Raw genomic sequence first — 64,533 nt, 5'->3', positions numbered from 1 at the left:
GATTGCACACACACACAAAAATTCATTCGAGAATGAGCTTGTATTTGAGCTTAAATGTGAACTTGAATAGTATATATGTTTTGCTTTGAGTCGTGAAAATGAGATAACTTATAAGGAATTTAAAGGTGATGATTGACTTGGTGCAACCTACTTCTAGTTAAATGTTTTCTTTGTTTATGTTATTTCCTTTTATTTTAAGTTTTGCTCGAAGAATAACAAAATATTAAGTTTGGGGGTGTGATATCTCTATTATATAGAGTTATCTTGTCACATTTTGGGTGCAAAACTGGTTAAGTTCTTGAGTCTTAGCTATGGTTTTAAGTTGTTTTAGTTATTTTGCTTAAGTTAATAAAAGCATGTTGAGTCAATTTAACTTCAGTTATTTTAGTTCATTTGTATGTTAAAATGCCTAATTTTAGCTACTATTAATTAAGTTCCTTGTTATTAAAGGTCCATAAATGAAAAGGGTTTAAACGGCATTGATCGTGCAAGTATGGCTAAGTGTAAACTTTCACTAATTAGGCTGCGGTATTTTGAGTATAACTCTCACTCTAGAAATTCAATTGACATGATTATTGAACCATTGAATCTCTAAGAGTTAGAGCTACAACTTATATGCTTATCACTTTACCCAGTTCAGCCTTGAAGTAGGAGAAAATCATGTTACAAGTGAAGATACTACAGTAGATTCTACACAATGGCAACATGAAGAAGGCATCAATCACCCAATGCCTAGGATTCGAGATCCCTCATACAACTTCTAGAGAGCTTGGCACTAGCCACTCAACGCCTAGGCACCACCAACAAGTGACTTAAAAATCTACAACTTCTAATTTTTTTTTTTTTTATCATAGGGCTTTTAACAGGGTATAAATAAGACTTTTTGAGCTAAGAAAAGGGGGCTGGAGCAAAACAACTTTTCAGAGAAAAAAAAAGACTTTTTACAAAAAAAGAAAGGAAAAAAATTAAGGAAAAAGGAGCTTTCAAAAGAAGTTGAAGCTTGTTTCCCTCACTAGATTTGGTTTTCTCTCTCTTTCATTTACTGTAACAATGATCCATTTTCTTGGGATATTTGCTGTTTGTTGAAGATATTATGAGCTAACTTGATTTTTCTAGGATTGTGGTAGATTTCAACATGTAATTTGGATACTATGTTTCTCCTTTACTTAATATTAATGTGTAGTGTGATGTTTATTTAAATCTAAGCTTATTGCCTTTGATTGCTTAAACAACAATTGAATGAATGTGGATATCTAAATGAGACTTGATGAAGGAAGCTTAGATTACACCATGGTTTGAATAGTGTGTGTTCATTTCACTTAGAAATTGAGTGAATTGATTAGCAATTAAGGTAGACATACACCTAAATGCCACATGGAGTCAAATTAGAACATATGTTTAAGGAACCTACCTTAATTGATTCCTATAAAAATATAGTGACCCAATTAGATTAGGTATTTGTGCAAACATCTTGATGGATACTTGTACATAAATTTGGATTTTAGACTAGCATCACCACCCATTGATTTAAGTATTAAAAAAAGTATTAGTCTAAATGAAATGTTGAATGAAACTATAATCCTAAACTCTTGGTCCACTACTTTTCTATTAATTTTTGCTTCCATTTCTTAGACTAGTGTTGTTAAGTAAATTTTGTCTTAAATTAATTTTCAAAAATTTGGTTTACTTGGATAAAACTATGGTGCTTTAATTTTAGTATTTAGCAAGAATTTAGACATAATTTCTTGTGGGATACGATACTTACTTATCTTTGAATTACTTGTGCAACACATGCACTTGTGTGTGTAAAGTTAGCAACAAGCGTTTGTAGAAATTGAGATTGAAGTCATTTGGTCTGAGAGCTTTAGAACCATCACACTTTCATATCATTACTCTCACTTTCTCCATAATGACTAGCAACTCAAGGGAAAAAGCACCTTTGTGGCTTAGCTTCTTAAAAGAAATATCTTGAAAGTTTGGCTAAGGCCAAGAGTCACAATGAAAAAGATTTTTAAAGAAATTGGTAGTGGTTTGGTATACTTCTCTTGAGTTAGAGATCCAAGAACCATTAACCAACACACTGGATATGTAGTTTCGACTTAATCTAGTTTTAGCCTTACATTGGAAATAACAGGTATTCTTATCACCATATCTAACCCATCGAATGTGAGATTTCTAGTGACAAATAAATTCTCTTTTTTGATGAGCTATCCAGATATTACAAGTTGTAATTATTTTACTTAACATTCATCAACCCAAAGGTCCCTTGAGTTGCCTAAATGGTCAAACTCCTCAATCTAACTCAACAATAGTGGTGTCGACATTACCAAAAAATGACTTGTTCCACCATTTCAGGTGTGATTTAAGTCTATTTCATTTGGCCTTAAGGCAAAGACTCGTACTTCCATTAGTAGTAGAAGAATTCCAATTTACAACAATTGTATCAGAGAAATCCTTAATAGATAACTAATAGTCAAAAAATTTGAATGGTCGTGGCCCCCAATCAATTAACTCAAAAGAGAGAAGTAAGGGACAATGGTCCAATAAAGCCCTTTTGAGTCCTTTTTTGCTAAGATTTTTGAATTGAAAGAATTACTCTGAAGAAAGAAGAAATCTGTTGATACAACTATGTTTGTAATTTGAACTATAATCTATTGATACAACTACGTTTGTAATTTGAACTATACCTTGTGAATTTCTTACCCACCAATGGAAGATCAGTAAGCTCACAAAGATCAATAAAGTCATTAAATTTTTTCATGCCTAATCCAGAATGGGTACACCTTGTTCTCTCCTCCAAACATCTAATAGTATTAAAATCACCTGCACAGCACCAACTCATAATGTAGTGAGAATGAAAAGAGAAAACATCCTCCCATAGAGAAAGTTTGTTGGTAGCATCAAATGGAGCATTCAAATTGAAAACAACACACTGAAAATTTTCTACAAGCCAAGTTCCACACAAAAGAATGAATCTTTCTCTGATCACAATAGAATTCTAAGAAAATGAGGATTTGTCCCATAACCACTGACCTCCCATCAAATGGACTGAAACCTAGTTCACATTATTGTTCTACTTAAGTCTCTCGATAAGTCTACTTGAAACTTCCATTAGCTTGGTTTCTTGAATGAAAAGCATATCTACTCTATTAGAAAGAATAGCTTTACAAACCATACTGATTACTAAATGAACTTTTCTTTAAAACTTTAGGAATGCTAGTGGACAAATTTAGGCCTCAAGGAAAGAAGATCTCTCCAACATTAACTACAAATAAAAAGAAGATTTTTTATGTTTTTGTCAATAACATCCCAACTAGAATTTATTCCAAATACCTAAAAAGAGTCTTTCAACAGTTTGGAAAGTTAGTTGATGTTTATATTGTCAAGAAAAGAACAAAGTATGGTGGTATATTTGGATTTGTTAGGTTTGAGAGATCAATTGATGCTCAAAGAACGGTTTCAAGGTTGAATGTAGCTTGGCTTCTTAACCAGAGATTGCGAGTGAATATGGCTTGATTTTGGGGTACATATTCTTACTAGAGGAAAAACATGTGACATCTCCCATCAAGTAAATGAGTATCTAGTTGGAAAAAGGGAAAATAATGATGACAAAAAAAAACAACCCTTTACTCCAAATGTACATATGTTTTATGAATAGGCCTTAATGGGGCATAAGGAAAAACCAAAGAACTTTTCTAATTATAATACAAACAAGACACATAACAATCTACCAAGCAAATGGTGCAAGGGAGAGATTAGAGATGAGAATCTCCATCAGTTAGAGAAGTCTTTGGTGGCTATTACAAACTATCAGGTGAAATCAACTTTCTTACATGTAATGAGGTAATGAAGTCTCAAGACTATGCATTTTGGAAAAAAGTAATTAATGATGAAATGGACTCAATAATGGGTAATAATACTTGAATTTTGATTGATCTTAGGTTGTAAATGGATTTTCAAGAAAACAAATTAAGGTGGATGGAAGCATAGACAAGTTTAAAGCAAGATTGGTAGTCAAAGGCTTTATACAAAGTAAGGTATTAACTATTTTGATACTTATACTCATAGACTTCTAATTTCGCTTGCTTCAATTTATAATTTGATAATTCACCAAATGGATATAAAGAAAATTTTTCAATGGTGCATTAAAAGTGGAAGTTCACATGGAGCAATTTTAAGGGTTTATTGCTTCGAGGCAAAAGCTTAAGATTTGTAAACTTGTTAATTATTATTTGTAATCTTGGTATAAAAAATTTGATATTGTTTTAGTTAGAGGTGAGTAATTGGGCAATTCTGTCCATCATACCTACGAACCAAATGGACCAAACATTTTTAAAAAAATGACAAGAACCAATCAAACATAAAAAAGAACCAGACCAACCAAACATCGAATGGTTCAGTTGGTTCGGTTTTGGACCAATGGACCAAAGTTTTATCACTTTTTTTTACAAATTACAATATTTAAACTTATAAACTTCATCCATAATTATAAAATATACAAATAATCTAAAAATAAAAAATAACAATTTTTCTTTTGCTCACATAATTATGTCTTTTTACATGAACTATCAAATTAACATTTAAGATTCAACATAACAAATAGTCAAAGATAATAAAATTAACAAAATAAAACTATTTCGGTTCAAGCTTTGAAAAAAGAAAGAAAGAAAGAGTAAAGACTAAAGGAAGACTAAAGGTGAGAAAGAAAGAAAGCGTAAAGAAAGATAGGTGGTTAAAAATGAAGAAGTGAAAGAAAGAATAGAGTGGGGGCACGGAGGGTATAAGCTCAAATGGCAATAATAACTTAGTAATTAAAAATTGAAAATGTTAAATATATATTATATTTTATATAAATTTAAAAATAATATATAATATTATATATATTAATATATATAAAAATAGTAGTTTGGTCCTTTGATCGGTTGGGTCCAAAAATTTTAAAACTGAGAACTGATCAAATAAACCAAATGGATCAAATGTTTTGAACCAATTGACCCAATGAATCAATTGGATTGAATCGTTTTATCCAAATCGCATTTGGCTCAAGTGGGTCATTAGTCCAATCCACTTTTGCTCACCTTTAATTTTAGCCATTGGAGCTATAATAAATGAGTCTAACAAGTGCATATGTAACAAAATCCAAAATGTTGAAGGAGTTATAATTTGCTTATATGTGGATTAAATGTTAATATTAAACTCAAAATTGGAACAAGTTGAGGAGATATAAAAATTTGTTTTAAAATTTTGCAATGAAAGATATGAGTGTAGTAGATATTATCTTAAAAACTTAAAATATTTCGAAATGGAAAAATGGCATAACTTTGTTTCAATCACATTATATTGACAATGGTGCTCAAAAAGTTTTATCTTATTAATTGTATACCAGCATTTAGACCCATGGATCTTTAAATCAAATTAGTGTCTAATGTTGGTAGTACGATTGATCAATTACAATATACAAGATTAATTTATTGCCTAAGGTATGCAATGACATGTATAAGGTTGGATATAGCATTTACGGTTGGGAAATTAAGTAAATACACAAGCAATCCAAGTATGGAAAATCATGGTAAGTAGATACACAAATAATCCAAGTAACTTGCATTGGTAAGTATTAAATAGAGTACTTAGATACTTAAAGAAAACAATCACTTATGATCTTTGCTATAATGGATATCCATAGGTATTAAAGATATTTGAATGCTAGATGGATTACAAGTATGGAAAATCATGCTTTTATAAAAAGATGGATCTTCATACTTGATGGGGTTGTTATTTCTTAAAGTTCTAAGATACAAACATGTAAAACTGATTTTACCATGGTGGCTAAATTTATTGCATTGGATATTGTCACCAAATAAGTTAAATGACTAAGAAAATTACTATATGTTGTACCTTTATAGCCTAAACCAATTTCTTCAATTTTTAGTTGTTGTGATAGTGAAGATCCTATAGCAAGGGCATATAGCCAAGTATAATGGAAAGTCTAGATATATTTGTTGAGATATAACTAATTTTGACAATTAACTTCAGGTGTGTGATTACTATAACCTTTTTTATCTTAATTGAAAACTTGGCAAATCCTTTGGCGAAAAGTCATGTTAGAGATCTTATAAACAAGACCTCGAAAGGATAAGGCTCAAGCTCATAAATTGAAGTACTCATCCATGGTGGAACCTTAACCTTTGGTATAACGTCAAGTCTTGAATTCAATGAGGAAAAGTACATTAGCTATACGTGGTTACTAGTACTATAAATATGATATATAATATTTCATCCCAGTAAAATGTTAAGGACTTGTAATGGCAAGGAAATAATGAGTAAAGAGACCTATAACATAATTCGTTAAAGTGGTTTAGTTATTGGAACATTCTTGATGCAGTCTACCTATGTGAGTGTGAACTGTGATTACTAAGAGCTCAATACTTAGGATTTAATAGCACTCATGAAAGGAAGATGCTAATGCACAGTCATAAATATGTGAATTTTGTGCATTCATTAAGTGCTAAAATCATTGTATTATATGTGCTTTATTAATCAAATGGAATAGCTAGTTCAAAATATAGTATACCATGCAAGTTTGATTTATTTTACCATATTTTTACTAATTAAAGGTTTCATATGAAAATACCCTCATTTATGCAATCAAATTTCAAAAATATTGAAATTTTTTAAAAATGTCAAGAGACTGTTGGATATTTTCAACAATAATAAATGTGGCGCAACCCCACTTTGAAAGAAATAAAGGAAATAGTGTTCTTTAAGTAAAAAGGAGTTCAAGTCCATAGTAGTTGGACTAAAATGCAAATTGAACCACGACTAGGCTTTCCAAACCTTAGTAGGTCATGAAATTTAATTAAATTAATATTTATTATTATTTAATAAATGCACTTCATAGGTGTAGGTGTAGTTGTAGTTGATTAAATAATATATTATTTCAATTTTAAAGTTTATATTTTTAATTAAACAATTTTTTATTGACTGCAAATAGATTTCTCTGTTCAAGCAAAAAATTTTGCCTATACTAACAAACATTTAATTGTCCTTATATAAAGACTTCTCTGGCTCATAAAAATACAAAAAAATTTGCAAGAAAATCTATACTCATTCTCCAAATATTTCTCAACTTGCTTTTGTGTTGTTTCGCTCCAAAAAAAATCTATAGAAATTTGATAATTTTTTCATATGTTGAGGAGTGTTCAGTGTATTGATCTCATTAGTGCAAAACAAAATCAATCATTGACTTCATTGTACCCTCAAGATTTATCATCAGTAACTTTTTTACACACCAACATTAAGACGAATAAACCTTAAGGACAATAGTATTGATACACACCTTAAAGCCATTTCATAATTTTTTGCATTTCTAAACTTGTGTTTTAAAATTTTCTGCACTAAAACAACATTCTCACCTACTATTTAACGCCTCTGACACCCTAAAGCATTCTATTGAATTTGATCATCAAATATCATAAAAGTTCATTTTTGTTCGAATTAGAAAAAGTGAAAGATGAAAAGGAGGAAAGTGAAAAGGAAGCAAAAAGGTGAAGGTCAATGGAAAAATGAGAAAAATAAATAAATAAGGCATATTAAATTTAAATTTATTTAATTTCCACCCAAAAATGTAGGATTTTATTATTTTTTATGGTAGACACTTATTTTTTAGAAAAATATATATTAAAATTAAATAAATAAATCCAAAAATCAAAAATCAAAAATCAAAAATCAAAAATCAAAAATGAAAAATGAATGAAAAAAGTAAAAAAAAAAGTAAAATAACATTGAAATAAAGGGGCCAAAAGGTGATCTATCTAAGGAAAGGATAAATTGTACAAACATCAAAAGTGGACCCTCTACACAGTATAAATAGTAGCACATAAGAGCAGATTGAGGGGAGGAAAAAAAAAAGATGAAAAAAAGAAAAGGGAAGCCATTTTAGGGAAAGAAAATTATATTAAAAAAAAGAAAAAAATAGAGAGAAAGCCTAGAATTCTACTAGCTAGTGAGCCACAATATAACAAAAAAAACTCATAAAACAAAGAGAAAACCAAAACATAAGAGCAAAACATTTAGGAAATTTTTTTCTTTTTTAGGCCTCGGTATTTTGTAGTTCTAGACAAATGGAATGAGTTTTTTTAAAAAAATAATTCGATCAAAAAGTAGACAAGAGAGAAAAGAATTTTTTAAGATTTTTGAGAAATTTTTCAACACTGACGAGCAACAATTGACGGTGACCAAAGGAGTTGTCGTTTGAGAAGAAAGAAAAAGAGAATTAGAAAAAAATAGGGCTAGGGTTTTTTTGGGGATGGGGGTTTATAGTTAAGTTTAAAAAAGAAGAAACAAAAAAAAAAAGAAAGGTGGGTTACCCAAAGAGTGAAGCCCAAGTAGAAAGAAAACCTAAAAAAAGAAGAAGATGAAAAGAATTGGATAGCCTAGCAAAAAAAAAAGAAGAAAAGAAAAGAGACCTAGCAGAAAAAGAAAAAGGAAGTGGAGAAGGAGTTGAACCCGTAGAGGACCAATAGTGATGAAAATAATGGGCTCTTGCCTAGTCCATTAAAGATGAGTTTCTTGACCACTTTTTTATTTTAAGTTCATTTCATTTTATAATGTTTCATTAGTGTAGTTAGCATGAAAATAATGAATTAAATATATTTACTTGAATTAACCTGATGATAGAGTTTCACTTAGGAAGGCGAAGAGTCGCATTTTCAAGATGATTTTTCTAGGTGTGGAATTTGGTTAAGGTTTTCACCAAAACATCAAAATAAACCCTAGTTTTATATTCCAATACTTCGTTAATTCAAATAATTATTCTAATGAGAACAATAAAAATAAAATAAAATGAGATAATGCTAAGTTTTTGCGAAATAGATAGTTATAAAAAAGAATACGTAGGTATACATATTAAAAAAAGAGAAGAAAAATATGATGAAATAAAATTATAAACATAAAAAAAATGGTTATTTTGAGTTAACCTCGATGATGAAATTTCACCCGGAGATGCAAAGAACTATGTTTCTAGGATGATTTTCCTTGGTTCAGAATTTGATTAGGGTTTTCATTGAAGCATCGGGATAAGCGCTAGTTTTATATTCCAATACCTTGATAATTTAAATAATTATCCTAATAGGAATAATAATTTAAGGGAATTAATCCATTAAATATTTTATTAATATAGAATTCAACAATTAACTCAATTAATTATTATAAATAGAAGACTTTCTGAAATTAATTTGTTTACTCAATTAAAAATAATTCTATGGTCAAGGTCAATTATTTATTCAAATTCCATTGGTTCAAATAAATATTTTAAAATATAATAAAAATAAAAGGAGATATTCAATTAAATCAAAGTACTAAGTATATTATCGTAAAATTTAAAGTCAAATGTTACATTCATAAATGCATTCATCATCCATATTTTTGGCTTTGCATGTAACTTGATTATTTTGCCAATAGGTACGAAAACTTCGATAATGGGATTTTTTCGATAAACTTGTAGAGATAAGTTTTCCTAGGAACTTCCTTAGGTGAGGAAAAACCTCTAAACTAACAAAAACATTGGGATGGTCTATAAATATTTTTTCAATTCAAGGTTTTTTATTCCCACTATTTAACATTAGAAAATCATATCATCATTTCATAATTGCATCATGTGCAGTAAAATATTTGGTTCGTAAATGACAATTTCCAACAATGGGATCTTTTCAGGGAGGCTTGTAGAGACGAGCTTTCTCAAGAAATTGCCCAAGTGAGGAAAAATTCTTAGACTTCATCAAAGAGTTAGGATGATCTTAAAAAATTTCTCTGAAATAAAGATTTTATTCACACACCGATAAAAAATAATAAATAAAATAAATAATAATAATAATAAATTAGAAAAAAAAAGAATAGGGAAAAATAAGACATATAAAATCAAGAAGAAAGTAATGAATAATAATTAAGGGAACTTATGAATAAAATTAAAAGTTAAGATTAAAATAGGATAACGTGTGATTAAATAGTATTGCTCATGGAACGGGCATCACAGGAATGCTAATCCTTCCCTATGAGTAACCGTACTCTTGAACCAAACTATAAAAAATACAGATTAGGTTATTGTTCTTTAGACGAACCTGCAATCAATTTAGAAGTTCATCGAATAGAACGAATCAAATAAGTGGTCAATCACACTTAGATAATCAGACTCCCAAATTTTTCATGTTGCACATAGCAACACTTATAATAAAAAATGAGTTTTTTTAATTATTTTTTAGATTGTGTTGGTTTTTCTAAAGATAAATCTATTCCATTATTATTTTTAAATATAATTGTTTATAAAAATTATTAAATGCCATTATAAAGTTTGCTATTTTTGCCACCAGAAAGATAAATAATGTGAAATAAGCATTAGGCAAAACTTGTTTGTGACACAATCAAAATACTATGTCCATGAAAATCGCTAAAGCACTACGAAAAATAATTGAAATACAATGATATGCATCTAACAACAACAACAAAAATTCCACTTATTGAATTTGGCTTTAAAGTATTTTTTAGTACATTATACCCCTGATTCCTAAAACTTAGGACGTGATTTATTTAGGCATTTATAGTTTAAAAAGTAAGATGGGCCTTTTCCTTCATTATCTGTTACTAAATATGAGTTGATGTCTAACATGTTTACGTAAACATGTATAGAAACTGATTCCTGTGGAATTTTTTTGACTGTTTACTTTTTCTCTATTTTCTTTTTTTCTTACTTTCTTTGCTTCTTGTTCTTTTCTCTGTGAGATCCCATGTTCTAGTGTAAGGATAAAGTGGTAAATTCCTTAAAGAGCTTGTGAAATATGTCATTCAATCGAACATTTTAAAGATTTTTCCTTACAAAACCATATTTTTTAAGTTATTGAGATTATTTGGAAGAAAAGAGGGAGAGAGAAACCAAAATGGGCGAATTTCATGAGAAAAATAGCATTCTATGAAGTATCGATACCTTCAAATGAGGTATCAATACCTGATACCTAAAAAGCCTTTGAAACACATTATGTATAACAAATATTGATACCTTCGAAGAAGGTATTGATACTTGAAACTTTGAATGAAAAGTATCGACACTAGAGCCCTAAGTATCGATACCTTCCATTGTTTTACAAAATAAAGAGAGATAAAATAGTAATTTCACACAAAATCTACCTCTTTTGACTATTTTTTACCTTACCCTTCTCTATTTGGTCGACCTCGTTACCTTATTTTCTCTAACTTCACACTTTCTTCCTTTTTCTCTCAACTTCCAACTTCTTTTTCTTTCTCACTCAACAAATTACCATTTTCCTACACCTTTAGCTTTGATTTTCTATTTTTGAGCAGCAAAGGTAAGGTTTCAAACTCTTTAGCACTACAAATACATGGGTTTCACTTTTGATTTTTATTTTTAAAATAGATTTTATTTCTCTCTCTAAGGGTTAGGCATTTCCACTTGTTTCTCTTACTACAAGCTCACCAAGATAACGAAGATATGGATTTAAGTGCTTATAGTATGGGTTCACCTTTAGACAATAGATTAAGGGCTGAAAGTTAGATTAAAGTAAGATTAAGTTAAAATGTATATTAGCTTCATTTCAAATTACGAGCTTGATAGCTTAAAGTTAAGTTAATGATAAATGTTTATGGTTATAAGGTCGGTTGAAGCTCCAAGAATCAATTTTGAGTAAAGTGTTGGTGTGTAGATTGTGTGTTAGCAAAAAGGAGCATTTAAGGTTAATAGATATGATGTCTTCAAAGTAATTTAATATATGTAAATATTATATCTTTAAAAGCTTTTTCTTAAATGATGATTTGATGAATTACATCTTTACTAATATGTTTGAAGTTGAAATCCAACGATTTAAATGAGTTGCAAATATAAGTATGCTAAGTAAATATATCTAGCTATAGATGTAGTTTTGTGCATGGAGGCAAGCACCTTTAAATTGTTTTTTATTTTTCAAAATAAATTAGAATGGTAGTAGAGGTATGGAAATGACAAATGGTTAATTGAATGTGGAAGGGGAATGATTATGTGACCACCCTTGAAATATTATGGTTGAGACCACTCATGTATGGACATGGAAATGTTGGCTTTGGGCTTGTTTGATGTATATGAATATATGTGTACATGATGATAATGATGGAATTACCATTGAAATGGCATAAGAACGTAATGAATTCACCATTGTAAGGTGAAGTGTATGAATATTTATGGAATGTCATATACATAATGTGTTGATGTATGCTATGATATGTGGTTAATAGTATGGAACATGAGATGTTCATGAGACATTATAATTGTGATTATAATTGAAATAGAGATTAAAGTTGATGATGAATGTTATTGATGTGTTATGTGGTACACGTTAATATTGCTTAAAAAGTGGATACCACTCATTAATATTGCCCAAGTAGTAAGGGATAAATGCCACTACCTCGTGGGTTAAATACATTTAATATTGCCTAAGAAGTGGAGCAGAAATATTACTCATTTATGTTGCCTAAGAAGTGGAGCAGATTATTATTGCCTAAGAAGTGGGACGAAAATACCACTCTTTAATATTACCGATGCGGTGGGATAGAAATGCCACTATGCCTTGGGTTAGTATAGCTTTGATATATAACTATGATAGTGTGGTTTCATGTGCTAGAATGCAAATGTAAATGAAGGATGGAATCTTGAGTTAAGAATGAAATTTGAATGTAGTTTCATGATTTTTGATTATGTTGTATACGTGTAATTAGATAAGGTTTGATGTTGTAGAACTAATATTGAGGATGGTGTGATGTACGTTCGTTATGATGGTTTTCTTGTATGTCATTATATAAGATTGATGGAAAGATTTAACCTTGAGTTAAGATTTGGAATTTACTGTTGTCCATGGATTAATGGTTTTGTCTTTATGGACTTTTGATGACATTTTATGTTGTCTAATTGCCACTAAGGGTAGGGAGGTTGTTTGGACTTCCTATTGTTGGAAATTGACCCAAAATTTGAGTGGAATAAATGAAGTATCAATACCTCTTGAATAAGGTATTGATACATAATAAGCAGAAAACCCTAAAAGGCATTTGTTAAATATAAGCCCTACAGCCAATTGAATTGCTCAAGGTTTATATCCTTAATCACCAAACAAGATTACTCATAATGAGTGATCCAAGATTTTCCTTCATCAATAAGCTATTTTACATAAGCTTATTGGATGAAGTCTAAGGAATTAACATGCCTTGCAAAGGAATTTTAAAGTGTTATAATTATGATATCCTTATGCATTAAAGCATAATTCCTAAATTGTTCCTAGTCAATATATCATTAAGACTAGACATCAATGATGCTTAAAGATTTACACATTCTATATTTCTTACTTGTGAAGTAAGCAATTTATCTCATAAGTTGAAGTATGGAGATACTTAGAATTAGAATGTGGGTGCTTGTTCTTGGAATAAGTTCACTAAACATGACTCGCCATGAGGATTCCATTTGGCATGGCATTCAAGTGTTTATAGAATATATCTTCATGTGACATTTGTGTAAGTGATCTTTTGATTTGAAACATTGGGTTGTCTTATATGAGAATTTTTTATACTTTGATATCATCCTTCCATGTCCTAACCAATGATGTCTAAACAGGAAGTTGTTGGGTATAGCATGAAACATATGAAGACAAATGAGTGGTCAAGAGAGGATTTATCACTCCAAGTGACTAAGGAGATGTATCTTAATTGGTCTTGTCTTAAATTAGCTTAATGAAGTCTTTGGCCTAAGCAAGATGGATTTTGGAAAAAAAGTTTTCCATAATCCATGTTAGCTAATTAGTGGTTAAAAGAACTAATATGGAAAGATCAAGTGGAGTAGACACTACACGATACTTTTTGGATTTCTAAGACACTTAGTAAAGGGATTGAATTACACTGAAAGACTAATTACTAAATGGTTGAGTCAAGCCATTTTGACTCTTCTAATATTTGGGTACCCATGATAGATTGTTGAATCCTGCTCTTGTTCTATGAACTTTAGATAGTTAATTTGATTAATGATTATATCCTAAGTTTAACTTAAGGATTATATCCTAAGTTTAACTTAAGGATTATATCCTAAGTTTAACTTAAGGATTATATCCTAAGTTTAACTTAAAGATTATATCTTAAGTTCATTAGCAACATGCTAAAAGCCTAATGCGTTACATTCTCAAAATGAATATTGAAAATAAAATAGGAGAGGTGATTAAGTTGGATGTAATTTAATTAAAAGTTATATGCTTCTTAAGAACTTAATTAAATAATTTAATTAAGTTATTAAGTTAATTGACAATTACATAAAAGTTATGTAATTAACTTAATTAGGGCTTACATTAATCCAAGGTATAAATAACTTGCTATAGTTGCTTAACATAAGCAAGCTTACACACTTACAAACACTCTTGCCCTAGCCATACCCCTTGTGAAGAGAAAAATGTTTTCTTTCACTTTGTGCTTAGTGTGTTCGGCACTAAGGATGTTTGTTTGGGAATTTGAGTTTATGAAACTCATCTTTGCTAGCACATTGCCATGGCATAATACTCTTAATCTTTGGAAAAGGATTTTCAGGTTCATTGGTGTGGATCACCGTTAGAGGCTACACAAGAACTCCTTAGATAGCTTTAGTTTGCAATTACTAGGCTCAGGTGGTTGAGTCTTTTGAAGGCTATTATGGTGGTTTAACAAAAGATCCACCTTCCTTTGTTATTGAGGTATTATGACTTGATCATATGGTTATATCCTCGTTCTTGTTTTGGTGCTCAATTCAATAAGAAATAGATCCTAAAAGGGTAAGGTGCATTTTGTTCGTTCATTTTCTTCCACTGCAATTTTATTTGTATTTAATGCATGACTAGCCCCCTCTCAATAGCACTCTACATATGAAGTATCAATATCTCAAGGGAAGGTATCAATACCTAATGAAAAGTATCGATACCCAAGGGTGGATGCTTATATAGTTATAAGCCCTTAAAATTTAAAATCTTTTGTATACTATATATTTTTCTCTTAATGGCCCCATCAAAATAATTTTTTTATTTAATAATTAATATAAATAAAGAATAACAAAATAACCCCACATGCCCCACTCAACTTTACCCTCCTTAATTCTTGAGTTTCTCCGTACCTCTTTATCTCTCTTTTTTTTTTCTCTTTCTCTTCTCTTTTGTCCTTTCATTTTTACTTTACTCTCTTATAGATAATTTAGTTATTTATATTGAGAAAGACATTGCTAGTCTTTTCAATACAAAGTCAATAATTGATAAATTTGAATTCAAAAAACATCATCGAACACTATTTTTTTAAAAGACTATTTTAAGTCTTTTTTTTTCCTTTTGATTTACATGTTATATAAATTATTGTTCATTTTGAATCTTTTGATTATTGATTAATTTCAATATATTAGTTTTAAAAAATTTTAGCCCTTATTCTTTTTTTGTCATTGACCCCCCCAACAAAAGTTGGTTAGTTCTATCTTTGTTGATACCCTTGAAGGAGATATTGATACTTAGTGGACAAAATGCCTAAAAGGCATTTTGTGTTAAAGGTATCGATACCTTTGGGCCAGGTATTGATACCCACAACTTATTTTCTTAAAAATGCCCTATTTCAAAACAATTTTCCTTTTTAAATGGTTCGTTATTCCTAGATAATGATTTACATGGTATCATACCTCAATGTATTGAAATATATTATGAAAATTCCGTAAACACTTGATTCATTTGATTTGGTATGATTACTACCAAATTGCATATTTGTGAAAAATGATGGTTTAGTAAAACACTCTTCCCTTTTATCTTTTCCCCCTCTCATATCTACTCACTGAGTTTTTGTAACTCACACATGTAAGCTCTACTTGTTTTCAAATCAGTAAACTGTTTGGTTTATCATCTTTTGGAGAAGTCTTCCAGCTTTCATTTTGATAGCTGTGTTAGAGCCCTTCTTAAAGCCTTCAACATCGAGTCACGCTCCATTATCAAGTCGGGTCTTATATGTTTGTCTATTTTGTTATGTTGAAACACATGATTTTGTAACCAAGATTGACAATACTTATGTTTGTCTACATATGTTATGCAATGCCTATGATGAGTATTGAAAAATTGCGTATGATATATGATGCAAATGGTCATGAGACCATAGATGAAAATGAGCACAAGTAAACGTGCAATGTAGTTGACTAATGTGAAAATGTTGATATTGATGAACGAATACGTGCAAACATATATATGCATATCTTTGTGTTGCATGATTTAATTGGCATGGTGTATACGAACACTTTTATATGTGCAGTGAATAACAATAATATAATGACAAGATATATAAGGCTTGCTTGAGTTTAATGGGTTTACCATCTTGGACCCTTGCACTGGTCATGGCTTGAGATTGGGTCATGACATTTTCTTTTTCCTTTATTTTTGGCTCCCGCTTTCCCCACCAACCAAAGGCCAACCAACAGTAACAAAAGGCTAAATCTTAGCCCAAACGACATTGTGACACTTGTTGGATCCAAATTGATCTTTTTTGCCATTGATCCGACAAAGTGGAAAAGATCATGCTTCATAAAAATGTTAGCCTAAACTTTTTCCCCTTGTCGAATCCATAACAAAAAGGGTCAATTTGGCTCCAATAAGTATCGTGATGTCAATTCAATTAGGCCCTTAGCCATTATTGGTTAGAAGGGATGAGCTTCAGTTGATGTGGTCGGTTTGGTCCTAAAGAAGGCTGTAACAAACCAAACCAACCAAGGTAGCGGAACTGACTGCCACCAATTAAAGCTATTGGGGAATAGACCAAACCATGACTGACCACAATCAGCTGGTTGGGTGATTTTTGGCTTGGCAAGTAGGGTTGAAATTGATGGCGACTCAAGTTGCAAGAGGTGCAATTGTAGTACAAGAAGGGGAATGAGAGCTCAACAGCCTTTGGGATTTAGGATTTCTTTCAAATAATGCAAGCAGGAGAAAGTGAGGGAATTGATGAGGAGGGGTAAATGTGTAATTTCCCATATAAATATAATTTTTTAAAAAAGCTTTAATGATTTTCATTATTTCTTAAATCCAAAATGCCATTTTAAGTTTATAGTTTTTAGCAAGAGACTTTGATAGCAATTTAACTACACCCAATGACTTACCCTTATACCTTATGACCATTATAACAGTAAAGGAAGTCCACAAATAGCTCTTGTGCTAGAGAACTCGGATGTTTTCACTTTCAAAGTGTCATACCAACTCAAGTTACCTCACCTGGCTTTCCTGTACAACAATTAAGCACTTGATTCAAGGTCATATAAATATAATTGAAAAAAAGTTGTCAGTTATTTTATTAATCTTTAAGGAAAGGGTTCCTCGCTAATGATCGAGTCGAATAACCAAAATAACAGTTGCCCTCAACTGCATCACAATCGACGTCAAATAACCAGCCCAAAGTTAAAAACTGTTGGAACTTGTCGACTATGTGGTTTTGGCCAACTGGTGCTTAGCCCCATAATGGTTGGCCCTTTGTCAATGAGTAAAAAGGTGGAATAAGAAAGAGAGATACAAAAAGAGAAAAGAAAAAAAAGTGACAAATAGATAAATAAAATAGAAATAATTAAAGAATAAAAGAAAAAAATTAGATATTTTAAAAAAAAAATTATATATTTTATAAAATATTATAATTTAATATAAATTACCTATTTATTTTTTAAATAAATAATTAATATACATGTGTTAGATACATATGGTCAATTGATTTTATCACAAAAATATAAGGGTAAAATACCCAAAACCCCTAAGTTTTGATTGAAATTACATGGAGGTCCATTAGCTTTCAAAATGGACACTTCACCCTAAAAAAATTTTCACTGGACACGTAGGTTCAGCTGTTAGTCAACCGTTAGTATTTTCGTCAACTTGTTGATGTGGAAAAGGTAAAAAGATAATTTTACCCTTAATTAATTTTTATAATTACTATTATATAATCTTATTATTTTTTATTAATTAAAAAAAGCTCCCCTAGAGAGCTCGATTTAGGGCTCCCCTCCCTTAGGAGCACTGATCTGTTAACAGTGTCTGAACTCTTGGGGTGGAGTATTCATTTCGAAAACTAATGAGCCTTCATGTAAATTCAATCAAAACTTAGAAGGTAAAGGCATTTTACTCAAAATATAAATAATAATAAAGTACTTTTTTATAAAATATAAAAACTAAAATGATAAACATTATCACTATGCAACGATTTTTTGTTGGATTGAAAATTTTTGAAGACAGGGCAAAGCTCTCAAAATTAAGGACATGTAATAAATTAATTGAAGAAAAAGAACTTAGAACTCCTTATAGTTTTCTTTTTCTTGGTAAAGAAAAAGTAGAAACGAAATCACGAATGGTCCCCCCCTTTTTCTCTGTATAAAAATCTTCGGTCAAAATATCCACCAAGTCCCTTTACCTATGCATTTTGTTCAATTTAGTCCTTGTACTCAAAATCAAAGCAATTTAGTTTCTTCATTTTGAGAATTGTTTTAATTTAGTCCCTCTTCCTAATGACATCCAATTTTGTCGTCAAAAGGAATGACACCAGTGCTGACATCAGCACTTACGTGACACCACATGATGACGTGGCATGCTCTGTGGCACCAACTAGATGACGTGGTAGTGCCATGTGGCACTGACATGCTGACATGTCAATATCACGTGGCAGATCAAAAAAATTTTTATGCCACATCATAGGGACTAAAATGAATAAAAATATATAGTTCATAGACTAAATTGAATAAAATTAAGATGTTGAGGGACTAAATTGAAAAAAAATATTTAAAAAATACAAAACTTTAAGTAAATGATAGATATACTTATTAATAAACCAAATATTTAAGTATAAAAGATTTATGGTGATAAATAATATATATAAATATTTTCTTACTTGATTATTTGATTATAGAATTTGTACATTAATTTATCTTCTTTGTAAAAATTAAGGTTGAATTCCCCTTCTATAAAAAAATTTTGAAAAAAATTTCATTCTAATGTCAAATTTAGATAAATAACTTGCATTATGTTGGCATAAAATAATATAAAAAGACTAAATAATTTTTTTTGTTTATAATAGTATAAAAATTTGAATTTGTTTGACATAATTTTTAACTTTAGTTGAACTCAAATTAGCAAAATAAGTTGATTCAGTTTTTTTAAAAATATATATATAAAAGAGAGATATGAAGTTAGTGATGATTATAAAAATAATTTTTCGTTTTGACTAACGTAATTTAAGCATGACAAACCTCTTATTACAATCACAGAATTTGAGCTACTCCACCCTTTCAATTTTTATTTATTTTTTATGCTTTTATTTTGTTTAATATTTCAAGTTGCATTTTTTAGATTGAAATTTTCTAGATTAAAGATTGCATTTATAGTTGATAGAGTTAAATATAATTGTAAATATTTGTACAATTTTATTTTGTATTTATAAATTTTTTGTAGATCCAAATTAATAATTTGAATTTAAATTTAGTAAAATTTGATTGTAGTATTTGAACTTAAATAAAATTATTTTATAAAAAATTTTGAGTAAATTTAAATAAAAGGTAAATTGATAAGGGTTGAATAATTCTAAAAAAATAGGTATTTTATACTACTATAAATAGAAGAGAATTTATTTACTCCTTTTATATTATTTATTTTAATATAATGCAAATTTTTCATCTAAATTTGACTTTAAGTATGATATTTTTTTCGAAATTTTTTTATAAAAGGAGAATTCAAACTTAATTTTTATAAAAAAAATATAAATTATTGTATATATTCTAGAATTAAATAATCAAGTAAGAATATATATATATTTTTTAACATTATTAATCTTTACATTTAAATATTTGACTTATTAATAAGTATATCTATAATTTATTTAAAGATTTGTATTTTTTAAATATTTTTTTTAATTTAGTCCTTCAATATTTTAATTTTATTTAATTTAATCCCTATGTTATATATTTTTATTTATTTTAGTTCCTATGACGTGGTATAAAATTTTTTTAAAAATTTTTTTGACTTATCACGTGACATTAACACGTCAGCATGTCAAAGTTACGTCATCAAATTAATACCACGTGGCACTATTATATCATCAAGTTAGTGTCATGTTATTAAAATATCTATAATATATATATAAAAGTAGGATGTTTTAATTTCTTTCAATTTTTTTCAATTGAGTCTTCAATTGAATGACAAGTGTCATTCAATTAGAACTCCTTTTTATTTTTTTGACCTTTCGTTTTCTATTGAATTAATTTTTTTTACACCTTATGTCAAAAATAAGTTATTTTTGACATTTGAAGGGTTTTTTTTGTTTTTTTACTTTTATTTATTTTAATAAAAAATACTTAAAAATAATAATTTCTAACTTTTAATGCTTAAAAGATAGATTCATTTAATATTTATCAATTACAATTTAATATTATTTTTTGTCTATACTCTCTTATTCTGTATGAACTTGAATCTATAGTATATAGATATCTCTTTTATACTTAAATGTTTAAATTTCAATAAATATCCATCCAATTCATTATATAAAAGTAGGATAATTGATTGGACCAATTGACTGACATTTGTCATTTTTAATTAAATTAATATTTTTTACTCCTTATGTCAAAACTACATTATTTTTAACATTTGAATGGTTTTTTTTCTTTTTTACTTGTATTTATTTTAGTAAAAAATATTTGAAAACAATAATTTCTAACTTTTAATACTTATAAGATAGATTTATTTAATATTTATCAATTGCAATTTAATATTATTTTTCGTCTATATTCTCTTATTCTATATCAACCTGAATCTATAGTATATAAACATCTCTTTCGTACATGAATCTTTAAATTCGAATAAACATCCATCCAATTCATTAAACAAAATAAAAAAGTCAAAAAAGCCTACTCATTTCTCAATATACATGACACATAGTCATCATTGAATAAGTAAATCAATTGAATTTGATAACCTTTAGCCATTTATTTTATATATAAAAAACATATAATACTAGAAATTACTAACTATTTTATATTGATAGAATCTTTGCATTATACTGTTACCTTATATTCTACAACTATTTATTTTAATCTGTTTATAGTATAGGTGTCACGACCCGGTACTCTCCTCGAGCCCGTGACAACCGCCGCGACGTCCTGATCGACACTTATTATCCCGAATGTCAAGCGAAACCTCGCAAGGGTTTAATATCAACTTGTCATTCCCCCTATGAGTAACTGTTGCCAAATACCACGTTCTAAAATATTTTAAACTGTTTCCAACTTAAAACAAATAAAATAATAATTTTCGTTTCACATGGGTATTTTGGTCATTTTTCTCAAAAAATTCGAAACCGGCTAAAATGTAATTTACAAATACAAAACACATAATTCATAATCAAAATGAGTTTAAAAGTCTAAAATCTTCATTTAAAACGAAATTATGATTAATTGGACATAATAAAAAAATAAAAGAAATATTAAGTAAAATATTCGATTTTCTTATAAAACAATATTTTTAAAACACTACGTAAATAATTTTTACAGCGTCAAAGCAAAATAAATTCTTACATACAGTAGTATAGATATCTAGAGTATAAAATTTAATTTATAATAACAAGTGGGCTCCTCCTGAATAAACAAAAGTAAAGAGGACTATAAACCTACAGTTTGAAAGATGCAAACCCAACGGTAGTCCTCGATGAGATCAGCTATCTACAGTCTATTCTGAGCCTGAAATGGATGGAAAGGAGGGTGGTGAGATTATAAAATCCCAATGAGTAAATAGACATTATCATAAACATCTAGAGTTGAGTACATGGAGACAATAAAATAAATCATCGTAAACTGGGTCACAACATTAGAACACATTTCATTCAAAATACGTAAAGAGGCTTATGAATCTCATAAAAACTAGGCTTATGCCAAAAATCCATCCTAGGGGACACCTTGGCCGAGGCATCCTACCAAGATCGCCAAGGCTATTAAAAATTCACATTTCACATAAAACACATTTTTCGTTGGACATTACAATCGTTCCTTGGCGTTGGCTGAGTTCACCCTCAAATGGTGGTTTAGCATGAAGTGAACCCTAAACTTAACCCCAAGAAATACCCTACGCGCCTCTCCGATCGTGGTAAGAATATAATGGGGTTTACCGTGCCCCTCTAAAAGGCTAGTCCACAGAAATCCCCTACTGTAGTGATTAATTAATATATAATCCACCATACAATAAAATTCAATAACATGATATGGTAATTTTTGTAATTCGCAGTCTTTCAAGGCAACCAAACAATTCGTATTTCAATACAATTGCCAACTAGCCAATCATACCCGATTTATCATAAGCCAATCAATTTAAATAATCGAATTGCAACAATTAACAGTCTCCGTGTACTCTATTTTTCAACATCATTATTAATTTCAAAACAATTTATAAATTAATTTCATTGAAACACATTTATTCATAAAACATGAAAATTTACCATTTTAAATTCCTTTTTTCCATAGAATTCATAAAATCATCTAAAAACCACCCTAGATAACTAAAATGACAGTAAGTTTACTCATAATGTCTAGAGTGCGGATTTTCGAAGTACTCGGACTACTGATCCTCGAATGCAATTCCCTTGCCTTTATCGGAGTACTCACCACCTTGACACAGTACAAAATCGAGAAACTCACTACACTGGTACTAAATCAAAATTAAACTAATTTAGACTACTAATGCATGATATGGAATGCAAAATGCACGAGTAACCATCTAAATTTCGATACCGGCCAAATTCGTCTTATCACTTGATTAATTACTAACGCGTCCAATTTAATCTCAAATTACTCCATTTCTTTTCCAATGCCTCAATTCACCAAACATTATTCAAATAACACCAATTTTAGATCAAAACCTTCCCATTTCTCCATGAAAAAATTCGGCTATTACAGTGCACTAACACCGTGATTTTTCCTACTTAATTTTCTCACAATTATTCATCATTTTCTAAGCCATTTCTCTTGAAATAATAACTATCCATCTCCCACACATATCAAGGAAGATTCAGCCAATGAAGATTCATGGGGAAAATAGATTCTTTTCTTGTTGTTTTGCTTCTAAATATGCTAAACTAACTAAAAACACTAACATAACTTAAAATCAAATCAATCCAACATCTTTCTCTCTTCATACCCATTTTGATCAGCCATTAATTCATCATGAAAACATGTAATTTAATTATAAAAAATAAGGAGAAATGCTTAAGGAAAATAGATTTCAAGTTTAAATTGAAAAATCTTACCTTTTTCACTTATTTTCCTTGATTTTTCACACTTTTTCTCTTCAAATTCCCCACCTAGGGTTTGTTCTCTTCCTTTTTCCCTTTGTTCTTGGTGTGACCGAATATTTGGAGAGAAATGAGGGGTTTATAGGCTGATTTTTATAGAAAATAATAAAATATTCTAAGCTTGACACATGGCATGTTTTCATCGGTCCATTTTTAAAACTTTAAAAATTTTAAACTTTTTATCTCCACCACATGATTAGTCAAAGGTCAAAATGAGGATAAGGGAAGACCATGTGCTGGACAAATGTCCTGGTGGTGGAAAATTACTGTTTTGCCCATGGAGTGGCAAAATTACCATTTTACTCCTATGCTCCAAAAAATACCAAGATTACAATTTTTCACTTCTCAACCTCAAATTATGTTCTAAATAGTAAATCTTGATCAATCTTAGTAAAAAATTTCATCCAACACTCACATCTTAACCTCGAATGGTAAAATGACCATTTTGCCCCTAGGTTACGAAAATTCCAATTTGACTCCAAATTGATCATCGAACTCCGAATCACCATATTAAATCATTCCTAGACTGTAAAATTTTCAATTTCACTCTAAAATCTCTATTTGATCTAGTTCGAGGCTTAAATCAACTTTGTTGTACCTCTAGGTACAATAACGACTTTTGTAAATTTTTCGGGACTCTCCTAACATGCAAACATACTATCCATCACATGTATGTCATGACAAGTATTTTATAAGGTCGGGTTTTACAATAGGTTATATACTTTCTCATTTCTTAATTGTTTATTATACATCTAATAATCTTTGATAGGATTATCGTTTGTTTTGGATAAATTCTATTTTAAATATGATAACTAATTGGGTTAATAAGTTATCATTCTCAATTGAATTAATTTTTTTTACACCTTATGTCAAAGTTGCGTTGTTTTTTTACATTTGAATGATTTTTTTTATTTATTTCAGTAAAAAAAATACTGGAAAACAATAATTTTTAATTTTTAATGTTTAGAATATAGATTCATTTAATATTTATCAATTACAATTTAATATTATTTTCTGTTTATATCCTCTTATTCTGCATGAACCTAAATCCATAGTGTTTAGACATTTCTTTTATACATGAATGCTTAAATTCCAATAAATATTTATTCAATTCTTTGAATAAAATAAAAAAGTTAGGAAGGTTTATTCATTTCTTAATATATATAGCACATAGTTATCATTAAACAAATAAATCAACTAAATTTGATAACTTTTAACCATTCATTTTATATATAAATGATATATTATTAGAAATTAGTAACTATTTTATATTGATAGGATCTTTATATATTATACGGTTACCTTATATTGTACAACTGTTTATCTTAATCTGTCAATAGTACATGTTATGTACTATCTTATTTCTTAATATTTTACAGTTTTATAATCATATATGTAGTAGCAAGTTTCTAGTAATTGAAATCAGAGCAAATAATTATTGTCAATTAATATCAGTTTATTTTTTCCTCTATCAATAAAAATCAGACATTCGTGCAGTTGATTAATACAATATTACGTTCTCTACAAACTCTTTTAAAGGTATCAAATTAAAATCTACTCTAATATAATCAATATTTTTTGTAATCTTTTTCGTAGCGTAGCTACGGACGCCATCCTAGTGTTATATTAGTGCTGACATTATCTCTTTAAATGATAAAATTAGATGTTGTTTGAAAAAGTGATTAAATTGAAGTAGTTTTCAAAATCTAAAAGAACAAATTGTTTTGATTTTCAATATAGGGACTAATTTGAATAAAATAAAGACTTTGGATACTTTCACCAAAGTCTTCTGGCCGGCCAACCAACCAAGATCGTCCCTCTTTCTTTCTTTCTTTCTCTCAATAGCCAAAATCCAGAAGACCAAAAACCATACATAAAAGGCAGGGCCGACCTGCTGTTTTCTTTGTCGGAGAACTGAAAAATGGCGGTCGGAAAAGAAGATGTGGAGATTATAAAGCCAAGAACGGACAAAAGAGAATACCGGAGGATCGTCCTTAGGAATTCCCTTCAAGTTCTTCTCGTCAGCGATCCTGATACCGATAAGGCAAAATTATTTGCTACAATTCCTTCTTTCGTTCCAAAAATGTCTGATTTCTTTTTTTAATTGTCGTTTTATTTTTTATGTTACAGTGTGCTGCTTCTATGAATGTGGGTGTTGGTTCCTTCTGTGACCCCGTCGGCCTCGAAGGCCTCGCTCATTTTCTTGGTATTTCTTCTTTCCATTTTATCCATTAATTTCATCTTCTCAATGTATTTGTGAACTGCCAGGAATTTCTGATTTTTATACTTAAGATTTTGGCAATATGTGACTACACTTAAATAATTCTATTGCTGATAATGTTAGTAAATAAGCTTGTTGATTTGCACCGAGCATTTGGCCGAAGGTAAATTCATGTATCCCTGGTTCAAAAAAGCTGGGTTCAACGCTCCCCTTCTCCCATATTATAAAAATAAGTTCATGCTAGAATTATTATTATTTTCTGTGTCTTGATTTTACTGCATTGGTGTTGCTTGCAGAGCACATGCTGTTTTATGCTAGTGAAAAGTATCCTTTGGAGGATAGTTACTCAAAGTACATTACAGAGGTGCTACTCATCTTTAATGCAATAGGGTCATTTATTGTTATATGTGTTTAGTTTTAATGTTTATTTGTTTTAATAAAGTTATGGTGTTTCGTATGTTTTAATTACTAATTTACTATGTAGAATTGGGAAATGGTAAAAAAAAAAAATTGTTTTAAAGGGATTAGGGCTCATGGTATCTTTTATCATGCTTACTAAAATTCATAGTCATGTGCATCATACCTAAATAGTTGTGTCACAACAACAACTGAGCCTTTTCTCACTATGTGAAATCAGCTCTGTGGATCATTTATTGGGCCACTATTGCCACTATAAAACCTTATTATCAATAAGCACATCAATAATTGTTTTATTCACACAAAATTTTTAAACTGTAAAATTTTAAATATAATGTTTGAAGCATAAATAAGTATTTACCTAATGGTAATATCTTTTTGGTCAGAATAGTTTAATAATATTAGAATTAGACAGGTAAACATAGATTGGATTAGCAATCTTATAATCAATTGAAAATCAAATTTGAAAGGATTCATGTCAGATGCATATCTTATTTAATAACTCATTTAATGTTAACTCGAATTGAATACAAATTTTAAAGGGATATGCTCTTAAAAAAAGAGGCTTATGGTGAAGTAAATAATTTGTATTACTTGTTTTCAACAATATTCTTTTGAAATCAAATTTACATGCTGTTTATCTTCCTGATTCACAGCATGGAGGCAGCACAAATGCGTTTACAGCTTCTGAGCAGACCAACTATTATTTTGATGTTAACACTGATTGCTTTGAAGAAGCTCTGGACCGGTAGGTGTTATTTGTTCAATTTTCCTTTAGTTGTTATTTTCATCAATGTTCTTGTAATGTCTGTGAGTTTGGATGTTTTGCTGTCATTTACTCTTCAGGTTCGCACAATTCTTCATCAAACCACTGATGTCAGCTGATGCTACCACAAGGGAAATTAAAGCTGTTGATTCTGGTTTGCTCTTTGGTTCTTGATTTACTTCAGTTCAGTGATTCCTCTATTTTAAACCTCAATTAATCAATACAGTTCTCTCTCTCTTTCACACTCTTCCTAGAGAACCAGAAAAACTTACTGTCTGATGCTTGGAGAATGAACCAGGTATTTTGTACTTTTTTTTTTAATCACTTTACATCTACAAATTACTCCATTGAAAGTTCCCTATTACACGTGTGCTAGTCATGGTTTGAATTCTCATTGAATACTAATTTGGTGTTTGGCTGGTCTTCACTACGAAACCATTTATTGTGTAACTGTAATGTAATTGGTTCCTCAAAGCGGTGAGCTGAGCTTATGATGGCAGGTGTTCATTCATCCTTTGACATTGATACATGAGAATAATTGCGTATACCTGTGATTGAGGACTGTTAATCAATTTGTGCTTTCCTCAAGTCCTTTTGAGGGGTTAGATTTTATGCATGGATGTCATGGTTTCATTGCTAAAGGGTGGTTCCTTAATAAGTGAAAGATATTTCTGATTATTAAATACACTGGGTCATGGTTCATATTTGAATCATTGTTTGTCACTCTCATACACTAGCCATTTGTAGTGGTTGATTTATACCATCAAAACCGGTCAAGAATTGATAATTGTTTGAAAAACTAATTGCACTTTTAGAAACTTTCCCATCTTTGCATTGCTTGTTTTCTTGCTTGTAGTTAGGTAGGAGAATTCTTCCCTGGATTATGGGTATTATAGTGTTTAACAATAGATTCGAATTCATTTTAATTTTGTATTAAGTTGCACGTATACGTTTTTGTTTCATTTGTTTAATGTTGTTTGTCAAGTAGTATTCTTCAATGTTGAAGTTCCTAGATAGAGTCCTAACTGCTTTTCCTGTTTTAATATTTCCTTCTATGCAGCTTCAGAAACATCTAAGTTCGGAAAGTCATCCATATCACAAATTCAGCACAGGTCAAAACATTTCCTTATTTGATCTTCCCTCCCTTGTTCCCCTACATCCCCTTCTGTCTCCCTTCTTCTCTTTTATGGAAGATGTGCTATGGTTGAATTCATTTAATTAAGAAGGCCATAGGCCATGCATTCTGCTTCATAGGGAGTCAACTAACTTAGTGAATTGGAGAATTAATTATCGAAATCTGAATGAAAAGGATCAACAATAAAAAACGTAATGGTGTATTTTAGTATTTCAACAGTTCTGATTTTTGCTTGGACAGATGCTAAGCTTTTCTTACTCTTTTCTGGATTTCTTGGATATATCATCAGATTTCGAGTGCTTAATTACTAGGCTTCCTTTTTGAGTACTCTCTTGTGTTTGATTTTACTTCAATATGCAATCATGGGACACTGATATGGAGTTCATTTTTGAGATACTGACGAATCTCTCTTTTTCCCTCTCAGCTAATTTTGTTGGATTTTTGCTTTTTGTTTTTGTGTTTTGTTGTCATGGATGACTAGATCTTTTTGATCTCTAATACGGTTTGCCAGTCTTTCTTTTGCATTTTCTTGTGTGTGTTTTGAACTTGTAAAAACAGAAAAACTGACACTAGTGCATAAATATTCTAAGCATCTATAAATTATTATATTGGTCAGAAACTTGTTATGTGCAGGGAACTGGAAAACTTTGGAAGTTAGACCAAAAGCAAAAGGAGTAGATACAAGGCAAGAGCTCCTTAAGTTCTATGAAGACAATTATTCAGCCAACCTCATGCATCTGGTTGTATATGCAAAAGGTTAATAACTATGTGTTTTAGTAACTTAAGGGCTATGACTTTAGTAAGCAGAAAAGGAAATTTTTCTATGATTGCTTTGAATCATTAGGAATTACAATTTCTTTGTTTGGTATTTTCAGAAAGCCTTGATAAAGTTCAGAGTCTAGTGGAGGACAAGTTCCAGGAAATTCGAAACTCTGATAGAAGCTGCTTCCTTTTTCGTGGTCAGCCTTGCACATCGGAACATCTTCAGGTATATAGTACTGTTATGGTGCCTATACACTGTCATTGTGTTATGTTTGTCACAATTTTGAACAAAGCAAGCAAGACTTATGCCATAAGATTTAAGGTTCTAAGAGACATTTTTTTGGCTTTTTTTTTCTTTTATTTTAAATGTCAGATTCTTGTCCGAGCTGTTCCAATAAAGCAAGGCCACAAATTAAGGATTATATGGCCAATACCACCAAGCATTCGTCTTTACAAGGAAGGACCATGCAGGTATCTTGGTCACCTCATTGGCCATGAAGGAGAAGGATCTTTGTTTTATGTCTTGAAAACACTAGGTGGGTTGCACATGTTGTTTATATGCTTTAGACAATTAAATTTAGAAAAAAAAAAAAATCTCAGAACGCATGCCTCTCTAAAACTTGGGATGAGTCCTCTTAAAATCCAGGTAAAATGTAGACATTGCTTTTTGTTAACATATACAAAAGATATTGGCCTTTAGATCTTATATTATAAAGATACCAACTTTTGTCACAGTATTTTGGTTTTCTATATCCTACGCTTTTCTTGTATGGTTCTTTAGATCTTGATATTTTAGTGCTGTTTCTCTCCTTTCATTGCATATGCTGCAATAGGATTCACAGTAGATTTAACTTTTCATTTAAATAGAAATATCAGTTGAAGTTCTGCAAAATAAGTTGGTGCATTGTGAATCCAGTTGTAAATTCATGCTTCTATATACCGTGGTGCAGGGATTGGGAATATTTTGGAAATCTTGTCAAATGATAGTTGTGGTGTATTCTGATTTGGTATTAAGTGTCCTTGCTGCTCTGAATTGTGTTGAATTTAACTTGAATTTCCCAGTAAATTGTTTAAAATTGAAGTAACCTTTAGGTATGTGATGATTGTCTGAAGGCCATGAGATATTTATTTTTTGCCGTTGCTTGGTATTTGGTTGTTTCAGCTTGGAAGAGCAGAAAAGTTAATAAAAGGTGAAGATGGTGCAGAGAAACTAATAAAGTGGGCAAGGAAGGACATAGGTGCTAGTTTATAATGAACTTAAAATTTAAAAGATTAAGGAGTTGGAGACAAGAAAGAAACCAATGAGCCTACTAATGTTGATATGATTACGTGAAAATTTTATAATACCGGCTTAGCAACATTAGATTAAGTTTGCATGTGCATACATTGGCCAATAGGCATCCTTTTATGAAGAAGGCATGCATGAAGTTGTGTCTTTGTGCATCTTCATATGTTTTGTTATATGTGTATGTACATTTTATGTGATTATTGGGTATATAGATTGGAAAGACCACTGAAATGCGTATATATACGGAACTTTGTAGGATGGGCTACTGGATTGTCAGCTGGTGAAGGTGAATGGACTTTGGAGTTTTCTTTCTTCAAAGTAGTAATAGATCTTACTGATGCTGGCCATGGTTAGTTTTTATTTTCATTCCCATCCTCGCCCTCATCATAGGATGTTTGATATGTTTAATTATTGATTTATTTTACTCTGGTTAATCTAACTAGCATTGTAAATGTTGCCTGGGAAACCATGATGTCTTTTAACTTGTACCTGACTAATATTGTTTTCATTGATTAAATTTCAGATCACATGCAGGATATAGTTGGGTTGTTATTTAAATACGTTCAACTGTTGCAGCAGTCTGGTGTTTGTGAATGGATATTTGATGAGGTATGCATTATAATACCTGAACAAATTATAGTTGTTTTAGGAGTTATTGACCGTTGATGCTGTGACTGCTTATCATCATTTGTATATATCCTTCTTGCTGCTACCCTAAACTAACCTAGACTACAGGAAACTACCTCAAACAAGTTCTGATAAAAAAAAAAAGTTCTAGTAAGCTAGTGAAGAACCAACTTGGCCTCTAAGAAAAGTGCCTAACTGCTCGAATAATCTAACCTCAACAGAATTTAATCCTAGAGAAACATAAATTAAGAGATTACAGTTTTGCCCCATGAAAGTAGCCAAAATTCATAAAATAATAATAATACAGCCATCAGACTGGTGCTTATTTTTGAGAAATTTCTTCTGTTGCAGATTCTTTAGTGATCACCAAGGAGCCCTGGAACCTTTAGGTCCCAGGTTCAAGTCCTACCGTATATGGGATTAGTTCAACTTTACCTTGGGTTTTTTTTTATTTTTTTATTTTTGGTGTGGGGAGTAAGAAACAGGAAGTTTATTGTGCAATTTTCCTGTTTATCATTATGAATCTCATTGTCAGGTTTTCTTTTCTTCTTAATGTAAAATATACGAAAAGAGTAAGACGACTTCACCAGCTTGCATAGCTATAGGCACATTGGTCAAGATAATTTCTGAACCATTTTAGATTTTGCCAATTGGTCATTATATTTTATGTGTGTCAATCTTAATTAATTTTCGTTTCTTTCCTATGGTTTGATTTTAGTAATAGTCAGTATCTATCAAGTTCTAAATTAATGATTCTATGACTTTTTAATTTGTGTATGAAGCTCTCAGCTGTTTGTGAGACAGGATTTCACTATCAGGACAAATTCCCTCCTATTGACTATGTTGTAAATATTGCATCAAATATGCAGGTAATTTAATTACAGTTTAATAACATCCCCCTTCCGCCCCACCATTTCTCTTTTTCTCCCTCATTTTATTGGTTGAACTTTTTGTTTAAGTTTTTTACTGGTAGCATTTTGACATTGTTTTCACTCATAGTTAAGTCTATTTGTTTATATTATACCATAAATTTATGCAAAAACTTTTTTTAGATTAGAACTTTTCCAGGAAGGACATGATACTAAAACTACTCATTGCATTGCTGCTTTAACTATAATATATGGAAAGCAGGGATTATTTTGTATGCTTGATCACTTGAAATGAAAGCTTGTTTTTCATGTTTGGATATTTGTTGTGTAAAAGAGATAACACGGCCAACATGCAGTGACTAATGCATTTTAGTTGCTTTAAATTCTTTGGATGGCTGTATTACTTGATGGTGAAGACACTTGGAATGCCCATCTTTGAATAATGTCACAGTTTTCTACTTTCTGCCACTTGAAAAGTGGACTTGAAGAGTCTATTGCCACAACATTTGCAACTTGAGGTGGTCACCTACTAAATCCTATCCTATTTACAAGCATGGTTTCTAATTCAAAATATTTACACAAGAAATATCAAATACTACAAGGTTGCTTTGAATAGGGTGTGTATCAAATGCATGTTTGAGTATGTATGTGAAAATATATGAGTAGGTGTAAGAGTGGAACCTAAAGGAAGTATGAGGGACACAGAGGAAACAAAAACTACAATTTACTGAAATTTTGTTGAAAGTTTATTACAACTAAATACATTGCACTTCTTGATTGGATGTGTTGATGAATTTAACCATTTTTTATTCTTCAAGATAAGAGCACGGATTTGGGGAAGAACAGAAAAATGCATAGACAATATAGATAGGTTGATGAAATTGTTGCCGCAAATCCAAAGAATCCAGCTTAGGAAAATTTAAAATTGTGTGTAGCCTCTTTTTTCGGGTGAATGAAAGATTAATAATTTTTCTGGAAAAATTTGCCTTATGGTTTTACTATTTAATACTATTTGGAGCTAGTTAGACCTATATAGGTACTATTTGCTGCCATTTGTGATCTGAAAGTTTTATTTCATAGTGCAAATTTTGCATGGCAAATTTAATTGCCTTCAATTCACTGAACATGTTGGCCACCATTTTGCTTTTTTCTTAGCTGAATTCTTTGGATTTTGGACTGTATTTCTTCATATTGTCTCATACGGTATTCTCACTTTTTTGTTCTTGTCCAAATCCATATTTCTTCTTTTGAAGGATAGCAATGGTGTAATTCATCAATATGTCCAATCAGGTAATGAAACCTGAGCTGCTGGTGTAAGTACAGGGTGTAGAGAGGAAGATGCTGGATTACACTTAGGGCCATTTATTGCGTCAGTGCAGGCCAGTTCAGGCCTAAAATTGGCTGCACTGCAGCTGCCTGCTGTTTGGCTGGCCAGTGATGTGTGGCTGGGGGCATGTCTAGCTGCACTGGACCGCCTTCCACTAGTAGTTGGGCTATTGGATCCTTGGGAATTTTGTGGCTCAAACGAGCCATTTTTTTTTTCCCATTTTTCCCTATTTTATCTTCATTTCTCTTTTTCTTTTCTCTGTTTTGTTCCTCAATATGTAGGATGAAAATGCTCCTAATTGAATATGGCCAACTGGGTACTATCGATTAATATATTAAAGTTTTAACAATTAAATTAATAAATCAATGAAAAATATACTATAATTAATTAAATAAAAATAGATAATATTATTATTTACTTATAAATGTGTCAATATTTATTAATTATATATTAATCATTATTTTAATAAGAATAATTTTTTTTATTTTGATTGAATTGTTTATAACATAAAATGCAACTTAATGTCCTTTAAAGGAAATAAATAATTTTTATAGATGTATTAAATAATTATTAATTTATCACTTGATTGAATAAAATATTTTTTTAGTAATTTATTTATTAATTATTTTGATAATTGAAAATGATGTGTCTTTATTTTTTATTGAATAATTTTGCAAAATTTTAAAAATTTCTAGTAAACTATTAAATATAAATGAAAATAATTTATTTATACTATTTTCTAGTTAATGTCCTCAATGATCAGTTTTTCTTCTCATCATAGCTTACCTCACTGCCATGTTATTTCTACAAACACATATTGTCTCGCTGTCGGTTTCAATCTCGCTGCTGCAAGTCCAATCTCACAGTCATTTCTATTTTCAATCTCACTGGAACCAATTTCAGCATTATGCCAAATGGGCCCTTAGTCTGGCTCTTCTGTCTAAATAGGAAAATTTTGGATGAAGCAGAGTTGTTGGGATGTTTTTCATGAGATCTAGCCACTAGATCGAAAAATTTTCCATCTTTCCCTCTTTACAGCATTTATCAATCAAAACTAAATAAATGTTCATAAATGCCCCAATTTTTATGAACTTCTTAGAGGGTTTTCTATGGAAAAGAGCCTTATGATTATTGAGGGATTTCTTGGACTTGCATATCACCATTAGTGATCTTTTATGTTTTCTCTGATCCTGAATTTGCGTATATGTATAGGAAGGTGTGGCCATATATTAGGAGGGCATTTATGCATTGCTCTCTGGCTAAAAGGAGTTAGCCATTTTTAATTAAGGAGAGTATTTTTCGTTGGCGTGTCAAGTTGCAAAATACTTTGAGTATCCAAGGTTAGTATATGTATGTGCTGATTTGGCACTACTTTGCCATAGGCTAGTGGAGATATTAGGCTTCCTTAGAAGAAGCGTAATGCGATTTGTGATTGATCTAGAAGCAATTAAGGAAACGAACAGAAAGGTTGATAATTCACAATGTTTGAAGGGTGCACCTGAGTCGCCGTATTTGAAGATAACATTTATTGCATTTGGTGCATCTGTGAAAACTAATGTTGAAGGATTGTTTCAGAAGCAACATCTTCCTCATGCTCATTTGGTAGCTGACTTACAAGCTTGTTTAGATCCTCCTCCAGTTCCTTTGAGAGCTTTCTTAAGGAGAATTGCTGATCATTTAAACAGCAAGCATTCAAGCTTTGACTTTTGGGACTTGCTTTAGATTGTCAGTCTGTATCTGAATCGCCCTCATGTATAAATTGTTCATTCAGTTAGTGCAATATTCCCTTTATTATTGATGATCTTACGTTTGGGCTTAACTAGTTTGATTCTTATTCTTTTGAAATTGATTTTCAGATATATCCTCCAAAAGATTGGCTAGTGGGGTCATCGTTGCCTTCGAATTTCAATCCAGACACTATACAAATGATACTAAATGAGCTTTGTCCAGAGAATGTCAGGTATGCGTTTGAGTGAGGACTAAAATGGGACATATGAAGCATTCACTTGTCCCATTAGAGACATTTAAGCCCTTTTTACCTTTATATCAATGCAAGTATACATCTAATTACCTTGTTTGGCTCTCCTTTTTGAAATAGTTTTTAAGTTTTCACAAATGCACCATGCTCTATTATTAGTTTGAAGCTCTCAATATTGGTGTTCTTTTTTTTTTTTTCTATGTTTGTGTGAATTACACTGTGCATGTTATTAAACAAATGAACTGCCAAGTTATCAAATGCATTCACTTATTGTAGCTCCTCTAAACAAAGTTGCTATTAAGTTTATTCTCATTACAAATAATATCTGGAAGCTTTCAGAAGAGTTCTTCGAAATGTTTAAAAAACTTTCCTTGTTTTTCTGAATTGCAGAAATGGTTTTGTGTCTTGTTAGCTCGAGATAGTTATTGTTGTGCTATGGTATGGTTTATTTCTGATAAGCCCTCTTTCTAACAGAATCTTCTGGGAGTCACAGAAATTTGAGGGACTGACTGACAAGGTTGAGCCTTGGTATGGAACTGCATATTCCATTGAGAAAGTTACCCCCTCAATAGTTCAGGTCCGTGGTCAGACCTTGCTGATGATAAATGACTAGATCTGTATAATAATAATTTCATTTGTCTAAATGATGTACTAGTCATTGATTCCACTAAAAAACAGGTGCTTGATGGAATCTTTATTTGACTGCAGGAATGGATGTCATTGGCTCCTATGGAAAAGCTGCATTTACCTGCCCCTAATGTTTTTATACCAACAGACTTGTCTCTTAAGAGTTCTCAAGAGAAGGTTTGATGGATCTAACAATTTGATCTTATTTTTTAAAGTTGTCACTTTTTTTTTTTTTTTTAAATATCCTTTTGTAGTTATTCTGACTTCTCTTGTGATTAACCTTTGGAACAGGTCAAGTTTCCGGTTTTGTTGAGAAAGTCATCATATTCAAAATTATGGTACAAGCCTGATACAATGTTCTCCACTCCTAAGGCATATGTTAAGATAGACTTCAACTGCCCATATGCTAGCAACTCTCCTGAAGCTGAAGTTCTTGCAGATATTTTTGCACGGTTATTGATGGATTACTTGAATGAATATGGTATGTTAAATTTCTTATCCTTTTTCCTTAATGGTGTAATGTGATTGTACAGTACTCAGATTATAAGGCAGTAGCCTTTAAATGTACAATTCTACTTGCCCCTCCTTCCCCAGTTCCTTTTCTCTTTGCTTGAGCTATCTATAGCAAAAGCTATCTGTAGTGACATTAGATTATTCTTACCATTTGAGTATGATCGTCTTCTTTACTGATGCCTTGTTTTATCTTATATGCTTCAGCTTACTATGCTCAGGTTGCTGGTCTTTATTATGGCATAATCCACACAGATAGTGGTTTTGAGGTACTTCTTCCTTTTTCTCTTGTGGCATTTACGTGATTCCATCTGATAATGTGTGCATTTGACCTAAATATGAATTGTCTATGGATAAGGTAATGAATTGTAATTATATATACTAACACATATAGATTATCTTCATTATAATAAGGATAAAATAAGAGAGGGAATTTAGATTTGTCTGACCAGAATTTAGAGGTGGGATTGCATGTTTCATGGTTAAAGCTTCATGTCACCTGAGTTTGGGAAATTTCTGCCTAAGGAGGATTACAAGGGTCATTCAGACGAGTGCCTCGCCTGATTCATGACTCTCCATATTGAATTGGCTGGCTGGGTCTGTTCTAATAACTTTGATCGTAAATTAGATCATGTTGATGCTCATTAAAGCTTCTAAATTTTGTCTTCAACAATATGATCCTGCTTATTATCTAGCATTTAGACAATTTTGTTTTTGGCATAAAAAACAAAAAGAAAAAAAAGAAAAGAAAGAGAAGCAAAATTGTCTGAGTGCTAGAAGGTAATTGGGATAATTAGATTACAAATTCAAGGAAAAGCCTCTGAAGCATAATTGAAAGGAACTCTGAAAAGGGCAAGAATTGGTTAAAATAGGGTATCCTCTCTGAAGCATTGTTTCAAGGAACTTACTCCCTATGCTGCTTTACTCTATGGGTGGATTATTTATTTGTTTGGTGAATGCACTTTTATCATATTGCTGTTGAGAAGGTAACTAAAGTGTGTGAAATGTATAATCTTTTGAGAATTATAAAGAATTAACTTACACTGGCAGACTCTAAATTCTGCCTTACTATTGCGCCAATCTGTAGTTTGCCTTCTCTTAAGTTAGATTAAATTTAGAATTGGCTGGAAATATTCTATACTGATGATATGCATGCTCTAAATACTTACCTTAGTTGAAAAGATCCAAGAAGGAAAGTTAACACTCTTTTATGGTAATCATTTTCTCTCTTTCTTTCTATATGTGTGTCTGCACTTATCATAGTAGTTATATGGCATTAATCATATCTTTCATTTCTTAATTAGATGGTATCTTTTGATTTGTTATTTTCTTTTAGGTCACATTGGTTGGTTATAATCACAAGTTGAGGATCTTGCTGGAAACTGTAGTCGATAAAATTGCAAAATTTGAAGTGAAACCTGACAGGTTTTCAGTAATCAAGGTAATGATTAAAAGACTATATAAATTGCTACTTAAGCTTCGGAGATAAACAATTGCCTTTTGGTGTCAGTATGCCATTGTCTCTGGTCTGCTCTTTCCATTTGTGTTTCTTGAGCTGGTGTTACTTATTGACTAATATAATAATACAAAGGTAATGATTAAGGTTTGTTATGCCTAGAGGTTCACCACTTCAAGTGTTTTAGGTATTGCAACCTTTTATTTTTCCTCCTTAAATTTGCCACTAACATCAAATTGCTTGGTCCAGGTGAGTGTATTTCTTTTTCGGATCTTCTGGAATTAGTTATTTGTTTGGTTGTTTTATGAGACTTCATAATTTTGGGCCCTTGTTATTTGAGCTCATAATCACCTGAAGTTTACATATAGTGTTAAAGTCCTGTGATTATTATGCAATCTTTTCATCCATTGTTTTATTTATTACAGTGTCACGTCTAAATTCAGTAGTCCGAAAAAGAATTTTTCTCCACAGTTATGCTAAGTGTACCATATATATAGTCATGTACAAAGTTATTAAAAAGTTAAATTATCCTGATACACCAAGATATCACCTTTAGAGTTTGAAAGTACATTTCTATTATTATAGTATAGGCTTAGTTTTTCTGCAATAATTTCAAAGGCATAATACCTAAAAAAGCCCCCTAAACTTTTTAAGAAAATTCAGATAAGCCTTAGAGTCCGTTTGGTAAATAGAAAATAACTTGCTGGGGGGAAATTTTTTTCGTGTAAAGTATTTTAGAGGAAAATTTAATGTTTTCTGTTATTTGGATAAACTGTCGAAACATTTTCTATTATTTGGATCATTTTGTGGAAAATATTTTCCACCATCGCTGGTGGAGTTATTTGAGTGGTTTTTTTTTTTTTGAAACGTGAGTTATTTGAGTGCTAAAATGATAAATAGGAATTGATTGGTGTCATTTGGTTCACATTAAAATTAAGAATGGAAATAAAAAGTGGGGAAAATCAATAATGGTATTTTCTAAAGTATTTAACCACATATTGTAATGATAGTAAGCATTAATTTTCAAAAAAATTCCATCTCATTGAAATATCAAATATTTATCAATTGTGTAAAACATTCAAAACCTATATTGATAATGTGTATTCATCAAATGACGATCATTGAAATATTTTTTGTTATAATTATTAGTAATATTCATTCAATTTATAAATAAAATATTAATTACATTGAATGATTTCATTAAAAAATATTTTTTTAATTTTAACGGTATTGAATAATTTAAATATTAATATTTTAAGTTAAAAAATTTTAAAGTTAAATTAATATTTTTATTTTTTTAATATTTTAAATTAAATATTAATATTTAATATTTTAAATAATGATTTCATTATTAATATTTTCATTAAACCTATACTACTAGACTTAGTAAAAACATTCTTTCTGTTCTCCAAAACATGTCTTATGCCTGTCAAAGGCGTAAGACATTTTACGTGATCAATGAGTGTTTTTCCTGTTGATTTGTAAAATGTTTTACATCTAGAATAAATCTTCCATTTTCCAAATAAACATAAGTCTTGAAAACATTTTCTAGAAAATATTTTACGCCAAAACAACTGGACCATTATTTTATTTTATTTTTTTTGCATTTAGTAAAGCCATTTGTACTTTTATTTTGGATCAAAATAAGCCCTTATAACTAATGGTTGACTGTTGTTAGGCAAAATGACACTTGTCATTTTATGCCTCCATGATGTTGATGTGACATGTTGACTGGTCATAGTTGAGAGTGATGTCGAGGTGTGGCAGTCTCACCCTCCACTATGACAAATCACCATACCACGTTAGTGTCACTTCAGCATAAAACAATAGTTATCAAAATACGAATGGCAATTAGTAAATTGTTAGTTATAAGGGTTTATTTGGTCCAAAATTAAAGTATAGGGCTACAAGGGCTTGATTGAGAGTAATAAAAGAACAAGGGTTTATTTGAATTTTTTTGAATAGTTCAAGGGTTTTTTTTATTAGTATTATGCTTATAAGATGCTAATTTTGTAACACTGGTGGTTGAGTCCATATCAAAAGCAATAGCTGATTGGAAGAGGCTCCATTTTTGGCTCTTATACCACTAGGCTTGATTTATGCAAGAGATGTGGGATTCCTATGCCATCAGTGAAAAGGTAATAAAAACAATGCAGTGTGAGTAGCAAAGCAAAGGGCTTTCAATCTTCACTGGCCATTGTTGATAAATTTTGATTGGGTTAGGAGGGTAGAATATCCTTTGTCAACAATATCCTGATGACTACATATTGGCAATCGAATTATGGATATTTATGTAACTTTTACATTTACTAGTTAAGTGAAGCTAACTTTAATTGGGGCACAAATGCAGGGCCTTTATAAACTTGCCTCTGAAGGGAGGGTGGGTTGTGATAAGGTCATCTTGTAGCACCTATGACCTGTGTTGTCAAACATAACAATTTTAACTGTTTGTTTCTCACATTCAAAAATCAAGGTCAGATGAACATATGATCCATGGCATGGCACATGTTAGAGAAGTGTTCATCCATATATAATCAATTCCCTTCAGTTTTGGAAGGGAAAAGAACAACCTTAAGATTTTATGTAGTCTGATAAAATGTTGGTTTGGCAGCCTGGCTGTCTTCTCTCTGTTAAAGTAAAATCTACATCACTGAAAATGAGTAAACAGAGGTTCTGGGTATGTACTTTGTGGTCAACTTGCTAATGTAAGCCATTGGATGAGACAAATCTTTTTAGTTAAACCATTTTATGTGGATTGAATTTATTGGTTCATCAATAGAGCATGTGATTAGAAATTTATTTATTACGTTAATCAATATGTTTGTTAATAACCTTCTATTCTGCCCTTCGTATTCTTTCTTTGTTTTTATTAGGAAATGGTAATGAAGGACTATCAAAATTTCAAGTTTCAGCAACCCTATCAACAGGCTATGTACAATTGCTCATTAATACTAGAGGACCAGACATGGCCTTGGATGGAACAACTTGAAGTTTTACCTCATCTTAATGCAGAAGACCTTGCAAAATTTGCTACCATGATGCTCTCAAGGGCTTTCCTGGAGTGTTACATAGCAGGTTTGTCATATGTGTCTGCCCTCTCCATCCCAGTCACATTTTTTTTGCATCTAGTCATACTTGCTAGGTTCTAAATATATTCTCTTTTGTTTTATTTTTATTTTTTTCTCCCATAGGAAACATCGAACAGGAGGAAGCAGAGTCAATGATTCAGCTTGTTGAAGATGTTTTCTTTAAGGGTTCAAACCCTATATGCCAACCACTTTTTCTGTCCCAGCATCTAACTAATAGAGTTGTCAAGCTTGAAAGAGGCATGAATTACTTCTACTCTAAGGAAGGCCTCAATCCTAGTGATGAGAATTCTGCTTTAGTCCACTATATTCAGGTAATTGTGGTTTGTCTGGAGAATATAAAATTTTTGGTCATATTATCTGGAATGCATTTACCCATCAGGATCTTGTATTATATTGCTCCCAATGAGTTTTATCTAGACATAATTGCCCTGAATTTTAATATCTAAATAGAGGCAGTCTTTTGAACTATTATGTTAATGCTAAAATATCCAGAGCTTTGCATTTGCCTGTGAAAGATTTCTCTTTTCCCATTTCTGCCATGGACTGTGGATGTAGGTGTGAATTTTGAAATGTCTGGTTAGCTTTAATTACCTAAACTTTATCTGCTATCTGACTTTATATGTATAAAACTCTTCCTTGGTTTGAATTTTAGGTGTTAGCCTTGATCATGGACTCCATTAAGCATCTATAGAAAAAATGCCATACGATCTTATTAATCAAAGGCTCCATTGTTCATAATCTAATCATGTTGGATTTTCCAATATATTCTCGGATATCATTTCAGGTCCTCTTTGACTGTAGTACTCATTAATCTTGACATGCATTCATCCTTTACATCTTGAAATTTAGCTGATGCTTTCTCCATTTAGGGCCTGCATTATTTTGTTTAGGCTGCTTTTGTTAATAAAAAGTGATTTAAGGGGAATTATTTCTTATATTTGGTCTGATATATGAAGATTCAAATATTTTCAGGATCAATAAACAAAATTACAATGTAATTAATTGTTCAAAAACAGTTAGACATTTTTCTGGAGTGAATGTTAAAATACTGTCCAAGTGGGCAACCATTGCCATTTGTCAGGAATTGTTCTGATATTACCACCTTCAAAAATGGCAACCATCAACTACATTTGTTCATTGATCATCTATCTTTTAGCATTGCCCGTTATTGCTCCTGGCAAGCAACTTTCATCAATCATTTTATTATCCATAATGAGAATGATGTACATTTAGTTTTTAATGATGCCAAATACCAAAACATAACCTATGTATACCATTTTCATTAAGGATTTCCCAATAAGAAAACATTTGCTGCAAAATACTTGGAGCCGTACTTTGGACACCTATTACCTTGTCCATGAAGGAATATGTCATTGATGTTTAGGTTTTTCATGTTTATGAAGATAAATTTTCTTGACCAATAGTCAAAATGTTATATCACTCATTTATTCAACTCAACCTGTTATATTCATCCATTTTGCCAGAGACCAAGGGATGGATGTGAAATTAAAAATCTTGTACCTGTATGTTTTTTAGTTGACTCCTTTGATGGTGCCAAATTTCATAGCATTGTTTTGGATTTATGTCAATATAACCCATGGCTCTGCAAGGAGCAAATTTCTGTTGAATAAACAAGGGTAAATGTCCCCTACACCCCTAGTGATTTCAAATTATCCACGTGGCACCTTGTGGTTTCTTTTTTCTCAGTTAGCACCCCATCGATACCTTTTTTCTCAACTAGCATCTTGTGAATAATTTCTGTTCTCACAAGGGTTTTAGCTGTTAATTTTTCCAATATTACGAAAACACCCTCAATTCAAAGTTTGTTTGTTTGTTCACATTAGGGTATTTTTGTAATTTTACTGAGCAAAATTAACAACCTAAGCCTCCGTGAGAACGTAAGTCATCCACAAGGTGCTAATTAAAAAAAAAGAAGATATCTATAGGATGCTATTTGGGAAAAAAGAAACCGTAGGGTGTCGTGGGGAAACAATTGAAACTACAAGAGGTGTAGGTGGAGTTTACCCAATAAACAAAGATATGTCCATATTGTATGGAAATGGCATTGATCATCCTTGGAGCATCACATGATTTTGTGGAGGATAATTTGCTTTAAGCATATGGTGAAAGACTTTTGTCCATATATAATGGGCATGAAACATATGTTGGGACATTAGCTTGGTCTGTGTCCATCAGACACTATAACACAATGATTTTAGGCAGTGCACATTAAATACAACTACCACTGTCTGGCCTAATAGTTGAAATGTTAAGATGAAAATGTGAAATTTATATGTTTCACCCACTTGGTTGTAGAGGGTATCTTCCACTTCCTGAACTCTTTCCTCGAGGTGGGAGAGCTTGAAATAAAGCATGTTCCCAAAAGTATCAATTTAACCTCACAAATAAATTTTTGCAATTGATTTGATGTTTAGAAAACTAAGAAAATTATACATGATTCTAAAGGTGATTTCAATTGCACCCCCATGCAAAACTGTCTTCAAACTTACTTTTTTTTTTCTTTTTTTCTTTTTTTATAATTGGGGGAGGGGGGATTTGAATCTTGCTCTTTAGGCAGAGAGATTATGCACCAACCAATGAGACAAATGCTTGGATGCAAACTTACTTATTTACTTATTTTTATTTTAGAATTTTGTAGAACATGAAAGGTTCTTGTTGTCCAAATATCTATGGAATGTTCTGGTTGCATTTTATGGGCATCTCTGAATGAAATAGTTGTGTGTGTGTATATGTATGTATATGAATTGAAAGGATGTCTATGGTTGAAGTGGATCCTGCACTTGACAGGTGAAGGATCCCAAAAGAACTGATCCAAAGATTAACATTCATTACCATGACATAGTTATTACCTTTTAATCCTTTCTGACAGACAAGGTTGCCAAAAGATGGACTGCATTTCTGTATGATTCTGCTTTGCTTCTGTTCCTGTATCAGTTTTGGAGTCATATGCCCCTTGATATTACGCAATTCTGATGTGAATCATTTTTGAATGGCTAGGTTCATAGGGACGATTTTATATTGAATGTGAAACTTCAACTTTTTGCCCTTATTGCAAAGCAACCTGCCTTTCATCAGCTTCGATCTGTTGAGCAACTGGGGTACATTACTGTCCTCATGCAGAGGTATGAGAAAAACTGTTGTCCCTTAATATTATGCTTGCATTTTCTGCTGCATTTTAAGGTCTTGGATTGTCTTTCATTAGGAATGATTCTGGAATCCGTGGGGTGCAATTCATTATCCAATCTACAGTAAAGGTGATTAGCATGGTTCTCATTTTTGTACATACTTATTGCCTTTTCACTTCAACTCTAAAACATGGTCTCTCTTAACAGGGTCCAGGACATATTGATTTGAGAGTTGAGGCATTCCTCAGAATGTTTGAGAGTAAACTGTATGAGATGACAAATGATGAATTTAAGGTAACATGGAGAGTTCTGCTGGTGGAAGTAATTCTTTTTTGTGTGTTTTTGTGGAATTTTTTTTAAACTTGTGTGACAAAGGTCCAAGGTAATTTATTCATGAGATTGTTTGATATAGCATCAGTAGCTTGTTAGAAATGCCATCTTCTTTGGAAGCCCAAGGCTAAATTCTCGGGTTCTTCATCAACAAAGTTTCTCTTGTTAAAGTAATTTATGGATTTAATTTAGTTTTGGTCTGTTTGGGTTTTTTGTCACTTTTGTTTTGCTGGTATGGATCTTTGTCGTGGTCCATTGGGTCTTATTTTGGGTTGCTTAGAGATATTAGGTTTTTAAAGTAGTGTTTAGTAGTATATATTATTTGAGTCTTTTTTGTAATTTTAATGATTTTAGAATCTTAGTTCCAGTAGGATAAGTTACTCTTTTTCGTAGTTATATGTTTTTATTGCTCCTCAAGATTTTAGTCATTGAGAGTTTCTGGAGTTGTAATTGAGTGATCTGTAATCTCCTTTCTTCTTTCCATCTCTACTCTACAGTGCTACAGGTTACTCTTCCTAGCACCAGAACAGCAGCTCTAAAACTTATTTTCTTCTAATTCCACTGCTGCCAGAAACTTCCAGCAATCTTTCCCCAGGCATGCTACAGCCCTATTTGGAAATCCAATCTCAATTGATTCATTCCCTGATTGATTATCAAATCTTAATTCAAATTATAGGTGTAAAACCTAAAATCCCTAGTTTTCTAGCCAACCTACCATGAACCCTAAGTAGGAAAACTTCCCCAAATATGCCCTACACCATTGTTTCTCTAGTCATAAGGTAAGAGCACGGCTTCATGTTTTCTGCTGTGTCATAGTTTGTACTAGAATGCCAATGGTTGATTGCTTGAAAATGCAAATCTGAAACAATCTGTTGGATAGTATGCATGGTTGAGTTCTAATATATATTGTCATACATTTTTAAATTGAAAAAGAGAATCTTGCTGCCAGAGTAAACATGGGCATTTATTGTAGTCAAAATATTGTTGGTTATTCCATGTTTTGATAACCTGTTCGTATTATGTTTCTTAGTTACCTTTCTTTGTTACATTTACAACTTTGATATCAAAGCAGGCTATTTTGTGTATCATGTTGGTAAATTATCTATTATGGGTAGAATTTCTTACATCTCGTTGACAATTCAGCTGCATAACATTTGGAAAATCATCTGCCTAATGATCTCTTAGTTGAATGCCCTTTATGCATTTAGTAGATGAAGGAATTTCAGAGTAATTATTCCAATAATTTTGTTGAGCGTTTGATGCAGATTGCATGTGCATGACTTTTGAGTGTGGGTTGGGTGTGTGATTCTTGCATTTGTTTTCTATTAAAGATTTTATTATCTAACTGTAAGGTGTGTGTATGATTGTGTGCATTTGTGGTTGGTTGTGAGTGAGTTTGTCATTTAATAGTATAACAGCTGCCAACTTGTTACACAGAGCAACATAAATGCATTGATTGATATGAAGCTTGAGAAGCACAAGAATTTGAGGGAAGAATCTAGATTTTACTGGCGAGAGATCAGTGATGGGACGCTCAAGTTTGATAGGAGAGAAGCTGAGGTATGTAGATCAATCTGATATGTACTTAGGGTAAGAAAAAAGAGTGTACTTTTTTTGCAGACTCTGTTAAATGAAATACATCTACATTTTATTTTGACTTAATGTAACACTACATTTTAATTTAACTATTCATCTAAATTTAATGTTTTAGTTTGATCTGAATGGTTTATGTCATTAAATAGTTTATCTTTACCATCTTTATTAAACAGGTTGCAGCGTTAAGGCAGCTTACACAACAAGAATTGATAGATTTTTTCAATGAAAATATAAAAGTTGGTGCAACTCGAAAGAAGACACTTAGCGTGCGAGTTTACGGGAACCAACATTTGTCTGAAATCAACTCAGATAAAAGTGAGCCATCTCAACCGCACACCATCCAAATTGATGATATCTTCAGTTTTAGAAGATCACAACCGCTTTATGGTTCATTCAAAGGAGGCTTTATGAAGCTGTAGGCTGGAAGACGAGGGGAGAGGGGAGATGGAGTTCAAGCTCATCCCCTTTCGTAAAACAAATTGTTCAGTGATGTATGAAATTTAGGCAAGCATGCAATGGAAACAAACAGAATAATGGTGTAGGATCACTGGCAAAGCTTCTTACAGTAAGTTTTACATGGATTGAGGCATTGTTCTACATAGGAGAAAAGCAGCAAATAGTGCATTGGTTCCTCTTCTGATATATACTGTTTTAATCCTGCCTAGGTACAAGCAAACAAAAAGCATGTCTGGGTAGAGAAATGGAGTTGCAGTCATTTGTATATGGAAAGAATAAAAATTGTGGTGTGGAATTTATTTGGTAGAATGAAAGTGGGTAGGATTTTCCTGCATATTTGCTCATGATTTCAGCCTAAACGTTGGTTGAGTTTTAGATCCAAGGAGCTGGATTGTTATACCCAACCCATGCATAAAGTGGTTTACCCTTCTTTTAATAGAAACTTTACCAAACTCAATGTTTTTAATAGAAAGAAAACAACCTCAGCGTTCCCATATACAGATTATGAACTTAATTTATTGGCCATTATTATTTAGTGAGTGTTTGATCTTGTTTACCAAAGTTTTCTACTGCAAAAGAAGAAACGATGTTTGGCTGAATTTAGTTGTTCTAATAGTGTTGTCAAATAATGATAAAGTAACATTTAGTAAACTTTTTTTTAAAAGGTAAAATTTAGTAAAATTTAATGCAAAAGTGCGATAAAATGTAATAAATATATGTTTTATAATATTTTAAATTATTTTTAATAAATAAAAGAAATTATTTTATTGAACAAAATCATTAGTTTTAGAATGAAAATTAAATTACTTGGTATTAATTAAAAATAATAAATTAAATTGAAATAAGAAAAAAATTTAACCAAATAAAGATGTGAAAAGGTATAATTCTCCTTTTAATTTTATGCATTATTAAATGATAATGTGAGAATAAAGAGAACCTCAGTAAATATTTGTTACTACTACACATTAGTATTTTCTAAAGAAATTTTGATTGGTAATTTTGTCTAAAGCACAAAAGGTCGCTTAATCTACGACGCTTAACGTTGCGGACTACGATTTCACATTTTATTCTGATTTTTGACGTCGATCTCCCCTGTGCCTTGGTATCAGAGTGGTTACATGCACAACAGTTTACTTTACAGTGATGCTTGATAGTCAACATTATTCTATTACTATGTTAGTTTACTCAATGAGCTAGTGAAGGATTACAATGTTATGACACTATTTGGACAAAGAGTAGTCAAACACCAATAAGATATGGAAACCATACTCACATAGACTCTCTCCTTTTTTCTACTTTTACTTGTCCCTTTTTCTCCTATCTTCCCTCTCATGTACTTAAGAAAACTATAGTCTCTAAATATGACTTCTTTTATGAGATTACTCACATCCCAAAGAGTAATCAAGTTGAAGATTCTCACCTACCTTTACTAAATTCATACTAAGCCTTCAAAAAATCCTCTACCTCTTTTCCTTCTTCCATAAAGAGATTAATATCTCCAAAAACCCAAATTCCAAAAAATACATACTCTCTGCAAGGTTTGACCAGTTTATACTTCTTTCTAGTCTACAAGAGCATTTCGTTATTCTTAAGATTCTTCCAGAGTTTCTAGCTATGTGGTTAGACTAAGGATACACTCACATCCATTTTGGAGCAGTAAGATTAGCCTTCAACTACGACGACATCAAAGGACAACCAGTGTTCTTCAAAATCGCCTTGTTAAACTCTAAATATCTCAAAGTATAGGTATTGCTGAAACCTCCCTCGACTTAGGAACAACCTTTATGACTTTTTTCTCTAACTACAACATGGCATTCAAGGATCTGTCTTTCCTCAAAAGCACTGAAAGTTCAGATCCAAATTGTTAGAGCACAAATGTTCAGCCAAACACATGAAGCCACTCTACACTACTAGATGGAGTATAAAGTCCAAGATCATGCAATCTACAACTCTATCCCACACAAGAATGAGATCCCTTGTGTCAAGTTCGATGCTTAGACAAATACAACCACATGCGTCTGTCATGGGGGTTTTCTCTCTGCACCCATACGGCCCTCAACCATGCCCTTTCTTGGGTCACTTCGGTGGCTTACTTGGTCAAGGATGGTCTCCTTTGACAAGATCGTTAATGCAGAAGAAAAACCTCGAACACTTGTACGCTCAATCAGTCGAGCCCTGCTCGTTAAGCTTCTGATCCGCACGTTCGGGACAACTCGTGTCAAGCCCTTGCCCGGAAAGCACAACCTCTAGCAGCCCATCTCTGGCAGCACGATACTCTCGAGCACCTTATTTGGTCCATACGCTCACTTAATCGAGGTAACCAGCACTCAATAAGGAAGGCATACAAGCAATAAGAAAGCAAGTATGAATTGGGTATTTGTATTTACATTCAAATATACAAATGTACAAGGGTGGCCTAAGCCAGCTACACAATGTGCCTCAGCACCCCAACCCAACAGCCTCGGTTGACCTCACTGTGGCCCTTTACAATGGCCCCCAAGTGCCAAGCCACTCAGCCCTAGGTTCCCAGTGTTTCCTAGCTTTGCTCTCCAACCAGTAACCCTCCAACAACCACCTAGCCAACTCCCTCCAAAGTCCCCCAAGGCTCTCTTTTATAGTGGGAAACCTCCCTCAGTAGTCCCAAGTGGTTCCCAACGGTCCTGGAGCCGTTTGGGGTCTATTTGGGCCCTTTGACGCGCCTCTGGGCTGTTGGCCAACGGCTAGCTTGCCTGTCAGTCTAGACAATCTTTCTAGCGTAGCTTGGGCCGGCCTTGCGTGCCCCGCGCTACCTGCCTACCCCCTAGTTTGGCCAACCTGATCTTCAGTTCTACTTGCCTGCACGCTAGAGCTGCTCTTGTGCCTGCGCGCCCTACTACTTAGGACTCTTGCGCAACAAAACTGCCAACCACAACCATTTATGCACCCAAGCATTGCCTAGTGGAAGGAGATCTGGCCCATCTGCGAGCCATGCTACCCTCCATCAAGCCAGCCTGCCTAGTGGAACTAAATGGGTGTGACACATCCATGTACCCAAAGCATTCACAGAAGAACATATTATCTCTCTCCTGTCAACGACTTGTGTTACAAACTATGAAAAGTTATTTAAGCACAGAGAACCAATCCATTCTACTGAAGCAACTTGCATGACAAATCTAAACAAAACCATCAAGTTCAACCACAATGACAAAGAAACTACAACACCTTCCTCTGTGTTCCCCACACAGTTTATGATACAACCACTCTTTCAACTCATTCTACGCAGTTCATGATGAAATTATACACTCCTAAACAAAATGTTAACATCGAATATTTTCAACCTTCTAGACAACTAGTCCATGCATTCAAGTCCCAAACAGGACACTATTATTGGGATCCAAACTATACCAATAAAAGATGGATCAAGGATAGGCATTCCATAAATGATGATGAGGACAAGTTATAAAGAAAATCATCATAACAGCTCCTCAAGAAAAGATATGAAAATGGTGACCTAAAAGTAAGATTTCTTAGCGAACCGTTTGGAAAGTTTGACTATTATTTTTGTTATTATAAAAGAACAGATAAGCCAAACTAACTTAAAACCTACACTCAGCATCTTCCTCCTCTAAAGCCTAGAAAAAAAAAAAGATAATGTCTTGCTACGTAATAAGACTTGCATATATCCAAAAAGAAGAAAAAGAAAAGAAAAAAACACCTTGCTCAAATACCCCAAACGACCCAACTACCTCAAGTATGTATGATTCAACTTGAGTTGACAGCGTATGAGACAAAATTCCCTCCACTATGAGAATTCCAACAAGATCAACACAAGCATATGCATAAAGTTTCGAATCCCACGGATTGTGATGAAAGTGGAAATCAAAAGAAAGCCTCAGCAACTAAAGAAGTTTTGAACTAGCAAACTTATAATGCAATTACACAAAACTTAGTCTTATTAAGGATTAAAAATAAGATAGATCAAATTAGTGGATATTTTGACCAGCACCTCATAAATCTCAAAAATATTATTTTACAGATCTAGCAAAGACTTGTCACTCTTGATCTAGAAATTCGACAGATCATTATCACAAGATAAGACTATACATAAGTTATAACTGATAGAGAAGCTGAAATGAAGTCACTAAAAGTTCCACTTTCATATCTTCAAAGATAAATCCCCCAAAAGCAAGAAGAGCCACAGCAGCAAAACTACTACAACCCCAAGATGTTTGATTCCTACATTCCTCTGTCACAACCAACAACCACAATACCCTTCCATGCAACTTTACACCTCCACACTCCTTCTCCACCAAGACTATCGTCAACACTAACACCGACCTCTGCAACACCTGCACCAACCTTCTCGACACCAAAACCATTATTCACCTCACTAAACCTCCATCTATAGAAACCTCCACTTGAAACAAGTTCCACAAAAAATGGGTTCTAAGATTCAAACAACAATAAACGTAATAGCAACTAGAACAAAAAGAAAAGAGAATAGAACGACTAGTTGATGTTCTTTTTCCACAACCCATAAAGCCCAGAACTTCTACTCTAAGCCCAACTCAACCAACATCATTCAAACGCACAACTACATCCACACTAACTTACTTACCAAACCCAACAACAAAAGTGTCATCCAACCTGCCTTCCCAGTTCATGATCTCAAAGGCCCCAACTCCTAATATCTTTCCCACACTTCTCTAGGACATAGCCAGGAATAACCTCCCAGATCTCACTCCACCATCAGTTGATGATAGTTCAAAGAACTATGAAAGTTCAAAAATCTTTTCCATTATAGACTTTAACATCATTGAAAGTATTAACTCTCTTTCAAGGATGTTCCTAACAGAGCCACATGTCCAAATGCCAGATGATGATGTCCTAAAAATACATGATCTAGATCCAATACTAATGGATACTAATCCATTGCCAAACTAGCATCAGCATCACCATCACCATCGACAATACAACTCATCCTCAAGATTCTCAAGATACTTCCCCCTTTAAGATATCCTTCCAAGTAAATGGAACCTACATTTCTAGGAATTCCATGCATAGGGATTAATTGAACTCATAAAGCTAAAAGTAATAGTACAACAATTATTAGTCTCATTCTCCATCAAATTAATAGGAACCGTAAAAGATTTTTGGGATAGCCTCGATGAATATTGACAATAAACATTCCTCAATTACCAAACTTTTACAATAGTTATGAATAAATTTGCAACCATATTTTGTGGTAACCAAGGCCATAAGCTTGACAAAATCATAAAGCAATTCTTCAAGCAAAAATGTTGTTCATTGTTGTCAAAAGATCTTGACAGACATTATTACAACTTCTGTAGATATTTTTACCAACTAGGTGGAAATGATTATATCAATCTAAAACAAGCCTTCTTAAATTCAATACTGTCAAAACTCCACAATTAGACATAGTTGCAACTGAATGAAAAAAAGGACTTGAGTAGAATAGTCTTCCACTCAAAGATATCTACAAAATCATGCTGAAAGCTTTTGACAAGATCCGTAATGAGCACAAGTACATTGCCAACAAAGTCTAAAATTTCAAAAAACTCAACACTCCATGTGCTTTACCATCAAGACTACAAATCAAATACTCATTCACACATTCCTCATATCTATGCAAATTCAAAAAAAAGAATTCACTTTAGAGGACCTCTCAAAAAATACAATTGTTCACCATACTTAAACCAGTTTATGAGAACTAATAAATTTCCAAGAAAAAGAAAATTCAAAAGCTTCGATTATAGAAGAAAAAAAGTGAAACCAGGCAAGAACTAATCAAAATGCTTCATTTTAAGAAAATTAGGACGCTATGTAAAGCAATGTCCCAGATTATACAAGAAATCTATCAAGATGATGTAACAAATTGTGAGCACTTCAAGTCTCGATCTATCTAACGATAATGATCTTAAGGATACTAGGTTTCTCTTTGCCACAAAGGGACTTAATTGTTGGATTTAATATTGTATCTAGTAAGCTAGGTCTTAAGCTTAACTGTAAAGGTCTCAAGTGCAGACAGTTCTCCCAAACATAGAGATATCAGAAAGAAGTTAATCCTAAATTCTTGTGTTGACAATTATACAAGCTTTCTCCTTAAATGTCCAAATCCACTATGGAAAAACTTAGAGTATTTCATCACTCTATCATTCTAAAAAGATGAATTGGTGAACCCAACAAAAGCTTGTTGCTCGAGTATAAACCCAGACCATCTCAAGCTAGCCATTAAAAAGTGTTCATAACTTCAAGCCTAAGGCTTAATTGAGCCCACAACTTCCTTATGGGCTTACAAAGCCTTTTATGTTAATAAATGCTTAGAGCAAGTAAGTGGTAAATTAAGATTGATCATCAATTACAGGCCACTAAACTTGTTCCTCGTTAATGACAAGTTCTCGCTCCCTAACAAAAAAACACTATTCATAAGCTTACCCAATGCTCAAGTATTCTCTAAGTTTGATTTGAAAGCAAGATTCCTCAACTTCAAATATTTCAATCAAAAAGATACAAAGTAGTGTTTTACATCCCACAACACAATTTTCAATGGATGATTATGCCCTTTGCTTTGAAGATAACTTTGTTACTATTCCAAAAAGCTATGACAAGGATATTCAATCCAATATTAAATAATGTACTTATCTAAATTGATGACATCTTGTTATTTTCTTTTGACGAGACAAGTCACAAGCAACTTTTAAAAAGATTCCAAAGTATTGTCTAGCATTATAGGATAATGTTATCAAAGAAAATGATTACATTAAGTGCTATAAAAAACAATTTCCTCGATATGCACATCAAAGATGGAAAGTACATCGCACAGCCACATATAGGCCAAGAACTCCAATCATTTCCAGAAAAACAACTCACAAAAAAGGAAGTGCAACAATTTCATTTAGACAATTGTTGAAGAAAGACTCACAAATTATAAAGTAAATGAGAAAGTTCATCATAAATCTTACAAAGATTACAAGTCCATTTAGACAATTGTTGAAGAAAGACTCACCAAAATAATGGACAAGGAAGCAGATGAAAGCTGTACAAATTCTCAAATATTTGGCAAAGTCACTTCCAACACTCAAGATTCCTTCCCAAGGAAAACGAATCCTTCAAACTGACACAAGTAATAGATATTGGTCTATAATATTACTTGAAAAGTCCAATGGACAAAGAAATGTTTACGAATATAAAAGTGGAAAGTTTAAAGAGTCAAAGATCCACTACCACTCCACTTTCAAGAAGATTCTTGCTGTCAAATATAGCATCTAAAAGTTTGAGTTCCATCTAATTGGCCACCATTTTACTATTGAATTTGACATGTTACCCTTTAATCACATGCTAAACTTTATAAAAAAGATATTTCCCAATGCACAGCTACTACACTAGGCACAATGGTTCTCATAGTATTCTTTCACATTCAAGCATATAAAAGACAGTGACAATATCATCCTAGATATGTTATCTCAGCCAAACACCCATCTTCATAAACATTTCTCCTCCAAAATTCTCCCAATGATTGCAATAGTGAAACCTTTTCTCAAGCCTATTGGAAATGGCTTATTTTCCTCAAATCCTCTGAAAAACACTTATCCCCTTGGTTTAAAAAACTCCCAAAACTTAAAAACAATTTACAACTTCCCCTTGAAGAGCTCCCATCAAGCTCTTAACCTTAGTGACCAACCACTCTCTTTATACCCATGTTTACCCACTATCGCTGAAATATCAAAGACACATCAATTCAACCCATTGTTATCAATCCCAAATATCCTTTCATCCATCCACTCCATTTTCCAACTAGGCATTAAATAACTTTCTCAAAGAAAACCATTTACTTCCAATGATATTTTTTCACTTACATTATATCACCATCGAATTTTTCCTTGAACTTCTTATGAAAGTTTTGCAAAAATTTCAAGATAACATTTTTCAACCCAACATACACCCCTTGGACCCAAGCCATGAACACTTCAGGAACTTTCTCAACTAGTTCAAGCCCATTTTAATATAGAAGGATTGGCTCATAATGTACTAGAAACTTTACAAAGACCATAAATACATCATCCTTACATTTTATAGACTCTGTAACTACATTTGTGCCATTCAATTTTCCTCTTACACAGTCATCCTCTTCAGCCAACCATACTCCCCCCACAATGAAATTCTCTCCCATTCCTAAAAATATTTTGAGATACAAAAGTAGCTTTGTGAACTAAAAAAACAATTCCATCAAAAATCTAGCCTCAATTGCATGAACAACCTTGGAAGAACTATCCTAATGACTACATAGCTTAGCTCGGGATAGGCAAACAACTATATAAGGAAAAATGTACAAAACCAATAATAAAACCTCTACACCATGTCTTCGATTCCAATATGTCCAAGCTTAAATCAATTTGATGAAATCCTTACTGGCAACCATGAGTAATCTAAGAACCAAAGCCTAAGATCCCGATTAGTTAGGAAGATTCCCAAAATCCTTATGCCTATGACTTTGAAAATGATCCATATGACTTAGGAAAAGATGTTGATCCAAAAGATTTTTTCATCAATGAGCTAAGGTGAGGTGCAAGAAAGTCCAAAGCATCCACTGGCATTGATAAAGAAATCCTTCCAGAAGATGATATGGAAACCACCAACAAAAGTCTACAATAGATTTTGGCTATAATTTCTCCCCTGGTGTAGATAACTCTCACCTCAACTTTCCTTTTAATAGCCCATAAAAGGCCTAACTCTGTACTAAATAATTCGAAAAAGCACATAAAATTTGAAATTAAAATTATGTTTAATTAAGTGTGATTTATTATGCAAAGTGTGCCAATGTGTTGCCTAGTCACCTTTCAATGTGTTGTCACATTATCCAATTCCTAAGACGAGCGAATCCAATGCTTATATCAAAAGGCATGGATGGTGATGACATAGTTGGTATCAAGGTGAGTTAGAAAAAGTCAAAAGGTGAAATAGACAAAGAAGGGATAACTGTGGATAATGATGATTAGTTGGTATCAAGCGTCAAACAGTGGAGTTGCAATCTAAAGAAAGCTTGGTTGAAAAGTGCCTTAAAAGGGAAAATAAGGTGAAAAATAAAGACACAGGTTTTGTCCTTCAAGAAAGTAAGGATGAAATTGAGCAAAGTGTACAAGAAAGAGAAAAAGTCCAAAGGAAAGGAAGTTTAAATTTTAAAAAAGAGAAAATGATGGAAAGAGCTAAAAAAAGGAGTCTAAGGGGGAAGGGAATTATGACGGCTTAAAATAGAGTGGTGGGCTTCGTGTTGAGTTTGTTAGGTTAACTATGGACCAAGTTCGAGAAAAGAATAAGCCTAAGATGTTGAATACGAGGGAAATGGTTGTAAAATAACTCAGAGTGAAGGGATCCAAGGGGTTTCAGGTTATGATGGGCTTGTTGATGAAAGAGGTTAGGCTCTAAAGACCATTGGCGAGGAAAAAAATGGCTTAAGAACCAATAGTAGGTGTGGGCTAGGAGATGGGTTAGAATAGAGTAGAGAAAAAAGGGAGATTAAAGGGGATAGGGTTGAACTGAAAGGTATTATGGCACTCGAAATTGAAGAAAAAAGTGTATGAGAAGGGGAAAATAGAGAAAAAGGCTTACTATCCATGGAGAAAAGTAAAGGCATCAAGGTGAATGTTCAAAGCTTAGATGAATGGGGTGATTGAAGGGTGAAAAAAATCGAGGTATTAGGGGAAAGCTTTATAAAACAAAGATAAAAAGATCTAGGGTTATTAATATTAAGGGATATGATGTTAAGGGATTAGATTAAAAGCGAGAAAAGGAAGAAAATAGGCAAGTCGAAGCTCCAAATAAAAAAATCAGTATTGGAAAGAAATAGGGTAGAATTGGGGAACTAGTTTGAAGGCCAAGTTAAAAATAGAGAATTGAGAGGAACAAAAAACGGGAAGACAAAGACAAAGGAACTAGATAGGGATCATAGTTAAGGTGAGTAGAGTGGAGAAACTTAGGGAGAAAAGGGTAGACAAAATTCTATTTTAAGGGAGGATGTAGAGCAAAAAAGTCAATTGCATGAAAAGAGAGAGACAAAAATGAAGTTAAGGAGAATAATGAAGGAAAAAAGAGAAGATAGTACAAAGAGCAATTAAGATTATGAGGTCACTATGTGGGGGGAAGCTTTAACAACCATGGATGTGAACAACAACCTTAGTTTGGAATTTATGGCAAGAAAGGAAAAAGTTATCAAGGCTTTCGCTGATCAGGTAAATTATGAGGATATTCGATAAGACTAAGACAATGGAGAGGTGATGATTGTAGATAGGTGAGTTCTATCTTTTTCTATAAGTCTTTTAACTTGGAACATTAGAAGGATAGGTAAGAGGAGAAACAAAGAGCATGAAGGAGTTTAATCAAGAAAAAAAACCAAACATGGTGTTTATTCAAAAGTCAAAATTAAAGACTATGTTCGATGGGTTGCCTAAAAGGCTGTGACTTAAAGAACAAGTGTGTAGCAACGTAATGGCTTTTGAACGAAGATCTAGGGGATTAATCAGTTTGTGGCAGGATAACTATTTTAATGTGGAACAAAGTATTTTGCACAAAAATTACATTATGTTGATAAGAGAGCTAAAGAACAGGAATGTTAAATGTTGTTTTGGCAATATTTACACTCCTAATGATGATGGGGAACGTAGCACTGTATGGGTAAAAATTATATAGATTATGGGGGCTTTGAGCGTTATGTGGATCCTTGGTGGTGATTTCAGTGTTATGAGAAAAAAAGAATAAATAATTGGTAAAGATGATTTAGATAGAGCTGTGAATGCTTTTGACAATTTTATTAATGAAGCTGAGCTTATGGATTTTCCAATGGTTGGTGAAAAATATAATTGAAATAATAACAGAGAAGAACCGTCTTTCAATCGACTTGATCACTTCGTTGTTTATGTTGAAGTGTTGGAAAAGGAGAAAAAATTACTCTAAAAATGATTACCAACATCCATTTCAGATCACAACCTAATTTTATTACGGGGCTAATGGATTGAGAGCTGTAACTGTTTAAATTTTTTAATTATTGGATGAAAGAAAAGAGTTTTCATTCAGTTGTTAAAAAGCATTGGGAATTTCAAGGGAAAGATAGTAGAGAGATTATGGTTTATGGAGGAAACTTATGGGTTTAAAGATAGTGTTGAAAGGGTGGTAGAAAAGAGTTTTTGGCAATGTGCAAGAAAAAATAAGCAAATTGAAAGCTGAACTACAGAATGTTAATGAAAAAATGTAAGAAGGGGAAGGGTGTGCTAATCTGCATCAAGAGGTATTGGCTAAAAGAGCTAAGTTGTGCGAGCTTTATAGGAAGGAGGAAAAAAAGAGACAGTAAAAAGCTAAAGCGAGATGGGTTATGGATAATGATTTAAACACCAAGTAGTGTCATGCAATGGCCTTAACTGTGATGAGAAACAATCTAATCCAACAACTGAAGGTAAGCAAAAATTTATTAAGAAGGTTATTAAAGATCATTACGTTAAGTTTTATGAAAAGAAAGACGTATTGGAGTTGAGAAGCTTTAACTGTCCATTCAAAAAATTGAGTAACAATGCAACAACTTGGTTGAAAAAAGATATGACTGGGGAAAAGCTTTGAAATATGATTTCTAGTTGTGATGGGAGTAAGGCTTCAGGGCTCGATGGGTATAATCTTGAGTTCTTTAAACACCAATGAGGTGTTGTTAAAAATGATGTAATGAGGAGCAAGAAAAAGATTTTTGAAGAGGGCCGAATGGAAGAGGGCCAAACAGAAGAGGGCCGAATGAAAGAGGGGGCGAAAATCTCTTTTTTAACACTTATACCTAAGGTGGTTAATTCGACCGGTATTTCCAAATATAGTCGATCAGCTTAGTGGGGAGTCTCTATAAGCTCATTTCTAAATTACTTGCCACTAGGCTTAGGATGGTTATTGGAGAGGTTACTAGTGATAAGAAATTTGCATTTGTTAAAGGTAGACAATTGACGGATTATGTGTTAATTACTAACAAGGTGATGAATCTTGTAAAAAAGGGAGTGAAGGGGGCTTTATGCTTAAAGTTGATTTTGAGAAAACATACGATAATGTCGATTGGGGTTTTCTGTACTTTGTCATGAGGATGTTGGGTTTTGGAGACAAATGGAAAAGAAAGGTTATAGGTTGTGTGACCAATGCTACGGTTTTGATTCTTGTGAATGAGGTGGCTACGAATCCGTTTAGAATGGAAAAAGAGTTGCAACAAGGATACCCATCGTCACCATTCCTTTTTAATATGGTTGTGGAGGCTTTTAGTCAAATGATGGATAAAGGGGTGGAGAACGGTCTTTGTAGAGGGATCCTCATTAGTAATAATAGACTGGTCATATCGCATTTATAGTTTGCTGACGATACCATGATCTTTTGTAAACCTGAAGTTTGAAGGCTCGTCATTGTTAAACAAATTTTGAAGGGTTTTCAAACTATCTTGAGGTTGAAAATTAACTTTCATAAAAGCAACCTCATTGGAGTAGGTCTAGATGAAAATGTTGCTAGAGAGACAGTTGAGAGAATAGCTTGTAAAGTGAGGAATCTCCTTACTGTATATTTAGGGATGCCATTGGGAGGCAATCAAAGATTGATTCAAATCTAGAGACCTATTATTAAGAAATTTGAAATGTGTCTCGTGGGATAGAAGGCAAAGACTTTATCAATAGGTGGTAAGATGACATTATTAAAGTCTATCCTTAGCAGCTGGCCTATTTTCTTTTGACACTATTTCAAATGTCCAAGGGAGTCATAAGAGAACTTGATAAAATTGAGAGGAGATTTTTATGGCGTGGAAACGAAGACAAGCCCAAGATTCACTATGTAGAGTGGAATAAAACTTGTGACTTCTGTCTAAAGCTGAATCAGTGGTTCCCTCTAATTGAATTTACCATTAAATTTAAATCAAAAGGCGTGCTACCTCAAAAGCGACACCAAAGGAATCGGATTCACTTTTGTCCTTTGTATTTATCTTTTAGCTTTTGTTTAGAATCTTGGAATCACTTTTATCAAAAGGTGTGTTGATTATGTAAGCTTTAGTTTTATCATTGTAAGCCTTTTGTAAAGGCATAAGAATCTTATAAGCCTTTAGTCATATCATGTCACTATCTTCAATAGTGACTAGTTTGTTTTTATATAGTCTTTGTAAGCCTATGTAAGCAACTTTTTTACAATAAAAGAGGCATTGAAAAATTCATCAAAATTCATTGCAAAAAACTTGTGTGAAATATCAAGTATGAGTTTCTAAAACTTCTCTCTTTGGATGTTCTCTCTTCTTAATTAATAACTGAGTATGAATCCACTACTCACACTTAGTAAGTAATGACATAAGTCATATGCTCTGTGATTGTCACTTCGGTGGATCCTTTGCATCAAAAAACTCATAGAGTTGTTTTACTGACCACAGCATACCACTGCAAGAAATTAACACTGAAGGCAAATACTCCATGGCCTCATTACTATAGTACGATGACATGTATCTCGTGATCCTATTACCCTAAGCACATCATTGATTCATAAAATTCAGGCCTTGACTACCCTGTGTTTGCTAGAAAGGCGTTTGAAGGGCTAAAGTCAACAACTACTAGTATCAAATAATGTTTAGTGGCTGCGATATGGGTGCCAAGTCTACGATGATTAGTGCTGCAAACGATGGTTCCATGTTGTATTGTAGTTTTTAACGTCGATCCCTCATTGTACCTTGGTATCAAAGCTAAACACATTGACTCTATTTTTGTAGTAAAAATGTTTTTCCATGAATTGGCTTAAACACCCACTAATTCTTAAAATTTAAAAATTTTTAGCTTATAAGGATGCTCATTTGAGCTTTTAGCTGAAACTATAAAACAAAGTTTTTTCAAAAAAAAAAAAAAGCTAAGTGTGTAGTAACATATATTTAATGAAATTTTTTTACATTCTCACTTTACTCTTCAATAATTCATAAATTACTTGAAGAATTGTATTTTTATTTTTTTCCATAAATTGTTTTATTAAAAATAACTGAAAATATTGTCAAATAGTTTTCCATATGATGCAACACTTTTAAATCAACTCCACTCAAACAATACTTATGACAGAAGTTTCAACCAGACAAAATAGACCTTAGGTAATTATGATATTTCTAAAATGTATATATATTTATGGACAAAATGCATCAATAAGTTATTTCTATTCACATTTTCTAATGTGCTAATAGCTCAATTTGCATTCTTAGCAATTTAATCCCCAACAACACACACCTAGAAATCTAGGAGGTTTTTTTTTTTTTTTTGATGCATTTGGACAAAGATCATGGATTTAAGAGAAGATGATAAAATTAAACCATCAACGTTGATCAGTTTTTGCAAGTGTTACAATTGGTTAGGGAAGCCAAGGTTATTCCAAATAATTAAACAAATATATTTGGAAAAGAATATAAAAATTAAGAAATTGATGCTATTTTCTTTTCTTTTTTTCTTTTTGAAAAAATGAATGGAAAAAAAAGTAATAAAAATATAAGGATCAATCACTTAGATTTAGCTCAGACGGAGTAGATATTGGAAGTTTATATAGTGATAGTGATACTTTCCCTTGTACCAAAAATAAATATATCAGTGTAAACCTTACAAGGTAATCGATTTTATGCTTGTAAAACATTACATTAATTAGTAATATTTTTTGTTAAATCAATTATGGATATTTTATATAATGTATGAATTATTCCTTTATCCATGAGTTTATTTATAAACAGTTATAAGAGACTTATATGGATAAGGTCTTTGGAACATAATAGCCTTGCAAAGAAATTATAGAGGTTATAATTATGAGATTCTTATGCATCAAAGCTTTATTCCTAAATATATTTATAGTCATTGTTTTGTCAAAAAAAAGGATATTGACCATGCTTAAAGACTGGTACATACTAAGCCTTCTTATTTTGAAAGTAAGTAACCGATCCCATAAGTTGAAGTATGTGAGATACTTGGAGATAGTATGTGGGTGTTTGTTAAGGAACAAGTTCATTGAACATGACCCGTTATGAGAGATTCATTTGATATTTCACTCAAGTGTCTATGAAAATGCTCTCATCTGTCAATGGTGTAAATAAACCTTAGACTGTGATACCAGGTCATTTTGTATGTGAATTGTCATATTTTAATTTCACGTCCATGGATTTAAAGGTGACCAAATGCCTAAATAAGGTGCTTTTGGTGTGGCATGAAGCATGCGAAGATGAATGAGTAATTTAGAAAGGATTCATCACCCCAAGGGATTTGAAGGGGACATATCTCATTTGCTTCTAGCTTACATTAACTAAAAGTTCCTAGCCAAGGCAACCTTGATAGGTCAATATGGAAACTGTTAGACTAATATGGATAAGTTAAAAAGTAGACATTGAGCCAAGCTTTCTATCTATCAAGGATATATGATGAAAGGATCAAATTACACTGAGATATTATATATTGTAAGATTAGTCAAACCATATTGACTCTCTTAATATTTGGGTGGTCATGATGTATTCCTAGATACTACTCATGATATATAAATATAAATATGAATTTTTAATTGAATTAATTTATATTTATTGCCAACATGTGGGGTACCTAAAAGATCACACACATAAGGTGAATTGTCAAAATTAATTTGAGTTCAATTAGATGTGATCTAATTTATTTTATAAAGGCTTAATCCGATTAAGTATTGGACTAAATCAAATATGATTTAATAGAGTGTTAAACAAAGGCCCAATTAGCTCAAGACATTTTCTAATTCTTCTTGGATATAAAGTAGGTCAATTCACTCTATAAAAAATCCTTTAGTCGCCTCTTGAACGTACAAAAGAGTTTTTTTTTATTTTTTCATTTGTTGAGATAGGATCATAACCAAAAAGAGAGAAGCACAAGGGAGATCAAAGTTGAGAGTTTGCTAGCACAAACTTTGGCTTAGAAATTCACACACTCTTAGAGAAAAGATTTTGGCATATCACTGTGTGAATCACTATCAGAGGCAAAACAATTTTGTTACTATGGTTTGATAAGTCCTAGTTGGTTTACAAAACTAAAAAAGAAAACGAAAAGCCAAGAAAGACTCTACCAAAGAAAGTCGACATCAAACTTTCAATTATGTTGAAATCTTTCTCTTATGGTTTTTCCTAGATTAATTTCATTTAAAATGATTCATATCTTAAAGGATTAAAATTTTAATACATCGTTGCGTATGATCTACCTTAGCATGATTCAAATCCCTTTCAGTGGTATCAGAGCTTCTTTTAATTGTTTTAATCTAGTGTTATGTTTGCTTGTTGAAGATTAGAAAACTTGTTTTTGTTTATATGTCAATTTGATGCAAAGTTTTAAAAAAATTAGAATAATTATAAATGGATTTTTCAAATTTGATTTATGTTTCAAAAGGCCTTTAAAGTCTTGATTTATGAATTTAAAATCTATATTTAATAAGTCCTTACAGATTTTATAGATTTATTTTATAAAAATTAAAATCTAAAAATCTGGTAGCATAACATGATCTGTTTTGAAATTTTTTTAAAGGACTTAGAGAAGGAGTTTGTGCATAATTTTTTGAGAGTTGAAGGTCAAGAGGATGATTTTGATCTCTGAAAATTTACAGCATCTAATAACATCGTTTAGGTGGTGATCTAATGATGTTTCTGCACAAACAGTTTGCTGGAATTTTATTCTTACATGACTAGGACTCTTGCAAAATCATGACTATTTGTACTCTAAATTTACTGAGGTTTTGAGAGCTTTTTGGCAAGATGTTTGGGACATGGGATGTCTCTAAATTGGTTAAAAATCGTAGTAAACAATGGATGATGGAGCTCCAAAGAATTTGGGACAGTATAGGTGAAGTAAAACCAATGAAATTGCACTAGCTTGTGCGATTTCTTCTCTATATTATTAGGAGCTGTACAATCGGTTATGACCTCGATTTAGACTCCTAATTGTAGTGGAATATATCCTAAAGTGTTTAGGATTTAGGATTGCCCCAAATCAAGTTCTAAAATCAAATGGGCAAAGAAATAGGACTCTCGACCATAAAAATCTAATTCTAGTTGGACTATGATTATAAAATTGAGGACAAAAAGGATTAAATTTTCTAATAAGATTTGAAAGCCTAATTAGATTAGGATTCTTTGTGAATATTAAATTTCTAATATGATTAGAACTCCTATTGAGACTAAGGGTCAGATTTAAATTCATAGTCCTAAAAGGTTTATGATTACTAAGTCTATGCTCAATTGAATTCGTAGTATGACTAGGACTTCTAAATTAACACAAGACTTGTTATGGGATTAGGACATTAAATTATTTAGATTAATATCTTCAAAGGTTCAGTGATATTATTTCCAAATGACATATAAGATCGTTAATTTGAATTAAACATAAGTTTTATATGGTCATTTTATGATTATGACTATATAAGGATGATTATGGACTTATGCCCAATGTGATTGTGGATGGTTAAATTATTTTAATGATATTTATTTAAGTAAACAGGATCTACGCACCTTGTCTTTTCTCTTAATTTTTTAGGTTTGTAAAATTCTTTCCTCACCTAATTCCCCTCAAATGTAATTTAAAGTTTCTTTACTATAAATGTAATTAGTTACATCGAAGTGTAAAATTAGGTTTAGTTAGGAAATTATTTTGTAACTCAAAGATGGAGATCCAAAGGCACTATAAAGATGCAAGGAGATTACGAGCAAGCTTGGAGAAGACTATGTATGTCATCACCTAGGATTTGACCAACTAATTTCCTTCGGTGGCTCAAGAAATTTAGATTAGATAAAAGTCCATAATCATCCTAGTAGTATGCATGTGATAGATTTATTTTATACAATATTATAATGCTATGCAAGCCAAATTCGATGAGACCTAAATAACAAGATAAAAGCAACAAAAAAATCCTTCATTAAAATACTAAGTCATATGCTTCACACGATTAAGTTAACTTCCACCATATAACAAGATAACCAAGCTACCCTTTTAATTAGAGACTTGTTGAGTCACTTAAGGTCAAACTTTTACACGAGCACGTTTGAGTTGTTGATGGGTCTTACTCAACTAAAACTGTGTGATTTGGATGTGTCACACTTGACCACATGATCTTAGAGGTAGGTTAAGTGAAATTCATATAATGCTTTTAGATAAGGAGTTGTCACCTAACTGATTTGGGAGTTGCATGGAAATGTAATCAATAAACTATGTTATCTACCCAATTAGGCTTACTGTGATTTGTTGAGTTACTCAAGGTTGCAATAAGTTAAAAGGGGTCCCAACTTGTTAGGAATGCTTAGTAAAGATTTTCGTATAATAGTGAGGGCTATTATTACAAAAAATTAGTGGGAGAATCAATGTAAGATTTAATACCTCATTTTAAATTGGTTAATAACACGAAAGACTAATACAAATACTTTTTCTATATTTATAAGTTGTTAAAATGGGTATAATGATAATTGCTACTTTGCTTGGCATACTTGATGCTATCAACGCAAAATATTTGGATTGGTATATCACTTTGAGAAAAGTTTTCAATAAATGAAAAAGTACAATCTTGACAAGTAAAGA

At 32.0% G+C, this 64,533-nt stretch overlaps 1 protein-coding gene and 1 non-coding gene across 3 annotated transcripts; both read left to right on the top strand.

Annotated features, from left to right (window-relative positions):
• The first annotated feature begins 19,216 nt into the window (after nt 1-19,216).
• On the top strand, nt 19,217-19,309 carry LOC148762811 (small nucleolar RNA snoR8a). Its single transcript, XR_016026849.1, has one exon. It is a non-coding gene; the product is annotated as a small nucleolar RNA snoR8a (small nucleolar RNA).
• Nucleotides 19,310-25,147: 5,838 nt separating this feature from the next.
• Nucleotides 25,148-46,413, top strand: LOC18598933 (insulin-degrading enzyme-like 1, peroxisomal). 2 transcript variants are annotated; one of them, XR_001928136.2, is made up of 27 exons: nt 25,148-25,405; nt 25,492-25,567; nt 25,879-25,946; nt 26,656-26,747; nt 26,846-26,919; nt 27,020-27,063; nt 27,826-27,877; nt 28,534-28,656; nt 28,776-28,888; nt 29,036-29,198; nt 30,207-30,299; nt 30,474-30,559; nt 31,360-31,446; nt 34,630-34,733; nt 35,226-35,328; nt 35,460-35,555; nt 35,670-35,859; nt 36,096-36,157; nt 37,225-37,329; nt 40,218-40,419; nt 40,536-40,744; nt 43,452-43,576; nt 43,657-43,708; nt 43,787-43,873; nt 45,347-45,469; nt 45,679-46,070; nt 46,171-46,413. XR_001928136.2 is itself a non-coding variant. In XM_018121713.2 (26 exons), exons 1-26 carry the CDS (start codon nt 25,283-25,285, stop codon nt 45,922-45,924), a joined length of 2,898 nt encoding a protein of 965 aa, XP_017977202.2. In that variant the 5' UTR covers nt 25,148-25,282; the 3' UTR covers nt 45,925-46,413. The 2 variants fall into 2 exon arrangements, 1 of the variants encoding a protein (XP_017977202.2); XM_018121713.2 differs by having other exon boundaries at nt 45,679-46,413.
• Nucleotides 46,414-64,533: the final 18,120 nt, after the last annotated feature.

The sequence above is a fragment of the Theobroma cacao genome, chromosome 5 (genome assembly GCF_053813885.1).
Source record: "Theobroma cacao isolate CCN51 chromosome 5, ASM5381388v1, whole genome shotgun sequence".
In the NCBI taxonomy this organism is placed as follows: domain Eukaryota; kingdom Viridiplantae; phylum Streptophyta; class Magnoliopsida; order Malvales; family Malvaceae; genus Theobroma; species Theobroma cacao.
This window is presented reverse-complemented; position numbering and strand designations above follow the sequence as displayed.

Coding starts and splice junctions, on each gene's coding strand:
- LOC18598933 (XM_018121713.2), top strand. CDS start 25,283: ATGGCGGTCGGAAAAGAAGATGTGGAGATTATAAAGCCAAGAACGGAC. Junction 26,748..26,845: donor TTTGAAGAAGCTCTGGACCG/GTAGGTGTTATT, acceptor TTTACTCTTCAG/GTTCGCACAATTCTTCATCA. Junction 40,420..40,535: donor CCTGGAGTGTTACATAGCAG/GTTTGTCATATG, acceptor TTTCTCCCATAG/GAAACATCGAACAGGAGGAA.